This window comes from Hypomesus transpacificus, unplaced genomic scaffold (assembly GCF_021917145.1).
Source record: "Hypomesus transpacificus isolate Combined female unplaced genomic scaffold, fHypTra1 scaffold_30, whole genome shotgun sequence".
NCBI lineage: Eukaryota > Metazoa > Chordata > Actinopteri > Osmeriformes > Osmeridae > Hypomesus > Hypomesus transpacificus.
Genome location: NW_025813826.1, coordinates 1,457,818 through 1,529,906, shown reverse-complemented (window position 1 = coordinate 1,529,906; position 72,089 = coordinate 1,457,818).

Here is a 72,089-nt window from a genome sequence, read left to right as displayed (position 1 = left end):
CTTCTGGCTGAAGGTTTTCTTGATGTTTTAACTGTAATAACATGTTACTGTGGGTGTTTATACATGGTAAAGGTGTTTTCTGAAGCTGTGTAGCCCTTAGATTCAGTTTAAGAGACTTTCCTTTTTTTATTGCTTTAAAGTGCTTTTCAGCTCCTGAATAGCGTTTTCCATGCATTTACAATGTTTGGCATGTAACTTCTGGCTGAAGGTTTTCTTGATGTTTTAACTGTAATAACATGTTACTGTGGGTGTTTATACATGGTAAAGGTGTTTTCTGAAGCTGTGTAGCCCTTAGATTCAGTTTAAGAGACTTTCCTTTTTTTATTGCTTTAAAGTGCTTTTCAGCTCCTGAATAGCGTTTTCCATGCATTTACAATGTTTGGCATGTAACTTCTGGCTGAAGGTTTTCTTGATGTTTTAACTGTAATAACATGTTACTGTGGGTGTTTATACATGGTAAAGGTGTTTTCTGAAGCTGTGTAGCCCTTAGATTCAGTTTAAGAGACTTTCCTTTTTTTATTGCTTTAAAGTGCTTTTCAGCTCCTGAATAGCGTTTTCCATGCATTTACAATGTTTGGCATGTAACTTCTGGCTGAAGGTTTTCTTGATGTTTTAACTGTAATAACATGTTACTGTGGGTGTTTATACATGGTAAAGGTGTTTTCTGAAGCTGTGTAGCCCTTAGATTCAGTTTAAGAGACTTTCCTTTTTTTATTGCTTTAAAGTGCTTTTCAGCTCCTGAATAGCGTTTTCCATGCATTTACAATGTTTGGCATGTAACTTCTGGCTGAAGGTTTTCTTGATGTTTTAACTGTAATAACATGTTACTGTGGGTGTTTATACATGGTAAAGGTGTTTTCTGAAGCTGTGTAGCCCTTAGATTCAGTTTAAGAGACTTTCCTTTTTTTATTGCTTTAAAGTGCTTTTCAGCTCCTGAATAGCGTTTTCCATGCATTTACAATGTTTGGCATGTAACTTCTGGCTGAAGGGTTTTCTTGATGTTTTAACTGTAATAACATGTTACTGTGGGTGTTTATACATGGTAAAGGTGTTTTCTGAAGCTGTGTAGCCCTTAGATTCAGTTTAAGAGACTTTCCTTTTTTTATTGCTTTAAAGTGCTTTTCAGCTCCTGAATAGCGTTTTCCATGCATTTACAATGTTTGGCATGTAACTTCTGGCTGAAGGTTTTCTTGATGTTTTAACTGTAATAACATGTTACTGTGGGTGTTTATACATGGTAAAGGTGTTTTCTGAAGCTGTGTAGCCCTTAGATTCAGTTTAAGAGACTTTCCTTTTTTTATTGCTTTAAAGTGCTTTTCAGCTCCTGAATAGCGTTTTCCATGCATTTACAATGTTTGGCATGTAACTTCTGGCTGAAGGTTTTCTTGATGTTTTAACTGTAATAACATGTTACTGTGGGTGTTTATACATGGTAAAGGTGTTTTCTGAAGCTGTGTAGCCCTTAGATTCAGTTTAAGAGACTTTCCTTTTTTTATTGCTTTAAAGTGCTTTTCAGCTCCTGAATAGCGTTTTCCATGCATTTACAATGTTTGGCATGTAACTTCTGGCTGAAGGTTTTCTTGATGTTTTAACTGTAATAACATGTTACTGTGGGTGTTTATACATGGTAAAGGTGTTTTCTGAAGCTGTGTAGCCCTTAGATTCAGTTTAAGAGACTTTCCTTTTTTTATTGCTTTAAAGTGCTTTTCAGCTCCTGAATAGCGTTTTCCATGCATTTACAATGTTTGGCATGTAACTTCTGGCTGAAGGTTTTCTTGATGTTTTAACTGTAATAACATGTTACTGTGGGTGTTTATACATGGTAAAGGTGTTTTCTGAAGCTGTGTAGCCCTTAGATTCAGTTTAAGAGACTTTCCTTTTTTTATTGCTTTAAAGTGCTTTTCAGCTCCTGAATAGCGTTTTCCATGCATTTACAATGTTTGGCATGTAACTTCTGGCTGAAGGTTTTCTTGATGTTTTAACTGTAATAACATGTTACTGTGGGTGTTTATACATGGTAAAGGTGTTTTCTGAAGCTGTGTAGCCCTTAGATTCAGTTTAAGAGACTTTCCTTTTTTTATTGCTTTAAAGTGCTTTTCAGCTCCTGAATAGCGTTTTCCATGCATTTACAATGTTTGGCATGTAACTTCTGGCTGAAGGTTTTCTTGATGTTTTAACTGTAATAACATGTTACTGTGGGTGTTTATACATGGTAAAGGTGTTTTCTGAAGCTGTGTAGCCCTTAGATTCAGTTTAAGAGACTTTCCTTTTTTTATTGCTTTAAAGTGCTTTTCAGCTCCTGAATAGCGTTTTCCATGCATTTACAATGTTTGGCATGTAACTTCTGGCTGAAGGTTTTCTTGATGTTTTAACTGTAATAACATGTTACTGTGGGTGTTTATACATGGTAAAGGTGTTTTCTGAAGCTGTGTAGCCCTTAGATTCAGTTTAAGAGACTTTCCTTTTTTTATTGCTTTAAAGTGCTTTTCAGCTCCTGAATAGCGTTTTCCATGCATTTACAATGTTTGGCATGTAACTTCTGGCTGAAGGTTTTCTTGATGTTTTAACTGTAATAACATGTTACTGTGGGTGTTTATACATGGTAAAGGTGTTTTCTGAAGCTGTGTAGCCCTTAGATTCAGTTTAAGAGACTTTCCTTTTTTTATTGCTTTAAAGTGCTTTTCAGCTCCTGAATAGCGTTTTCCATGCATTTACAATGTTTGGCATGTAACTTCTGGCTGAAGGTTTTCTTGATGTTTTAACTGTAATAACATGTTACTGTGGGTGTTTATACATGGTAAAGGTGTTTTCTGAAGCTGTGTAGCCCTTAGATTCAGTTTAAGAGACTTTCCTTTTTTTATTGCTTTAAAGTGCTTTTCAGCTCCTGAATAGCGTTTTCCATGCATTTACAATGTTTGGCATGTAACTTCTGGCTGAAGGTTTTCTTGATGTTTTAACTGTAATAACATGTTACTGTGGGTGTTTATACATGGTAAAGGTGTTTTCTGAAGCTGTGTAGCCCTTAGATTCAGTTTAAGAGACTTTCCTTTTTTTATTGCTTTAAAGTGCTTTTCAGCTCCTGAATAGCGTTTTCCATGCATTTACAATGTTTGGCATGTAACTTCTGGCTGAAGGTTTTCTTGATGTTTTAACTGTAATAACATGTTACTGTGGGTGTTTATACATGGTAAAGGTGTTTTCTGAAGCTGTGTAGCCCTTAGATTCAGTTTAAGAGACTTTCCTTTTTTTATTGCTTTAAAGTGCTTTTCAGCTCCTGAATAGCGTTTTCCATGCATTTACAATGTTTGGCATGTAACTTCTGGCTGAAGGTTTTCTTGATGTTTTAACTGTAATAACATGTTACTGTGGGTGTTTATACATGGTAAAGGTGTTTTCTGAAGCTGTGTAGCCCTTAGATTCAGTTTAAGAGACTTTCCTTTTTTTATTGCTTTAAAGTGCTTTTCAGCTCCTGAATAGCGTTTTCCATGCATTTACAATGTTTGGCATGTAACTTCTGGCTGAAGGTTTTCTTGATGTTTTAACTGTAACAACATGTTACTGTGGGTGTTTATACATGGTAAAGGTGTTTTCTGAAGCTGTGTAGCCCTTAGATTCAGTTTAAGAGACTTTCCTTTTTTTATTGCTTTAAAGTGCTTTTCAGCTCCTGAATAGCGTTTTCCATGCATTTACAATGTTTGGCATGTAACTTCTGGCTGAAGGGTTTTCTTGATGTTTTAACTGTAACAACATGTTACTGTGGGTGTTTATACATGGTAAAGGTGTTTTCTGAAGCTGTGTAGCCCTTAGATTCAGTTTAAGAGACTTTCCTTTTTTTATTGCTTTAAAGTGCTTTTCAGCTCCTGAATAGCGTTTTCCATGCATTTACAATGTTTGGCATGTAACTTCTGGCTGAAGGGTTTTCTTGATGTTTTAACTGTAACAACATGTTACTGTGGGTGTTTATACATGGTAAAGGTGTTTTCTGAAGCTGTGTAGCCCTTAGATTCAGTTTAAGAGACTTTCCTTTTTTTATTGCTTTAAAGTGCTTTTCAGCTCCTGAATAGCGTTTTCCATGCATTTACAATGTTTGGCATGTAACTTCTGGCTGAAGGGTTTTCTTGATGTTTTAACTGTAATAACACGTTACTGTGGGTGTTTATACATGGTAAAGGTGTTTTCTGAAGCTGTGTAGCCCTTAGATTCAGTTTAAGAGACTTTCCTTTTTTTATTGCTTTAAAGTGCTTTTCAGCTCCTGAATAGCGTTTTCCATGCATTTACAATGTTTGGCATGTAACTTCTGGCTGAAGGGTTTTCTTGATGTTTTAACTGTAATAACATGTTACTGTGGGTGTTTATACATGGTAAAGGTGTTTTCTGAAGCTGTGTAGCCCTTAGATTCAGTTTAAGAGACTTTCCTTTTTTTATTGCTTTAAAGTGCTTTTCAGCTCCTGAATAGCGTTTTCCATGCATTTACAATGTTTGGCATGTAACTTCTGGCTGAAGGTTTTCTTGATGTTTTAACTGTAATAACATGTTACTGTGGGTGTTTATACATGGTAAAGGTGTTTTCTGAAGCTGTGTAGCCCTTAGATTCAGTTTAAGAGACTTTCCTTTTTTTATTGCTTTAAAGTGCTTTTCAGCTCCTGAATAGCGTTTTCCATGCATTTACAATGTTTGGCATGTAACTTCTGGCTGAAGGTTTTCTTGATGTTTTAACTGTAACAACATGTTACTGTGGGTGTTTATACATGGTAAAGGTGTTTTCTGAAGCTGTGTAGCCCTTAGATTCAGTTTAAGAGACTTTCCTTTTTTTATTGCTTTAAAGTGCTTTTCAGCTCCTGAATAGCGTTTTCCATGCATTTACAATGTTTGGCATGTAACTTCTGGCTGAAGGTTTTCTTGATGTTTTAACTGTAATACTATGTTACTGTGGGTGTTTATACATGGTAAAGGTGTTTTGTGAAGCTGTGTAGCCCTTAGATTCAGTTTAAGAGACTTTCCTTTTGTTATTGCTTTAAAGTGCTTTTCAGCTCCTGAATAGCGTTTTCTATGCATTTACAATGTTTGGCATGTAACTTCTGGCTGAAGGTTTTCTTGATGTTTTAACTGTAATACCATGTTACTGTGGGTGTTTATACATGGTAAAGGTGTTTTCTGAAGCTGTGTAGCCCTTAGATTCAGTTTAAGAGACTTTCCTTTTTATATTGCTTTAAAGTGCTTTTCAGCTCCTGAAAAGCGTTTTCCATGCATTTACAATGTTTGGCATGTAACTTCTGGCTGAAGGTTTTCTTGATGTTTTAACTGTAACAACATGTTACTGTGGGTGTTTATACATGGTAAAGGTGTTTTCTGAAGCTGTGTAGCCCTTAGATTCAGTTTAAGAGAATTTCCTTTTGTTATTGCTTTAAAGTGCTTTTCAGCTCCTGAATAGCGTTTTCCATGCATTTACAATGTTTGGCATGTAACTTCTGGCTGAAGGGTTTTCGTGATGTTTTAACTGTAACAACATGTTACTGTGGGTGTTTATACATGGTAAAGGTGTTTTCTGAAGCTGTGTAGCCCTTAGATTCAGTTTAAGAGACTATCCTTTTTTTATTGCTTTAAAGTGCTTTTCACCCCTCCCCTTTTTTTCACCCCTCCTTGAGTCACCACCTTACCGCGGTGGAGGGGTTTGCGTGTCCTAGTGATCCTGGAAGCTATGTTGTCGGGGGCTTCATGCCCCTGGTAGGGTCACCCAAGGCAAACAGGTTCCAGGTGAAAGACCAGACAAAGCGTGGCTCAAAAAAAAACCAACCATGAAGAAATACAACAATGGTTCTCAGTTGCCCCTGCCCGGAAGCGGGTCACCGGGGCCCCCCCCTGGAGCCAGGCCCGGGGGTGGGGCTCGATGGCGAGCGCCTGGTGGCCGGGCCTTTTCCCATGGGGCCCGGTCGGGCACAGCCCGAAGAGACAACGTGGGACCCTCTTCCAGTGGGCTCACCATCCGCAGGAGGGGTCATGGGGGTCGGGTGCAGTGTGAGACGGGCGGCGGCCGAAGGCGGGGGCCTTGGCGGTCCGATCCTCGGCTGCAAAAGTTAGCTTTAGGGACGTGGAACGTCACCTCGCTGGCGGGAAAGGAGCCTGAGCTGGTGCGCGAGGTAGAGAGTTTCCGGCTAGATATAGTCGGCCTCGCCTCGACGCACAGCGTGGGCTCCGGAACCAGTCTCCTTGAGAGGGGCTGGACTCTCTTCCACTCTGGAGTTGCCCTTGGTGAGAGGCGTCGAGCTGGGGTGGGAATACTGGTTTCCCCTCGGTTCGGCGCCTGTACATTGGGGTTCACCCCGGTGGACGAGAGGGTAGCCTCCCTCCGCCTTCGGGTGGGGGGACGGGTCCTCACTGTCGTTTGTGCTTATGCACCAAACGGCAGCTCAGAGTACCCACCCTTTTTGGAGTCTCTGGGGGGGGTGCTGGAAAGCGCTCCTCCTGGGGATTCCCTCGTCCTCCTGGGGGACTTCAATGCTCATGTGGGCAATGACAGTGAGACCTGGAGGGGCGTGATTGGGAGGAACGGCCCCCCCGATCTGAACCCGAGTGGTGTTTTGTTGTTGGACTTCTGTGCTAGACACGGTTTGTCCATAACGAACACCATGTTCAAGCATAAGGGTGTCCATATGTGCACCTGGCACCAGGACACCCGAGGTCTCAGTTCGATGATCGACTTTGTAGTCGTGTCATCGGACTTGGGGCCGCATGTCTTGGACACTCGGGTGAGGAGAGGGGCGGAGCTGTCAACTGATCACCACCTGGTGGTGAGTTGGCTTCGATGGTGGGGGAGGACGCCGGTCAGGCCTGGCAGGCCCAAACGTAATGTGAGGGTCTGCTGGGAACGTCTGGCGGAACCCTCTGTCAGAAGGAGCTTCAACTCCCACCTCCGGGAGAGCTTCGATCATGTCTCGGGGGGGGCCGGGGACATTGAGTCCGAATGGGCCATGTTCCGGGCCTCCATTGTTGAAGCGGCTGACCGGAGCTGCGGCCGCAGGGCGGTCGGTGCATGTCGCGGCGGTAACCCTCGGACCCGGTGGTGGACTCCGGAGGTGAGGGATGCCGTCAAGCTGAAGAAGGAGGCCTATCGGACTTTATTGGCTGGTAGGACTCCAGAGGCAGCTGATGTGTACCGGCAGGCCAAGCGGAACGCGGCTTTGGCGGTCGCGGAGGCAAAAACCCGGGCATGGGAGGAGTTCGGCGAGGCCATGGAGAATGACTTCCGAACGGCTTCAAAAAGGTTCTGGACCACCATCCGGCGGCTCAGGAGGGGGAAGCAGTGCTCTGTCAACACTGTATACGGTGGGGATGGTGCGCTGCTGACCTCGACGGGGGACGTCCTGGATCGGTGGAAGGAATACTTCGAAGACCTCCTTAATTCCACCAACACGCTTTCCGACGTGGAGGCAGAGTCTGGGGACATCGGGGGGGGCCCTTCTATCTCTGGGGCTGAGGTCGCCGAGGTGGTTGAAAAGCTCCGCGGTGGCAGGGCCCCTGGGGTGGATGAGGTCCGCCCGGAGTTCCTTAAGGCTCTGGATGTTGTAGGGCTGTCTTGGTTGACACGACTCTGCAACATCGCGTGGACATCGGGGACAGTGCCTCTGGACTGGCAGACCGGGGTGGTGGTTCCCCTCTTTAAAAAGGGGGACCGGAGGGTGTGCTCCAACTTTAGGGGGATCACACTCCTCAGCCTCCCTGGGAAAGTCTATTCAGGGGTCCTGGAGAGGAGGGTCCGTCGGATTGTCGAACCTCGGATTCAGGAGGAGCAATGTGGTTTTCGTCCTGGCCGTGGAACAGTGGACCAGCTTTATACCCTCCGCGGAGTCCTGGAGGGTACATGGGAGTTCGCCCAACCAGTCTACACATGTTTTGTGGATTTGGAAAAGGCGTTCGACCGTGTCCCTCGGGGGCTCATGTGGGGGGTGCTCCGAGAGTACGGGGTACCGGATTTCCTGATCGGGGCTGTCCGGTCCCTGTACGACCGGTGCCAGAGTTTGGTCCGCATTGCCGGTAGTAAGTCGAACTTGTTTCCGGTGAGGGTTGGACTCCGCCAGGGCTGCCCTATGTCACCGATTCTGTTCATTACCTATATGGACAGAATTTCTAGGCGCAGCCAGGGTGTTGAGGGGGTCCGGTTTGGTGACCTCAGGATCGGGTCGCTGCTTTTTGCGGATGATGTGGTCCTGTTGGCTTCATCGGGCCGTGACCTTCAGCTCTCACTGGAGCGGTTCGCAACCGAATGTGAAGCGGCTGGGATGCGAATCAGCACCTCCAAATCTGAGGCCATGGTAATCGACCGGAAAAGGGTGGAGTGCCATCTCCGGGTCGGGGAGGAGATCCTGAACCAAGCGGAGGAGTTCAAGTATCTCGGGGTCTTGTTCACGAGTGAGGGAAGAATGGAGCGCGAGGTCGACAGGCGGATCGGTGCGGCGTCCGCAGTGATGCGGGCTCTGCATCGGTCCGTCGTGGTGAAGAAGGAGCTGAGTCGAAAGGCGAAGCTCTCTATTTACCAGTCGATCTACGTTCCTACCCTCACCTATGGTCACGAACTATGGGTAGTGACCGAAAGAACGAGATCGCGAATACAAGCGGCCGAAATGAGCTTTCTCCGTAGGGTGTCCGGGCTCTCCCTTAGAGATAGGGTGAGAAGCTCGGTCATCCGGGAGGGGCTCAGAGTAGAACCGCTGCTCCTCCGCGTCGAGAGGAGCCAGCTGAGGTGGCTCGGGCATCTGATTAGGATGCCTCCTGGACGCCTCCCTGGTGAGGTGTTCCGGGCACGTCCCACTGGGAAGAGGCCCCGGGGAAGACCCAGGACACGCTGGAGGGACTATGTCTCTCGGCTGGCCTGGGAACGCCTTGGGGTCCCCCAGGAAGAGATGGCGGAAGTGGCCGGGGGGAGGGAAGTCTGGGCCTCCCTGCTTAGGTCGCTGCCCCCGCGACCCGATCCCCGGACAAGCGGCAGATGACGAGACGAGGAGACGAGACGAAGTGCTTTTCAGCTCCTGAATAGCGTTTTCCATGCATTTACAATGTTTGGCATGTAACTTCTGGCTGAAGGGTTTTCTTGATGTTTTAACTGTAACAACATGTTACTGTGGGTGTTTATACATGGTAAAGGTGTTTTCTGAAGCTGTGTAGCCCTTAGATTCAGTTTAAGAGACTATCCTTTTTTTATTGCTTTAAAGTGCTTTTCAGCTCCTGAATAGCGTTTTCCATGCATTTACAATGTTTGGCATGTAACTTCTGGCTGAAGGGTTTTCTTGATGTTTTAACTGTAATAACACGTTACTGTGGGTGTTTATACATGGTAAAGGTGTTTTCTGAAGCTGTGTAGCCCTTAGATTCAGTTTAAGAGACTATCCTTTTTTTATTGCTTTAAAGTGCTTTTCAGCTCCTGAATAGCGTTTTCCATGCATTTACAATGTTTGGCATGTAACTTCTGGCTGAAGGGTTTTCTTGATGTTTTAACTGTAATAACACGTTACTGTGGGTGTTTATACATGGTAAAGGTGTTTTCTGAAGCTGTGTAGCCCTTAGATTCAGTTTAAGAGACTTTCCTTTTTTTATTGCTTTAAAGTGCTTTTCAGCTCCTGAATAGCGTTTTCCATGCATTTACAATGTTTGGCATGTAACTTCTGGCTGAAGGTTTTCTTGATGTTTTAACTGTAATACATGTTACTGTGGGTGTTTATACATGGTAAAGGTGTTTTCTGAAGCTGTGTAGCCCTTAGATTCAGTTTAAGAGACTTTCCTTTTTTTATTGCTTTAAAGTGCTTTTCAGCTCCTGAATAGCGTTTTCCATGCATTTACAATGTTTGGCATGTAACTTCTGGCTGAAGGTTTTCTTGATGTTTTAACTGTAACAACATGTTACTGTGGGTGTTTATACATGGTAAAGGTGTTTTCTGAAGCTGTGTAGCCCTTAGATTCAGTTTAAGAGACTTTCCTTTTTTTATTGCTTTAAAGTGCTTTTCAGCTCCTGAATAGCGTTTTCCATGCATTTACAATGTTTGGCATGTAACTTCTGGCTGAAGGTTTTCTTGATGTTTTAACTGTAATAACATGTTACTGTGGGTGTTTATACATGGTAAAGGTGTTTTCTGAAGCTGTGTAGCCCTTAGATTCAGTTTAAGAGACTTTCCTTTTTTTATTGCTTTAAAGTGCTTTTCAGCTCCTGAATAGCGTTTTCCATGCATTTACAATGTTTGGCATGTAACTTCTGGCTGAAGGTTTTCTTGATGTTTTAACTGTAATAACATGTTACTGTGGGTGTTTATACATGGTAAAGGTGTTTTCTGAAGCTGTGTAGCCCTTAGATTCAGTTTAAGAGACTTTCCTTTTGTTATTGCTTTAAAGTGCTTTTCAGCTCCTGAATAGCGTTTTCCATGCATTTACAATGTTTGGCATGTAACTTCTGGCTGAAGGGTTTTCGTGATGTTTTAACTGTAACAACATGTTACTGTGGGTGTTTATACATGGTAAAGGTGTTTTCTGAAGCTGTGTAGCCCTTAGATTCAGTTTAAGAGACTTTCCTTTTTTTATTGCTTTAAAGTGCTTTTCAGCTCCTGAATAGCGTTTTCCATGCATTTACAATGTTTGGCATGTAACTTCTGGCTGAAGGTTTTCTTGATGTTTTAACTGTAACAACATGTTACTGTGGGTGTTTATACATGGTAAAGGTGTTTTCTGAAGCTGTGTAGCCCTTAGATTCAGTTTAAGAGACTTTCCTTTTTTTATTGCTTTAAAGTGCTTTTCAGCTCCTGAATAGCGTTTTCCATGCATTTACAATGTTTGGCATGTAACTTCTGGCTGAAGGTTTTCTTGATGTTTTAACTGTAATAACATGTTACTGTGGGTGTTTATACATGGTAAAGGTGTTTTCTGAAGCTGTGTAGCCCTTAGATTCAGTTTAAGAGACTTTCCTTTTTTTATTGCTTTAAAGTGCTTTTCAGCTCCTGAATAGCGTTTTCCATGCATTTACAATGTTTGGCATGTAACTTCTGGCTGAAGGTTTTCTTGATGTTTTAACTGTAACAACATGTTACTGTGGGTGTTTATACATGGTAAAGGTGTTTTCTGAAGCTGTGTAGCCCTTAGATTCAGTTTAAGAGACTTTCCTTTTTTTATTGCTTTAAAGTGCTTTTCAGCTCCTGAATAGCGTTTTCCATGCATTTACAATGTTTGGCATGTAACTTCTGGCTGAAGGTTTTCTTGATGTTTTAACTGTAATAACATGTTACTGTGGGTGTTTATACATGGTAAAGGTGTTTTCTGAAGCTGTGTAGCCCTTAGATTCAGTTTAAGAGACTTTCCTTTTTTTATTGCTTTAAAGTGCTTTTCAGCTCCTGAATAGCGTTTTCCATGCATTTACAATGTTTGGCATGTAACTTCTGGCTGAAGGTTTTCTTGATGTTTTAACTGTAACAACATGTTACTGTGGGTGTTTATACATGGTAAAGGTGTTTTCTGAAGCTGTGTAGCCCTTAGATTCAGTTTAAGAGACTTTCCTTTTTTTATTGCTTTAAAGTGCTTTTCAGCTCCTGAATAGCGTTTTCCATGCATTTACAATGTTTGGCATGTAACTTCTGGCTGAAGGTTTTCTTGATGTTTTAACTGTAATAACATGTTACTGTGGGTGTTTATACATGGTAAAGGTGTTTTCTGAAGCTGTGTAGCCCTTAGATTCAGTTTAAGAGACTTTCCTTTTTTTATTGCTTTAAAGTGCTTTTCAGCTCCTGAATAGCGTTTTCCATGCATTTACAATGTTTGGCATGTAACTTCTGGCTGAAGGTTTTCTTGATGTTTTAACTGTAATACATGTTACTGTGGGTGTTTATACATGGTAAAGGTGTTTTCTGAAGCTGTGTAGCCCTTAGATTCAGTTTAAGAGACTTTCCTTTTTTTATTGCTTTAAAGTGCTTTTCAGCTCCTGAATAGCGTTTTCCATGCATTTACAATGTTTGGCATGTAACTTCTGGCTGAAGGTTTTCTTGATGTTTTAACTGTAATAACATGTTACTGTGGGTGTTTATACATGGTAAAGGTGTTTTCTGAAGCTGTGTAGCCCTTAGATTCAGTTTAAGAGACTTTCCTTTTTTTATTGCTTTAAAGTGCTTTTCAGCTCCTGAATAGCGTTTTCCATGCATTTACAATGTTTGGCATGTAACTTCTGGCTGAAGGTTTTCTTGATGTTTTAACTGTAATAACATGTTACTGTGGGTGTTTATACATGGTAAAGGTGTTTTCTGAAGCTGTGTAGCCCTTAGATTCAGTTTAAGAGACTTTCCTTTTTTTATTGCTTTAAAGTGCTTTTCAGCTCCTGAATAGCGTTTTCCATGCATTTACAATGTTTGGCATGTAACTTCTGGCTGAAGGTTTTCTTGATGTTTTAACTGTAATAACATGTTACTGTGGGTGTTTATACATGGTAAAGGTGTTTTCTGAAGCTGTGTAGCCCTTAGATTCAGTTTAAGAGACTTTCCTTTTTTTATTGCTTTAAAGTGCTTTTCAGCTCCTGAATAGCGTTTTCCATGCATTTACAATGTTTGGCATGTAACTTCTGGCTGAAGGGTTTTCTTGATGTTTTAACTGTAACAACATGTTACTGTGGGTGTTTATACATGGTAAAGGTGTTTTCTGAAGCTGTGTAGCCCTTAGATTCAGTTTAAGAGACTATCCTTTTTTTATTGCTTTAAAGTGCTTTTCAGCTCCTGAATAGCGTTTTCCATGCATTTACAATGTTTGGCATGTAACTTCTGGCTGAAGGTTTTCTTGATGTTTTAACTGTAATAACATGTTACTGTGGGTGTTTATACATGGTAAAGGTGTTTTCTGAAGCTGTGTAGCCCTTAGATTCAGTTTAAGAGACTTTCCTTTTTTTATTGCTTTAAAGTGCTTTTCAGCTCCTGAATAGCGTTTTCCATGCATTTACAATGTTTGGCATGTAACTTCTGGCTGAAGGTTTTCTTGATGTTTTAACTGTAATACATGTTACTGTGGGTGTTTATACATGGTAAAGGTGTTTTCTGAAGCTGTGTAGCCCTTAGATTCAGTTTAAGAGACTTTCCTTTTTTTATTGCTTTAAAGTGCTTTTCAGCTCCTGAATAGCGTTTTCCATGCATTTACAATGTTTGGCATGTAACTTCTGGCTGAAGGTTTTCTTGATGTTTTAACTGTAATAACATGTTACTGTGGGTGTTTATACATGGTAAAGGTGTTTTCTGAAGCTGTGTAGCCCTTAGATTCAGTTTAAGAGACTTTCCTTTTTTTATTGCTTTAAAGTGCTTTTCAGCTCCTGAATAGCGTTTTCCATGCATTTACAATGTTTGGCATGTAACTTCTGGCTGAAGGTTTTCTTGATGTTTTAACTGTAATAACATGTTACTGTGGGTGTTTATACATGGTAAAGGTGTTTTCTGAAGCTGTGTAGCCCTTAGATTCAGTTTAAGAGACTTTCCTTTTTTTATTGCTTTAAAGTGCTTTTCAGCTCCTGAATAGCGTTTTCCATGCATTTACAATGTTTGGCATGTAACTTCTGGCTGAAGGTTTTCTTGATGTTTTAACTGTAATAACATGTTACTGTGGGTGTTTATACATGGTAAAGGTGTTTTCTGAAGCTGTGTAGCCCTTAGATTCAGTTTAAGAGACTTTCCTTTTTTTATTGCTTTAAAGTGCTTTTCAGCTCCTGAATAGCGTTTTCCATGCATTTACAATGTTTGGCATGTAACTTCTGGCTGAAGGTTTTCTTGATGTTTTAACTGTAATAACATGTTACTGTGGGTGTTTATACATGGTAAAGGTGTTTTCTGAAGCTGTGTAGCCCTTAGATTCAGTTTAAGAGACTTTCCTTTTTTTATTGCTTTAAAGTGCTTTTCAGCTCCTGAATAGCGTTTTCCATGCATTTACAATGTTTGGCATGTAACTTCTGGCTGAAGGTTTTCTTGATGTTTTAACTGTAACAACATGTTACTGTGGGTGTTTATACATGGTAAAGGTGTTTTCTGAAGCTGTGTAGCCCTTAGATTCAGTTTAAGAGACTTTCCTTTTTTTATTGCTTTAAAGTGCTTTTCAGCTCCTGAATAGCGTTTTCCATGCATTTACAATGTTTGGCATGTAACTTCTGGCTGAAGGTTTTCTTGATGTTTTAACTGTAATAACATGTTACTGTGGGTGTTTATACATGGTAAAGGTGTTTTCTGAAGCTGTGTAGCCCTTAGATTCAGTTTAAGAGACTTTCCTTTTTTTATTGCTTTAAAGTGCTTTTCAGCTCCTGAATAGCGTTTTCCATGCATTTACAATGTTTGGCATGTAACTTCTGGCTGAAGGTTTTCTTGATGTTTTAACTGTAACAACATGTTACTGTGGGTGTTTATACATGGTAAAGGTGTTTTCTGAAGCTGTGTAGCCCTTAGATTCAGTTTAAGAGACTTTCCTTTTTTTATTGCTTTAAAGTGCTTTTCAGCTCCTGAATAGCGTTTTCCATGCATTTACAATGTTTGGCATGTAACTTCTGGCTGAAGGTTTTCTTGATGTTTTAACTGTAATAACATGTTACTGTGGGTGTTTATACATGGTAAAGGTGTTTTCTGAAGCTGTGTAGCCCTTAGATTCAGTTTAAGAGACTTTCCTTTTTTTATTGCTTTAAAGTGCTTTTCAGCTCCTGAATAGCGTTTTCCATGCATTTACAATGTTTGGCATGTAACTTCTGGCTGAAGGTTTTCTTGATGTTTTAACTGTAATAACATGTTACTGTGGGTGTTTATACATGGTAAAGGTGTTTTCTGAAGCTGTGTAGCCCTTAGATTCAGTTTAAGAGACTTTCCTTTTTTTATTGCTTTAAAGTGCTTTTCAGCTCCTGAATAGCGTTTTCCATGCATTTACAATGTTTGGCATGTAACTTCTGGCTGAAGGTTTTCTTGATGTTTTAACTGTAATAACATGTTACTGTGGGTGTTTATACATGGTAAAGGTGTTTTCTGAAGCTGTGTAGCCCTTAGATTCAGTTTAAGAGACTTTCCTTTTTTTATTGCTTTAAAGTGCTTTTCAGCTCCTGAATAGCGTTTTCCATGCATTTACAATGTTTGGCATGTAACTTCTGGCTGAAGGTTTTCTTGATGTTTTAACTGTAATAACATGTTACTGTGGGTGTTTATACATGGTAAAGGTGTTTTCTGAAGCTGTGTAGCCCTTAGATTCAGTTTAAGAGACTATCCTTTTTTTATTGCTTTAAAGTGCTTTTCAGCTCCTGAATAGCGTTTTCCATGCATTTACAATGTTTGGCATGTAACTTCTGGCTGAAGGTTTTCTTGATGTTTTAACTGTAATAACATGTTACTGTGGGTGTTTATACATGGTAAAGGTGTTTTCTGAAGCTGTGTAGCCCTTAGATTCAGTTTAAGAGACTTTCCTTTTTTTATTGCTTTAAAGTGCTTTTCAGCTCCTGAATAGCGTTTTCCATGCATTTACAATGTTTGGCATGTAACTTCTGGCTGAAGGTTTTCTTGATGTTTTAACTGTAATAACATGTTACTGTGGGTGTTTATACATGGTAAAGGTGTTTTCTGAAGCTGTGTAGCCCTTAGATTCAGTTTAAGAGACTTTCCTTTTTTTATTGCTTTAAAGTGCTTTTCAGCTCCTGAATAGCGTTTTCCATGCATTTACAATGTTTGGCATGTAACTTCTGGCTGAAGGTTTTCTTGATGTTTTAACTGTAACAACATGTTACTGTGGGTGTTTATACATGGTAAAGGTGTTTTCTGAAGCTGTGTAGCCCTTAGATTCAGTTTAAGAGACTTTCCTTTTTTTATTGCTTTAAAGTGCTTTTCAGCTCCTGAATAGCGTTTTCCATGCATTTACAATGTTTGGCATGTAACTTCTGGCTGAAGGTTTTCTTGATGTTTTAACTGTAATACATGTTACTGTGGGTGTTTATACATGGTAAAGGTGTTTTCTGAAGCTGTGTAGCCCTTAGATTCAGTTTAAGAGACTTTCCTTTTTTTATTGCTTTAAAGTGCTTTTCAGCTCCTGAATAGCGTTTTCCATGCATTTACAATGTTTGGCATGTAACTTCTGGCTGAAGGTTTTCTTGATGTTTTAACTGTAATAACATGTTACTGTGGGTGTTTATACATGGTAAAGGTGTTTTCTGAAGCTGTGTAGCCCTTAGATTCAGTTTAAGAGACTTTCCTTTTTTTATTGCTTTAAAGTGCTTTTCAGCTCCTGAATAGCGTTTTCCATGCATTTACAATGTTTGGCATGTAACTTCTGGCTGAAGGTTTTCTTGATGTTTTAACTGTAATACATGTTACTGTGGGTGTTTATACATGGTAAAGGTGTTTTCTGAAGCTGTGTAGCCCTTAGATTCAGTTTAAGAGACTTTCCTTTTTGTATTGCTTTAAAGTGCTTTTCAGCTCCTGAATAGCGTTTTCCATGCATTTACAATGTTTGGCATGTAACTTCTGGCTGAAGGTTTTCTTGATGTTTTAACTGTAATACCATGTTACTGTGGGTGTTTATACATGGTAAAGGTGTTTTCTGAAGCTGTGTAGGCCTTAGATTCAGTTTAAGAGACTTTCCTTTTTATATTGCTTTAAAGTGCTTTTCAGCTCCTGAATAGCGTTTTCCATGCATTTACAATGTTTGGCATGTAACTTCTGGCTGAAGGTTTTCTTGATGTTTTAACTGTAATACCATGTTACTGTGGGTGTTTATACATGGTAAAGGTGTTTTATGAAGCTGTGTAGCCCTTAGATTCAGTTTAAGAGACTTTCCTTTTTTATTGCTTTAAATTGCTTTTCAGCTCCTGAATAGCGTTTTCCATGCATTTACAATGTTTGGCATGTAACTTCTGGCTGAAGGTTTTCTTGATGTTGTAACTGTAATACCATGTTACTGTGGGTGTTTATACATGGTAAAGGTGTTTTATGAAGCTGTGTAGCCCTTAGATTCAGTTTAAGAGACTTTCCTTTTTTTATTGCTTTAAAGTGCTTTTCAGCTCCTGAATAGCGTTTTCCATGCATTTACAATGTTTGGCATGTAACTTCTGGCTGAAGGTTTTCTTGATGTTTAAACTGTAATACCATGTTACTGTGGGTGTTTATACATGGTAAAGGTGTTTTCTGAAGCTGTGTAGCCCTTAGATTCAGTTTAAGAGACTTTCCTTTTTTTATTGCTTTAAAGTGCTTTTCAGCTCCTGAATAGCGTTTTCCATGCATTTACAATGTTTGGCATGTAACTTCTGGCTGAAGGTCTTCTTGATGTTTTAACTGTAATAACATGTTACTGTGGGTGTTTATACATGGTAAAGGTGTTTTCTGAAGCTGTGTAGCCCTTAGATTCAGTTTAAGAGACTTTCCTTTTTTTATTGCTTTAAAGTGCTTTTCAGCTCCTGAATAGCGTTTTCCATGCATTTACAATGTTTGGCATGTAACTTCTGGCTGAAGGGTTTTCTTGATGTTTTAACTGTAATAACACGTTACTGTGGGTGTTTATACATGGTAAAGGTGTTTTCTGAAGCTGTGTAGCCCTTAGATTCAGTTTAAGAGACTTTCCTTTTTTTATTGCTTTAAAGTGCTTTTCAGCTCCTGAATAGCGTTTTCCATGCATTTACAATGTTTGGCATGTAACTTCTGGCTGAAGGGTTTTCGTGATGTTTTAACTGTAACAACATGTTACTGTGGGTGTTTATACATGGTAAAGGTGTTTTCTGAAGCTGTGTAGCCCTTAGATTCAGTTTAAGAGACTTTCCTTTTTTTATTGCTTTAAAGTGCTTTTCAGCTCCTGAATAGCGCTTTCCATGCATTTACAATGTTTGGCATGTAACTTCTGGCTGAAGGGTTTTCGTGATGTTTTAACTGTAACAACATGTTACTGTGGGTGTTTATACATGGTAAAGGTGTTTTCTGAAGCTGTGTAGCCCTTAGATTCAGTTTAAGAGACTATCCTTTTTTTATTGCTTTAAAGTGCTTTTCAGCGCCTGAATAGCGTTTTCCATGCATTTACAATGTTTGCCATGTAACTTCTGGCTGAAGGTTTTCTTGATGTTTTAACTGTAATAACACGTTACTGTGGGTGTTTATACATGGTAAAGGTGTTTTCTGAAGCTGTGTAGCCCTTAGATTCAGTTTAAGAGACTTTCCTTTTTTTATTGCTTTAATCTTTATTGTAAGGAAAAATCCAATATGGCGGCCGTTATAGGTTCTAGAGGCTTTTTTGTTCCTCATCAGAAATAAGGCATATGTAATGAATTTCAGATTTTTGGGACTTATGGCCTGCAAATGGCATCGCTTTGAAAATTGACATATTGGGGCGTGGCCTGTAGCGCCACCTATTGTATCACATGGCCCATGTTTGGTATGGTAGTTACTAATGGTCTGCAGTTTCAACATACCAAATTTCACAACTTTTTACCGTTGTGCTCTAGGGACTGCCATTGACTCCCATGGGTAAAACATAATAATAATAATAAATATAGCTGCAAGCAGCAATGAGGTGGCCAAGCAGTCAAATGACCCATAAAACACTTTAGAAATCCTCAGAACAGGGTTTTGAGTGCATGCAGCAAGTTTGGTGTGAATCCATCAAAGATTTGCTGAGATACGACCCAACTTCCTGTTTGATGGCTTAATTGCACATTTTGATTGCCTGTACCGGGCAAACGGTTGTGAAAATCAAACAATCATGTGATGGCCTTTGTGAGGCTTGGTCTGAAGATAATCTCTGCGAAATTGGACAACATGTGTAGGAGGAGTAGAGAAAAAACATTTTTCAATGAATTCAAAATGGCGGCCGCATCAATTCGGTTATTATCACAAATGATGATGGGTCACACACGGGACGTCCCAAGATATCATGAAACAAAGGAATCACTTAATAAAGGCAAACAAATCAACAGTTATTGGCCAAAACACATTTTTGCTTCCCGCGGCCACGCCCAGTAATGACATGACACCATATTCATTGGACAGCCTCAAAAGAGAGTTCCGAGTCATCACACCAGGTTTGGGGTTGATTTCTTAAAGATTAGCCGAGATATGATCCAACTTCCTGTTTGGTTGCTTTGTTGCCAATTTTGATTGGCTGTACCGGACAAACGGTTTTGAAAATCAAATATCCTTTGATAACTTCTGTGAGGGTTGGTCTGATGATGATGTGTGCCAATTCTGGGGAAGATTTGACAAAAATTGAGGGAGGAGAAGCAAAAAAACGTTTTTTCACAAAATTCAAAATGGCAGAAAATCTATATAACCGGAAATTGACGCCATGGTGTGCGTTGAACTCGTCTCAATCCAGGGAATCCAACGGTACCTCATTTTTGAAAATCGGTCATACGGTTCAAAAGTTACGTGTGTAAACACAAGTCCAACTTTGACCAGTTGGTGGCGCTAGATTACTCCAATGGGAGACATGAAACTTGGTGAATATAAAGAAGGGACTGTGCTTAATGAGTGTGCCAATTTTCACAACTTTTTACCATACGGTTCTAGGGGCTGCCATAGACTCCAATGACAGAAGAAGCGTAATAATAATAAATATAGCTGCAAGCAGCAATGTGGTGGCCAAGCAGTCAAATGACCCATAAAACACTTTAGAAATCCTCAGAACAGGGTTCCGAGTGCATGCGGCAAGTTTGGTGTGAATCCATCAAAGATTTGCTGAGATACGACCCAACTTCCTGTTTGATGGCTTAATTGCACATTTTGATTGCCTGTACCGGGCAAACGGTTGTGAAAATCAAACAATCATGTGATGGCCTTTGTGAGGCTTGGTCTGAAGATAATCTCTGCGAAATTTGGTGAATATTGGACAACATGTGTAGGAGGAGTAGAGAAAAAACATTTTTCAATGAATTCAAAATGGCGGCCGCATCAATTCGGCTATTATCACAAATGATGATGGGTCACACACGGGACGTCCCAAGATACCATGAGACAAAGGAATCACTTAATAAAGGCAAACAAATCAACAGTTATTGGCCAAAACACATTTCTGCTTCCTGCGGCCACGCCCAGTAATGACATGACACCAAATTCATTGGACAGCATCACAAGAGGGTTCCGAGTCATCATACCAAGTTTGGTGTTGATTTCTCAAAGATTAGCTGAGATATGATTCAACTTCCTGTTTGGTTGCTTTGTTGCCGATTTTGATTGACTGTACCGGACAAACGGTTTTGAAAATCAAATATCCTTTGATAACTTCTGTGAGGGTTGGTCTGATGATGATGTGTGCCAATTCTGGGGAAGATTTGACAAAAATTGAGGGAGGAGAAGCAAAAAAACGTTTTTTCACAAAATTCAAAATGGCAGAAAATCTATATAACCGGAAATTGACGCCATGGTGTGCGTTGAACTCGTCTCGATCCAGGGAATCCAACGGTACCTCATTTTTGAAAATCGGTCATACGGTTCAAAAGTTACGTATGTAAACACAAGTCCAACTTTGACCAGTTGGTGGCGCTAGAGTGCTCCAATGGAAGACATGAAACTTGGTGAATATAAAGAAGGGATTGTGCTTAATGAGTGTGCCAAATTTCACAACTTTTTACCATACGGTTCTAGGGGCTGCCATAGACTCCAATGACAGAAGAAGTGTAATAATAATAATAAATATAGCTGCAAGCAGCAATGTGGTGGCCAAGCAGTCAAATGACCCATAAAACACTTTAGAAATCCTCAGAACAGGGTTCCGAGTGCATGCGGCAAGTTTGGTGTGAATCCATCAAAGATTGGCTGAGATACGACCCAACTTCCTGTTTGATGGCTTAATTGCACATTTTGATTGCCTGTACCGGTCAAACGGTTGTGAAAATCAAACAATCATGTGATGGCCTTTGTGAAGCTTGGTCTGAAGATAATCTCTGCGAAATTTGGTGAAGATTGGACAACATGTGTAGGAGGAGTAGAGAAAAAACATTTTTCAATGAATTCAAAATGGCGGCCGCATCAATTCGGCTATTATCACAAATGATGATGGGTCACACACGGGACGTCCCAAGATATCATGAAACAAAGGAATCACTTAATAAAGGCAAACAAATCAACAGTTATTGGCCAAAACACATTTTTGCTTCCTGCGGCCACGCCCAGTAATGACATGACACCAAATTCATTGGACAGCCTCAGAAGAGGGTTCCGAGTCATCACACCAGGTTTGGGGTTGATTTCTTAAAGATTAGCTGAGATATGATCCAACTTCCTGTTTGGTTGCTTTGTTGCCAATTTTGATTGGCTGTACCGGACAAACGGTTTTGAAAATCAAATATCCTTTGATAACTTCTGTGAGGGTTGGTCGGATGATGATGTGTGCCAATTCTGGGGAAGATTTGACAAAAATTGAGGGAGGAGAAGCAAAAAAACGTTTTTTCACAAAATTCAAAAGGGCAGAATCTATATAACCGGAAATTGACGCCATGGTGTGCGTTGAACTCGTCTCGATCCAGGGAATCCAACGGTACCTCATTTTTGAAAATCGGTCATACGGTTCAAAAGTTAGGTGTGTAAACACAAGTCCAACTTTGACCAGTTGGTGGCGCTAGATTACTCCAATGGGAGACATGAAACTTGGTGAATATAAAGAAGGGACTGTGCTTAATGAGTGTGCCAAATTATACAACTTTTTACCATACGGTTCTAGGGGCTGCCATAGACTCCAATGACAGAAGAAGCGTAATAATAATAATAATAAGAAGAAAAGGTAGAATCACTTATGTGGCTTCGCCGCTTCGCGGCTTGGCCACCAATAATAAGAAAAGGTAGAATCACTTATGTGGCTTCGCCGCTTCGCGGCTTGGCCACCAATAAATATAACTGCAAGCAGTAATGGCGGATTCCTCCAAACATTGCGAACCATTGAAAAATGTATATTCTTGACAAATTGGAATTGTATAGAAAAATCTATGCTGCAGAATTACCAATGGGATACCAAATCTGAAATATAATACCATCAAGATCCACAAGGGCCTTTATTTCAACCCAAGGAGTGAAGGGAGGGGGCTTGGTTAGCCTATCCATTCCAGAAAGCCTTTGTGCTTTAGGGCGTGGAATGTAGCGCCACCTATGGGTAATGGTGGGACAGTTGTGGTGTGGTAATTACCCTTGGTCTATACTTTCAAAAAAGCTCGACCAGAGCATACCCCCCGCTCTCAGGGTACCGAGCTTCAGCTCAGTCATGATGCTGGGATGAATGCAGGCCTATATGTAGAGACCAGGGAGACAGACACACTGGCCAGCTGCCCTGATGGGTCCGTGGTAGATCATTAATGCGGGTTGTATCCTACAACGCTCGCGGCCTCTGAGTAGGACATACTGCTGCTGATAGATCAAGACGTTCGGTGGTGGACACATTGCTGGACGAGAGTGACATTGTCTGCCTTCAAGAAACCTGGATGGCCAAGCAAGATCTGGACAAATTGAACTCCCTACACAAGATGTTTCATGGTGCTGGAGAGTCCACTACCGATCTCAGCATGAGAATGGTTTGTGGGAGGATAGCTGGTGGTGTAGCTATACTGTGGAACATAAAATATGACCCAACGGTAAAGGTGGTGTGGCTTAATGTTGACTGGGTTATTGGGTTGGAGTTTAATCACAATGAAAATAAATTTACTATTGTAAATGTGTACACACCATTTGAATCCTATGACCATGAGGATGAATTTCAGAACAGGTTAGGTTAGCTTTTATTCAGTCCTTCATAGAGGACAATAGTTCATGTTGTGTCTATGTCATGGGTGATTTTAATGCTGACATGTCAGATAAGCGTATATTCGCACAACATCTGCAGCAGTTCTGTAATGAAACTAAATTAATGATATCAAGCGTTATTGCCTGATACAAGTTTTACCTATATAAGTGAAACGTGGCACACAACTTCCTGGCTAGACCATATTGTAACCACAGCCGATGCTCATGACTCACTGGAAAGTATAGAGATGTGTTATGGGCTGGCCACCACTGATCACATACCAGTTGCTATGCTGCTAAATGTTGAGAGTGTACCCTTGTTGCTGGCCCCCGAAGAAAACTGGACTGGTCAAAATTGACCAAAGAGGTTATGCACAGATATTCTCTATTAACTGACAGCTTACATAGTGATGTTGCATTTTCTAGGGATGCCCTAATGTGCACGGATATGAACTGCAAGGATAAACATCATGCTGAAAAGCTCTGTGCCATGTATGATGATATTGTCAAATGTCTTTATGCTTCCAGTGAACCTTTTATTAATCACAAGAGTAAGGTCCCTAACGCACGGCCTGTCTGGAATGAGTTTGTGTCTGAGCAACATGCTGCTGCTAGAGAAGCCTTTAGAGTCTGGTCAGAGGCAGGCAGACCCAGACAGGGAGTGCTGCTTGATAACAAAAACCTCACAAATGCTAGATTTAAATATGCACTCGTTTCATTAAGAGAAATGAAAACACAATGAGAGCAGACTCGCTGACCAGAAAGATGCAGAATAACAATCTTACTGACTTCTGGAAGGAGGTCAAGATCATAAATAATAATAGAACTCCCCTCCCTTCTGATATCAAAGGGGTTAGTTGTCCAGAGAAGATTGCTGATCTATGGCATGAGCACTACAGTAAACTATTTAATTGTGTCACAGTAACACAGTGAGAATTGATAATGAATATAAAGGTATCTCTGCAGACTTGATAGTTAGATCAGTAGATATTTATGATGCCATCCACATGCTAGACAACAACAAAGCTTGTGGTATGGATTGCATTTCTGCAGAGCATCTAAAAAATGCCAGTTATAGACTCAGTCCATTTCTAGCCATGTGTCTCACTGGAATTATGGTTCATGGTGTTCTACCGAACTCTATTATGTCAGTACTGTTAGTGCCTGTTGTTAAAGATAAGGCTGGTAAACTGAACAGCATAGACAACTATCGACCCATTGCATTGGCCAGTATCTTGTCTAAAGTGTTTGAGAGAATTATTTGATTGAAATTGGAAATGTATATTCTGACGGCAGAAAATCAGTTTGGTTTTAAAAGAAAACATGGTACTGATCTCTGTATCTATGCTCTGAAGGAGATTGTCTCAGGTACACAAGTCTTAATTTATCTGTATTTTTATGCTTTATTGATGCTTACAAAGCTTTCGATGGAATTTGTCATGAAAAACTGTTTATGAAGCTAATAGCGAGAGGTGTCCCTAAACCTCTTGTGAGGATTTTGGTGTTCTGGTATGCCAATCAAACTTTTCATGTTAAATGGGACAATGTTGTATCAGCTCCTTTCTATGTTGGTAACGGAGTTCGACAAGGAGGAATTTGATTTCCCTTTTTGTTTAATATGGATATGGACGACTTATCAAGCCAGCTGAATAAGACAAATACAGGCTGTCTTGTTGGTGAATCTATTGTCAATCATCTGATGTACGCAGATTATCTGGTTCCACTCAGCCTGTTGCAACAGATGCTATGGGTGTGCTCTCAGTATGGCTTAGATCATGATATAAAATATAATGCAAAGAAAAGCCACATAATGATAGTCAGAAGTAATCAGGACAGGAAATTAACCTTCCCTACTTTTTATTTATCTGGCAGTCCCCTTGGTGTTTGTAAGGAAATAAAATATCTGCCATGTCATTTCTGATGATTGGACAGATGACAACGATATGTATCAACAGCGCTGTAAAATATATTCTCAGGCCAGTATGTTATTAAGGACCTTTTCTATGTGCTCAGATTCAGTTTAATGTTCCCTGTTTAGAACCTACATAACACCATTGTACACTGCTCATTTGTGGTCTATGTACAGGTAAAGGAGTATACAGATACTGAAAGTAGCCTACAATGGTGCTTTTAGATTGCTACTTAATGTGCCAAGGTGGCATAGTGCTAGTCAGTTGTTTGTGTCTAAGCACATACCAACCTGTAAGGCAATCCTGAGACAACTGATATATGGTTTCAATGATGCTTTTAGATTGCTACTTAATGTGCCTAGGTGGCATAGTGCTGGTCAGTTGTTTCTGTCTAAGCACGTACCAACCTGTAAGGCACTCCTGAGACAACTGATGTATGGTTTCATGTGTCGACTGGACAAGTCTGAGAACTGAATAGAAGAGGCTCTGGTCAACCCTCTAAAGAGCTGCTATCGATTACTTGGAACTTAAGACTACATTGGCACAAAAGTCTTCATACTTTTTATGCACTGTATTATCTATGTTTTATGTTTTCGTTTTACTCTCTTTTTTATAGCTCTATGTCTGTTATTTTATGTGGAACTTGGCGTCTGAAATAAAGATTTATATATATATAAATACATATATATATCAATGTTTCAGGATTTGTATAACTTTTTACCATTGCATACAAAATCGGAAATGCAATACTAAAAAGATCAGCTTTTGTTAAGAGATCCAAGATTACAAGATCCACAAGGCCTTTGCTAGAAACCAAGGAATGAGTGGGGGCTTGGTCAGCCCACACTCTCCTGAAATGTTGCGTGTGCGTCTTGCCAAGCCCGCGCGTGTGTAAGTTAAGGCTGAGTGTGTGAGGATGTGGAGCACGCGCGGGCAGGAGGAGGGGAGACATTCATTGGAAATTTGGCTAGAAATTAGCCAAGCAAGCAGGTTTCAAATATTCACCAAAAATCGACCTTTGATCTTACAGTCAAATTTTTCACAGATTTGTGTTATAAACATTCTCAAGAGTCTTCATATGAACTTGTGATTGAATCAGAGTATCAGTTTTTGACTGGCTGATGTGTAAAGCAGTATTTTAGCGTTAGCGATATGTTCAATTTGCTTTATATCAATCATTTTTGGAGATATGAAGTTGCCTTTGCACACGGTAACATGTTGTAGTGTCTTCCATCGATATACCAAGTTTCGTGTTGATATCTCAAAGATTTGCTGAGACATGACTTCACATCCTGTTTGGCGGCTTTTCTGATGAATTTGATTGGCTGTACCGGACAAACGGTTGCGAGGATCAAAATTCTTTAGGATAACTTTTGTGAGGCTTGGTCTGAAGATCATCTCTGGTAACTTTGAAGAAGATATGACAAAAATTGTAGGAGGAGTAGGCTTTCAAAGGTTTTTGATAAAACCGGAAATAGCGGAAAATCTATATAACCGGAAATTGACGCCATGGGGTGCGTTGAACTCGGCTTGATCCAGGGAATCCAATGGTACCTCATTTTTGAAAATGGGTCATACGGTTCAAAAGTTGCGTGTGTAAACACAAGTCCAACTTTGACCCGTTGGTGGCGCTGGAGTGGTCTAATGGGAGACATGAAACTTGGTGTAGGTATAGAATCAACTGTCCTTAATGAGTGTGCCTAATTTCACAAAAAGTTGTCGAAGGGTTCTAGGGGCTGCCATTGACTTCCATGGAACAAGAATAATAATAAAACTAACAATAACAATAGGTTTCCTCCTGACGGAGGAATCCTAATAATAAAACTAACAATAACAATAGGTTTCCTCCTGACGGAGGAATCCTAATAAATATAACTGCAAGCAGTAATGGCGGATTCCTCCAAACATTGCGAACCATTGAAAAATGTATATTCTTGACAAATTGAAACTGTATAGAAAAATCTATGCTGCAGAATTACCAATGGGATACCAAATCGGAAATATAATACCATCAAGATCCACAAGGGCCTTTATTTCAACCCAAGGAGTGAAGGGAGGGGGCTTGGTTAGCCTATCCATTCCAGAAAGCCTTTGTGCTTTAGGGCGTGGAATGTAGCGCCACCTATGGGTAATGGTGGGACAGTTGTGGTGTGGTAATTACCCTTGGTCTATACTTTCAAAAAAGCTCGACCAGAGCATACCCCCCGCTCTCAGGGTACCCAGCTTCAGCTCAGTCATGATGCTGGGATGAATGTAGGCCTATATGTAGAGACCAGGGAGACAGACACACCGGCCAGCTGCCCTGATGGGTCCGTGGTAGATCATTAATGCGGGTTGTATCCTACAATGCTCGTGGCCTCCGAGTAGGACATACTGCTGCTGATAGATCAAGACGTTTGGTGGTGGACACATTGCTGGACGAGAGTGACATTGTCTGCCTTCAAGAAACCTGGATGGCCAAGCAAGATCTGGACAAATTGAACTCCCTACACAAGAACTTTCATGGTGCTGGAGAGTCCACTACCGATCTCAGCATGAGAATGGTTTGTGGGAGGATAGCTGGTGGTGTAGCTATACTGTGGAACATAAAATATGACCCAACGGTAAAGGTGGTGTGGCTTAACGTTGACTGGGCTATTGGGTTGGAGTTTAATCACAATGAAAATACATTTACTATTGTAAATGTGTACACACCATATGAATCCTATGACCATGAGGATGAATTTCAGAACAGGTTAGCTTTTATTCAGTCCTTCATAGAGGACAATAGTTCATGTTGTGTCTATGTCATGGGTGATTTTAATGCTGACATGTCAGATAAGTGTTTATTCGCACAACATCTGCAGCAGTTCTGTAATGAAACTAAATTAATTATATCAAGCGTTATTGCCTGATACAAGTTTTACCTATATAAGTGAAACGTGGCACACAACTTCCTGGCTAGACTGTGTGGTTATAACCACAGCCGATGCTCATGACTCATTGGAAAGTATAGAGATGTGTTATGGGCTGGCCACCACTGATCACATACCAGTTGCTATGCTACTAAATGTTGAGAGTGTACCCTTGTTGCTGGCCCCGCAAGAAAACTGGACTGGTCAAAATTGACCAAAGAGGTTATGCACAGATATTCTCTATTAACTGACAGCTTACATAGTGATGTTGCATTTTCTAGGGATGCCCTAATGTGCACGGATATGAACTGCAAGGATAAACATCATGCTGAAAAGCTCTGTGCCATGTATGATGATATTGTCAAATGTCTTTATGCTTCCAGTGAACCTTTTATTAATCACAAGAGTAAGGTCCCTAACGCACGGCCTGTCTGGAATGAGTTTGTGTCTGAGCAACATGCTGCTGCTAGAGAAGCCTTTAGAGTCTGGTCAAAGGCAGGCAGACCCAGACAGGGAGTGCTGCTTGATAACAAAAACCTCACAAATGCTAGATTTAAATATGCACTCGTTTCATTAAGAGAAATGAAAACACAATGAGAGCAGACTCGCTGGCCAGAAAGATGCAGAATAACAATCTTACTGACTTCTGGAAGGAGGTCAAGATCATAAATAATAACAGAACTCCCCTCCCTTCTGATATCAAAGGGGTTAGTTGTCCAGAGAAGATTACTGATCTATGGCATGAGCACTACAGTAAACTATTTAATTGTGTTAAAAGTAACACAGTGAGATTTGATAATGAATATAAAGGTATCTCTGCAGACTTGATAGTTAGATCAGTAGATATTTATGATGCCATCCACATGTTAGACAACAACAAAGCTTGTGGTATGGATTGCATTTCTGCAGAGCATCTAAAAAATGCCAGTTGTAGACTCAGTCCATTTCTAGCCATGTGTCTCACTGGAATTATGGTTCATGGTGTTCTACCGAACTCTATTATGTCAGTACTGTTAGTGCCTGTTGTTAACAAAAGCCCATGTGGATCTTGTTGGTATTGCATTTCCGATTTTGTATGCAATGGTAAAAGGTTATATAAATCCTGAAACATTGATAGTATAGACCAAGAGTAACTACCACACCACAAATGGCCCAACATTACCCATAGGTGGCGCTACAGGCCACGCCCTAAAGCACAAAGATACAAGGCTTTCTGGAATGGATAGGCTCACCAAGCCCCCTCCCTTCACTTCTTGGCTTGAAATAAAGGCCCATGTGGATCTTGATGGTATTGCATTTCCGATTTTGTATGCAATGGTAAAAAGGTCTCAAAATCCTGAAACATAGATAGTATAGGCCAAGAAACACTTTAACAAAAGCCCATGTGGATCTTGTTGTTATTGCATTTCCGATTTTGTATGCAATGGTAAAGAGTTATAAAAATCCTGAAACATTGATAGTATAGACCAAGAGTAACTACCACACCACAAATGGCCCACCATTACCCATAGGTGGCGCTACAGGTCACGCCCTAAAGCACAAGATACAAGGCTTTCTGGAATGGATAGGCTCACCAAGCCCCCTCCCTTCACTTCTTGGCTTGAAATAAAGGCCCATGTGAATCTTGATGGTATTGCATTTCCGATTTTGTATGCAATGGTAAAAAGGTCTCAAAATCCTGAAACATAGATAGTATAGGCCAAGAAACACTTTAACAAAAGCCCATGTGGATCTTGTTGGTATTGCATTTCCGATTTTGTATGCAATGGTAAAAAGTTATAAAAATCCTGAAACATTGATAGTATAGACCAAGAGTAACTACCACACCACAAATGGCCCACCATTACCCATAGGTGGCGCTACAGGCCACGCCCTAAAGCACAAAGATACAAGGCTTTCTGGAATGGATAGGCTCACCAAGCCCCCTCCCTTCACTTCTTGGCTTGAAATAAAGGCCCATGTGGATCTTGATGGTATTGCATTTCCGATTTTGTATGCAATGGTAAAAAGGTCTCAAAATCCTGAAACATAGATAATATAGGCCAAGAAACACTTTAACAAAAGCCCATGTGGATCTTGTTGTTATTGCATTTCCGATTTTGTATGCAATGGTAAAGAGTTATAAAAATCCTGAAACATTGATAGTATAGACCAAGAGTAACTACCACACCACAAATGGCCCACCATTACCCATAGGTGGCGCTACAGGTCACGCCCTAAAGCACAAGATACAAGGCTTTCTGGAATGGATAGGCTCACCAAGCCCCCTCCCTTCACTTCTTGGCTTGAAATAAAGGCCCATGTGGATCTTGATGGTATTGCATTTCCGATTTTGTATGCAATGGTAAAAAGGTCTCAAAATCCTGAAACATAGATAGTATAGGCCAAGAAACACTTTAACAAAAGCCCATGTGGATCTTGTTGGTATTGCATTTCCGATTTTGTATGCAATGGTAAAAAGTTATAAAAATCCTGAAACATTGATAGTAGAGACCAAGAGTAACTACCACACCACAAATGGCCCACCATTACCCATAGGTGGCGCTACAGGTTACGCCCTAAAGCACAAGATACAAGGCTTTCTGGAATGGATAGGCTCACCAATCCCCCTCCCTTCACTTCTTGGCTTGAAATAAAGGCCCATGTGGATCTTGATGGTATTGCATTTCCGATTTTGTATGCAATGGTAAAAAGGTATCAAAATCCTGAAACATAGATAGTATCAAGAAACACTTTATCAAAAGCCCATGTGGATCTTGTTGGTATTGCATTTCCGATTTTGTATGCAATGGTAAACAGTTCTCCAAATCCTGAAACATTGATAGTATAGGCCATGAGTAACTACCACACCACAAAAGACCCACCATTATCCATAGGTGGCGCTATGGCCACCCCCCAATTGTCCATTTTCAAAGTGCTGCCATTTGCATCCCATTTGTCCCAAAATTCTGAAATTCATTACATATGCTTTATTTCTCATGAGGAACAAAAAAGCCTCTAGAACCTATGACCCATCAGGGCAGCTGGCCGGTGTGTCTGTCTCCCTGGTCTCTACATATAGGCCTACATTCATCCCAGCATCATGACTGAGCTGAAGCTCGGTACCGTGAGAGCGGGGGGGGTATGCTCTGGTTGAGCTTTTTTGAAAGTATAGACCAAGGGTAATTACCACACCACAACTGTCCCACCATTACCCATAGGTGGCGCTACATTCCACGCCCTAAAGCACAAAGGCTTTCTGGAATGGATAGGCTAACCAAGCCCCCTCCCTTCACTCCTTGGGTTGAAATAAAGGCCCTTGTGGATCTTGATGGTATTATATTTCAGATTTGGTATCCCATTGGTAATTCTGCAGCATTGATTTTTCTATACAGTTCCAATTTGTCAAGAATATACATTTTTCAATGGTTCGCAATGTTTGGAGGAATCCGCCATTACTGCTTGCAGTTATATTTATTATTATTATTATGTTTTACCCCTGGGAGTCAATGGCAGCCCCTAGAGCACAACGGTAAAAAGTTGTGAAATTTGGCATGTTGAAACTGCAGACCATTAGTAACTACCATACCAAACATGGGCCATGTGAGACAATAGGTGGCGCTACAGGCCACGCCCCAATATGTCAATTTACAAAGCGATGCCATTTGCAGGCCATAAGTCCCAAAACTCTGAAATTCATTACATATGCCTTATTTCTGATGAGGAACAAAAAAGCCTCTAGAACCTATAACGGCCGCCATATTGGATTTTTCTGTACAATAAAGATTAAGGAAACACGTTTTTTCGCTACTCCTCCTACATTTTTGGTCAAATCTTTTTCAAAATTGCCAGACAGGATCCCCAGATTGAGCCTCACAAAAGTTATCACTGGAATTTTTATTTTCGAAATCGTTTGTCCGGTACAGCCAATCAAAATCATCAACAAAGGATCAAAACAGGAAGTTGGGTCAAATCTCAAAAAATCTTTGAGATATCAACACCAAACTTGGTATATCGGTGGAAGACACTACAACATGTTCCCGTGTGAAAAATTGACTTAATATCTTAGAAAATGACTGATATATAGCAAATCAAAATTATCGCTAACGCTAAAATAATGCTTTACACATCCACTGGTCTAAAGCAGATACTCTGATACTATCACTAGTTCATATGAAGACTCTTGAGAATGTTTAGTATTCAAATCTGAAAAAAAGTTGAATGTAAGATGAAAAGTCGATTTTTGGTGAATATTTGAAACATGCATGCTTGGCTAATTTCAGAGTTTTTGGGGCTAAATCCTCTCTCCCCTCCTCCTGCCCGCGCGTGCTCCAAATCCTCACACACTCAGCCTTCCCTTGACACACGCGCGGCAAAGACGCACACGCAACATTTCAGGAGAGTGTGGGCTGACCAAGTCCCCACTCATTCCTTGGTCTTTAGCAAAGGCCCATGTGGATCTTGATGGTTTGGCATTTCCGATTTTGTATGCAATGGTAAAAAGGTCTCAAATCCTGAAACATTGATAGTAAAGGCCGAGAAACACTTTAACAAAAGCCCATGTGGATCTTCTTGGTATTGCATTTCCGATTTTGTATGCAATGGTAAAAGGTTATATAAATCCTGAAACATTGATAGTATAGACCAAGAGTAACTACCACACCACAAATGGCCCAACATTACCCATAGGTGGCGCTACAGGCCACGCCCTAAAGCACAAAGATACAAGGCTTTCTGGAATGGATAGGCTCACCAAGCCCCCTCCCTTCACTTCTTGGCTTGAAATAAAGGCCCATGTGGATCTTGATGGTATTGCATTTCCGATTTTGTATGCAATGGTAAAAAGGTCTCAAAATCCTGAAACATAGATAGTATAGGCCAAGAAACACTTTAACAAAAGCCAATGTGGATCTTGTTGGTACTGCATTTCCGATTTTGTATGCAATGGTAAAAAGTTATAAAAATCCTGAAACATTGATAGTATAGACCAAGAGTAACTACCACACCACAAATGGCCCACCATTACCCATAGGTGGCGCTACAGGCCACGCCCTAAAGCACAAGATACAAGGCTTTCTGGAATGGATAGGCTCACCAAGCCCCCTCCCTTCACTTCTTGGCTTGAAATAAAGTCCCATGTCGATCTTGATGGTATTGCATTTCCGATTTTGTATGCAATGGTAAAAAGGTCTCAAAATCCTGAAACATAGATAGTATAGGTCAAGAAACACTTTAACAAAAGCCCATGTGGATCTTGTTGGTATTGCATTTCAGATTTTGTATGCAATGGTACAGTTTGTATGCAATGGTCTCCAAATCCTGAAACATTGATAGTATAGGCCATGAGTAACTACCACACCACAAAAGACACACCATTATCCATAGGTGGCGCTATGGCCACCCCCCAATTGTCCATTTTCAAAGTGCTGCCATTTGCATCCCATTTGTCCCAAAATTCTGAAATTCATTACATATGCTTTATTTCTCATGAGGAACAAAAAAGCCTCTAGAACCTATAACGGCACCCACACAAATCTGAAAAATAGTTCAATGTAAGATGAAAATTAGATTAATTGTGAATATTTAAAATATGTATGCTTGGCTAATTTCTAATGCTTTTTCCCCAAATCCTATCTGTAATTTGTTTAAACAAACGTAGCCTTTTAAACCTCTAGGTTTAATTCTCTCTTTTATACATTTAAAGTTGGATTTGACATTTAACAGACATTTAATCATTTAACAAGTTGTTTGACTCAAAAACCATTACAGTACATGGCCCCAACAGTACCAAGCTCCCACCTTCACTCCTTAGTTTAGTAGCCATTTTAGACTAGTAGGCATTGTGTGGTTAGTTTGGCCACAGCTAATTTTACTGTTAAAATAAACAGAAGGTCTTCTTCTTCAGAACTATACAGTTGAATCAACCAAACACAGCTTGGTCATGTTATCACCTTCTTTGGCACATCTAAACTAAGGACTAGACTTTTAAGAAAGCATGACCAAAGCAATTTGGTGAGGGCGGGTTCCTACATAAACAGTTGGTGACAAAGAATTTCAGACAATAACTTAAACATAGTCTTGCATTAAGAGTAGAGTCAACAAATTGAATAACTGTGCTAATGGTTGTTGAAACTCATTGCTCTGAGTTGGTGCATGTCAATTTAGGCAGAAGTCCATGTCTGGTGATATTTGACAACCTCAAACAGCATGAGTCTGCCACTGGGCCTATTGAAAAGGCTCTTGTTTTGATTTGCAATGCAACTATGGGGGGCCAAGCTGGGCCCAGTTGTACTGTTAGAAAGGCCAGTTACATTAAACATTATTGTTGTCATATAGTTTTCTTCCCAGCATTGCAGGCACTAATAAAAGCAGTGGTGTCCAGAAATGTTTCGTAGGAGTGGCGAAAAAGAGAAGCAGAACAGTGGAACACCATCCCACTACCATTATCTCTTATTCACTCTCATCTGTGTTGTATATCTGTAACTGGTATAGTATGGGACTACATGAATGTTTCAAAGTCAAAGTGTAGTAGCGTAGAATAGAGGAACTGGGTGTACAAGCTTCTGCTTGCGGAATGAATGCTCCGTGACATGTTTTATAAAACTTGAGAAGGCTCCCTTTATTCGTGGTGTGTGTCCAGTATATAACGTCTCGCCCTGCTTTATCCTACCGCTCTGCTCCCCGGCCCCTTGTAGTAGCCTCATCTCCATGCCCATAACATTACGCCATTAACTAGATCCAGTTACATGACACTGGGAAATGGGTGCTGATGTGGAAAGTCCCCAAAAACAGCAGAAAACAAGGAAAATATAAATCCACCAGTCATTTTTACATTTTAAATATGGAGGCATCTATCGGAACAAGTGGTAACTCCTTTGTTGTACACCCAACAAATATTGGGCTACTTTACATATAATACATATATAACTATACTTATAGGCCTTAATGTAGTTGTCGTCCTACCATTACATTCATGTCCTTTACTAAAGTGTATCTTCCCTTTCATAAAGTTATTGTTGTAATCAAAGCTTTTAAAGAATGGATCTTTACATGGTGGGCCTAACCAGAGCACGGGTGGCCTGACAGAACACGCTTCAAAGTTGTCACTTTCAAAAGGGTGGCATTATTATTACACTTCTTCTGTCATTGGAGTCTATGGCAGCCCCTAGAACCGTATGGTAAAAAGTTGTGAAATTTGGCACACTCATTAAGCACAGTCCCTTCTTTATATTCACCAAGTTTCATGTCTCCCATTGGAGTACTCTAGCGCCACCAACTGGTCAAAGTTGGACTTGTGTTTACACACGTAACTTTTGAACCGTATAACTGATATTCAAAAATGATGTACCGTTGGATTCCCTGGATCGAGACGAGTTCAACACACACCATGGCGTCAATTTCCGGTTATACAAATTTTCTGCCATTTGGAATTTTGTGAAAAAACGTATTTTTGCTTCTCTTCCCTCAATTTTTGTCAAATCTTCCCCAAAATTGGCAAACATCATCATCAGACCAACCCTCACAGAAGTTATCAAAGGATATTTGATTTTCAAAACCGTTTGTCCGGTACAGCCAATCAAAATCGGCAACAAAGCAACTAAACAGGAAGTTGAATTATATCTCAGCTAATCTTTGAGAAATCAACACCAAACTTGGTATGATGACTCGGAAGCCTCTTCTGATGCTTTCCAATGAATTTGGTGTCATTTCATTACTGGGCGTGGCCGCAGGAAGCAGAAATGTGTTTAGGCCAATAACTGTTGATTTGTTTGCCTTTATTAAGTGATTCCTTTGTCTCATGGTATCTTGGGACGTCCCGTGTGTGACCCATCATCATTTGTGATAATAGCCGAATTAATGCGGCCGCCATTTTGAATTAATTGAAAAACGTTTTTTCTTTACTCCTCCTACACATGTTGTCCAATCTTCACCAAATTTGGCAGATATTATCTTCAGACCAAGCCTCACAAAGGCCTTCACATGATTTTTAGATTTTCAGAACCGTTTGCCCGGTACAGACAATCAAAATTTGCCATAAAGCCAGCAAACAGGAAGTTGGGTCGTATCTCAGCAAATCTTTGATGGATTCACACCAAACTTGCTGCATGCACTCGGAACCCTGTTCTGAGGATTTCTAAAGTGTTTTATGGGTCATTTGACTGCTTGGCCACCTCATTGCTGCTTGCAGCTATATTTATTATTATTATTATTACGCTTCTTCTGTCATTGGAGTCTATGGCAGCCCCTCGAACCGTATGGTAAAAAGTTGTGAAATTTGGCACAATCATTAAGCACAGTCCCTTCTTTATATTCACCAAGTTTCATGTCTCCCATTGGAGCACTCTAGCGCCACCAACTGGTCAAAGTTGGACTTGTGTTTACACACCTAACTTTTGAACCGTATGACCGATTTTCAAAAATGAGGTACCGTTGGATTCCCTGGATCAAGACGAGTTCAACGCACACCATGGCGTCAATTTCCGGTTATATAGATTTTCTGCCATTTTGAATTTTGTGAAAAAACGTTTTTTTGCTTCTCCTACCTCAATTTTTGTCAAATCTTCCCCAAAATTGGCACACATCATCATCAGACCAACCCTCACAGAAGTTATCAAAGGATATTTGATTTTCAAAAACGTTTGTCCGGTACAGCCAATCAAAGTTGGCAACAAAGCAACCAAACAGGAAGTTGGATCATATCTCAGCTATTCTTTAAGAAATCAACCCCAAACCTGGTGTGATGACTCGGAACCCACTTCTGAGGCTGTCCAATGAATTTGGTGTCATGTCATTACTGGGTGTGGCTGCAGGAAGCAAAAATGTGTTTTGGCCAATAACTGTTGATTTGTTTGCCTTTATTAAGTGATTCCGTTGTTTCATGATATCTTGGGACGTCCCGTGTGTGACCCATCATCACTTGTGATAATAGCCGAATTGATGCGGCCGCCATTTTGAATTCATTGAAAAATGTTTTTTCTCTACTCCTCCTACACATGTTGTCCAATCTTCACCAAATTTCGCAGAGATTATCTTCAGACCAAGCCTCACAAAGGCCATCACATGATTGTTTGATTTTCACAACCGTTTACCCGGTACAGGCAATCAAAATGTGCAATTAAGCCATCAAACAGGAAGTTGGGTCGTATCTCAGCCAATCTTTGATGGATTCACACCAAACTTGCTGCATGCACTCGGAACCCTGTTCTGAGGATTTCTAAAGTGTTTTATGGGTCATTTGACTGCTTGGCCACCACATCGCTGCTTGCAGCTATATTTATTATTACGTTTCTTCTGTCATTGGAGTCTATGGCAGCCCCTAGAACCGTATGGTAAAAAGTTGTGAAATTTGGCACACTCATTAAGCACAGTTCCTTCTTTATATTCACCAAGTTTCATGTCTCCCATTGGAGTACTCTAGCGCCACCAACTGGTCAAAGTTGGACTTGTGTTTACACACGTAACTTTTGAACCGTATGACCGATATTCAAAAATGAGGTACCGTTGGATTCCCTGGATCGAGACGAGTTCAACGCACACCATGGCGTTAATTTCCGGTTATACAGATTTTCTGCCATTTTGAATTTTGTGAAAAAACGTTTTTTTGCTTCTCTTCCCTCAATTTTTGTCAAATCCTCCCCAATATTGGCAAACATCATCATCAGACCAACCCTCACAGAAGTTATCAACGGATATTTGATTTTCAAAACCGTTTGTCCGGTACAGCCAATCAAAATCGGCAACAAAGCAACCAAACAGGAAGTTGAATTATATCTCAGCCAATCTTTGAAAAATCAACACCAAACTTGGTATGATGACTCGGAACCCTCTTCTGATGCTGTCCAATGAATTTGGTGTCATTTCATTACTGGGCGTGGCCGCAGGAAGCAGAAATGTGTTTAGGCCAATAACTGTTGATTTGTTTGCCTTTATTAAGTGATTCCTTTGTCTCATGGTATCTTGGGACGTCCCGTGTGTGACCCATCATCATTTGTGATAATAGCCGAATTAATGCGGCCGCCATTTTGAATTAATTGAAAAACGTTTTTTCTTTACTCCTTCTACACATGTTGTCCAATCTTCACCAAATTTGGCAGAGATTATTTTCAGACCAAGCCTCACAAAGGCCTTCACATGATTTTTAGATTTTCAGAACCGTTTGCCCGGTACAGACAATCAAAATGTTCCATAAAGCCATCAAACAGGAAGTTGGGTCGTATCTCAGCAAATCTTTGATGGATTCACACCAAACTTGCTGCATGCACTCGGAACCCTGTTCTGAGGATTTCTAAAGTGTTTTATGGGTCATTTGACTGCTTGGCCACCTCATTGCTGCTTGCAGCTATATTTATTATTATTATTATTACGCTTCTTCTGTCATTGGAGTCTATGGCAGCCCCTCGAACCGTATGGTAAAAAGTTGTGAAATTTGGCACAATCATTAAGCACAGTCCCTTCTTTATATTCACCAAGTTTCATGTCTCCCATTGGAGCACTCTAGCGCCACCAACTTGTCAAAGTTGGACTTGTGTTTACACACCTAACTTTTGAACCGTATGACCGATTTTCAAAAATGAGGTACCGTTGGATTCCCTGGATCAAGACGAGTTCAACGCACACCATGGCGTCAATTTCCGGTTATATAGATTTTCTGCCATTTTGAATTTTGTGAAAAAACGTTTTTTTTCTTCTCCTACCTCAATTTTTGTCAAATCTTCCCCAGAATTGGCACACATCATCATCAGACCAACCCTCACAGAAGTTATCAAAGGATATTTGATTTTCAAAACCGTTTGTCCGGTAGAGCCAATCAAAATTGGCAACAAAGCAACCAAACAGGAAGTTGGATCATATCTCAGCAAATCTTTAAGAAATCAACCCCAAACCTTGTGTGGTGACTCGGAACCCTCTTTTGAGAATGTCCAATGATTTTGGTGTCATGTCATTACTGGGCGTGGCCGCAGGAAGCAAAAATGTGTTTTGGCCAATAACTGTTGATTTGTTTGCCTTTATTAAGTGATTCCTTTGTTTCATGATATCTTGGGACGTCCCGTGTGTGACCCATCATTATTTGTGATAATAGCCGAATTGATGCGGCCGCCATTTTGAATTCATTGAAAAATGTTTTTTCTCTACTCCTCCTACACACGTTGTCCAATTTCGCAGAGATTATCTTCAGACCAAGCCTCACAAAGGCCATCACATGATTGTTTGATTTTCACAACCGTTTGCCCGGTACAGGCAATCAAAATGTGCAATTAAGCCATCAAACAGGAAGTTGGGTCGTATCTCAGCAAATCTTTGATGGATTCACACCAAACTTGCTGCATGCACTCAAAAGCCTGTTCTGAGGATTTCTAAAGTGTTTTATGGGTCATTTGACTGCTTGGCCACCTCATTGCTGCTTGCAGCTATATTTGGTGGCCAAGCCGCGAAGCGGCGAAGCCACATAAGTGATTCTACCTTTTCTTATTATTATTAGGGGCCAAGCAGCGAAGCTGCGAGGCACCTATTGTAATTGGTAGTATTATTATTATTAGGGGCCAAGCAGCGAAGCTGCGAGGCACCTATTGTAATTGGTATTATTATTATTATTATTATTATTATTCTTAAGACTGGGTGTCTATGGCAGCCCCTAGAAGCGCTTGGTCGAAAGTTGTGAAATTTGGTACACTCATTAGGGACAGTCCCCTGGTTCAAGTCACAAAGTTTCATGTCCCATACTTTGGCACTCTAGCGCCACCAACGGGTCAAAGTTGGAGTTGTGTTTACACACGCAACTTTTGAACCGTATGTCCCATTTTCAAAAGTGAGGTACCATTGGACTCCCTGGATCAAGCCGAGTGCAATGCACACCATGGCGTCAATTTCCGGTTATATAGATTTTCCACTATTTCCGGTTTTATCAAAAACTTTTAAAAGCCTACTCCTCCTACAAATTTTGTCAAATGTTCTTCACAATTACCAGATATGATCTTCAGACCAAGCCTCACAAAAGTCATCGAAGGATATTTGATTTTCAAAACCGTTTGTCCGGTACAGCCAATCAAATTCTGCAGAAAAGCCGCCAAACAGGAAGTGAAGCCATATCTCAGCAGTTCTTTGAAGCAGTGACACCAAAGTTGGTACGCCTACTCGGAACCTTATTCTAAGGATGTCCTCCAAAAATGGTGTCATGTGACTAAAAGGGGGCGTGGCCGGAAGCATAAACGTGTTTTGGCTAATAACCGTTGAAGTGTTTAACTTAATAAAGTAATTTCTTTGTCTGTTGATGTCTTGTGAGATATCAAGCCTGGCCATTGATAACTTTTCATAATAACCGAATTGATGCGGCCGCCATTTTGGATTTCATGGAAAAGTGTAAAAACCTTTTACACGCCCCAAATGTTGTCCAATGTTTACAAAATTTGGCACAGATGATCTTCAGACCAAGCTTCACAAAGGTGTCGGGATGGATTTTACATTTTCAAAACCGTTTGTTTGGTAGAGACGATCAAAGGCGGCGGCGAAGCCGCAAAAGACACGTGAGAGCGTAACTCAGCAACCATTTGTGCGATTGTCACCAAACTTGGGTTCCATTGTTCCCACGAGGAGCAGAGGAGGCCTGCGGTGTTATACCAGAAAAAAACACTGTAAACAATCACTACTTTGGAACGCAAACAGATATTTCAACCAAACTTGGCGTGTTGCATGAGTGCAACAGGTTGTTGTGACTTAATTGTCGCGCAAGTGCTATGGAGGCCTTGTCCTGCTTTGGACTGCTTGGCCCCTCCATTGCTGCTTGCAGCTATATTTATTATTATTATTACGCTTCTTCTGTCATTGGAGTCTATGGCAGCCCCTAGAACCGTATGGTAAAAAGTTGTGAAATTTGGCACACTCATTAAGCACAGTCCCTTCTTTATATTCACCAAGTTTCATGTCTTCCATTGGAGTAATCTAGCGCCACCAACTGGTCAAAGTTGGACTTGTGTTTACACACATAACTTTTGAACCGTATGACCGATTTTCAAAAATGAGGTACTGTTGGATTCCCTGGATCAAGACGAGTTCAACGCACACCATGGCGTCAATTTCCGGTTATACAGATTTTCTGCCATTTTGAATTTTGTGAAAAAACGTTTTTTTGCTTCTCTTCCCTCAATTTTTGTCAAATCTTCCCCAAAATTGGCGAACATCATCATCAGACCAACCCTCACAGAAGTTATCAAAGGATATTCGATTTTCAAAACCGTTTGTCCGGTACAGCCAATCAAAATCGGCAACAAAGCAACCAAACAGGAAGTTGAATAATATCTCAGCTAATCTTTGAGAAATCAACACCAAACTTGGTATGATGACTCGGAACCCTCTTCTGATGCTGTCCAATGAATTTGGTGTCATTTCATTACTGGGCGTGGCCGCAGGAAGCAGAAATGTGTTTAGGCCAATAACTGTTGATTTGTTTGCCTTTATTAAGTGATTCCTTTGTCTCATGGTATCTTGGGACGTCCCGTGTGTGACCCATCATCATTTGTGATAATAGCCGAATTAATGCGGCCGCCATTTTGAATTAATTGAAAAACGTTTTTTCTTTACTCCTCCTACACATGTTGTCCAATCTTCACCAAATTTGGCAGATATTATCTTCAGACCAAGCCTCACAAAGGCCTTCACATGATTTTTAGATTTTCAGAACCGTTTGCCCGATACAGACAATCAAAATGTGCCATAAAGCCATCAAACAGGATGTTGGGTCGTATCTCAGCAAATCTTTGATGGATTCACACCAAACTTGCTGCATGCACTCGGAACCCTGTTCTGAGGATTTCTAAAGTGTTTTATGGGTCATTTGACTGCTTGGCCACCTCATTGCTGCTTGCAGCTATATTTATTGTTATTATACATCTTCTTCTGCCATGGGAGTCTATGGCAGCCCCTAGAACCAATTGGTCAGAAGTTGTGAATTTTGGCACACTTTTTGGGACCAGTCCCCTCATCAATTTCACCAAGTTTCATATCTCCCATTCCAACCATCTAGCGCCACCAATGGGTCAAAGTTGAAGGTGTGTTTACACATGTTACTTTTGAACCATATGCCCCATTGTCCAAAATGAGGTATCGTTGGATTCCCTGGATCAAGACGAGTTCAACGCACTCTATGACATCATACCCAGTTCTATAGATTCTCCGCCATTTTGAATGTAAAGGAAAAGCGTTTTTTCGCTACTCCTCCTACAATTCTTGTCGAATCTTCTTCAAAATTGCCACAGATGATCTTCAGACCAAGCCTCACAAAAATTATCCCCTGGAGCTTTGATTTTCGCAACCGTTTGTTATATACAGCCACATCAAATTGATGTGGCTGAATTGATGTGGCCGCCATTTTGAATATAACGTTTTTTCGCTACCTCTCCTATAAGGTTTGTCCAATCTTCACCAAATTTGGCACAGATCATCTTCAGACCAAGCCACACAAAAGAAATCACATGTTTTTTAGACTTTCTACACTCGACTGGAACAGCCAATCAAAGTCATCAGCCAATCAAAATCGTCAACCAAGCCACCATAAAAGAAGTGAGGTCATATCTCAGCACCTCTTTACTGCATTGACAACAAATTTGGTATAGGGACGAGGGACCCTGTTCTAAAGAAGTCCAAAATAGGTCATGCCATTTCACCTCTAGGTGGCGCTGCAATAGGCAAACATTTTCAGACCAAGCCTCACAAAAGACATCACACGGCGTTTTGATTTCTGCAACCGTTTGTTAGTTACAGCCAATCAAATTGAGCAACTGATCCGGAAAAAGGAAGTGAGGTAATATCTTAGCCAAGCTTTGATGCATTGACTCCAAACTTGGTGTATGGACTCAAGGCCCTCTTATTAAGAGGTTTGAGACAGGTAGTGTCATTTGACCTCTAGGGGGCATTACAATAGGTAGGATTGTGTTTTGACCAATAACTGTTGATTTGTTTGGCGTATTTAAGCAATTCCTATGTCTCGTGATATCTTAGGAGATCCCGCGTCTGATGCATGTTAACGCGTGATACCAGACGAATTGATGAGGCCGCCATTTTGAATGAATGAATAAAACTTTTTTCCTTACTCCTACACAATGTATCCAATATTCACCAGATTTGGCACAGATTATCTTCAGACCACAATCACCTTGCCATGTAAAAATATGACTGAATTACAGCTGTTTAAACTCGGGCCAAATCTGACCATGCGTGCCACAGGAGAAACGGCTTCCTTTTTGTATTCAGTAACTGTACACAGCAATTCCCAGTGCTGATAATGGCTCACTGGGATAGACTGGCTCCGTTGAAGTGCAAGGTCGTAGGTTCGAATCCAGGCAAAGTCTCAGGCATGTCATGATACTGGTTTATCTGTTTAGTGAAGCCAGGTATGTGACAGTAGCTGTCGAGCAGTATAATAATAATGGCCACGATAATGTTTCATTCTCAGGGGATTTATACTCATGAAGAATCCGATTTATTGTGCTTTGTAGAGATAGTGAATCTACATCTAGCCAGTGCATCGGATTTCTTGCATCATAACTTCTGAACAGATTTGTCATAAATCACAAGATTGGTCTCTTCTGATTCTACGTGGCATACCAAGTCGAAATAAATCACATTGTCCCGTGTCCACCGTTTTGGGCGTCGGCCATTTGGAATTTTCATAAAAACATACTTTTTTGAACTCCTCGTTTGCCGTTGCTCCTATTTTCATGGACATGTAATCAAATCATTTTCAGACTACAATCACCTCGATTTGTCAAAATATGACTGAATTACAACTTTTTATACTTGGTTCAAATCTGACAACGCTTCCCACAGGAAAAACGGCTTACTTTTTTTTACATAGTAACTGAACACAGTAATTCCTTGCACTGAGAATAGCTCACTGGGATAAGACGGGTTCCTCTGAAGTGTAAGGTCATAGGTTCGAATCCAGCCCAAGTCATCACGCATGTCATGATACTTGTTTATCTGTTTAGTGAAGCCAGGTATGCCACAGTAGCTGTCTAACAGTATAATCATAATGGTAATGATAATGTTTCAATCTCAGGGGATCTATACTCAAGAAGAGTCAGATTTATTGTGCTTTACAGATATGTGTCCTCTAACCTCTAGGGGGGCGATCCCATGTCTGACACATGTTAACTTGTGATACCAGCCAAATTGATGCCGCCATTTTCATTAATTAATAAAACGTTTTTGTCCTACTCAAAATGTATCAAATATTCACCAACTTTTACACAGATTATCTTCAGACCACAATCACATTGACATATCAAAATAGGACTGAATTACAGCTGTTTAAACTTGGGACAAATCTGACAACCGCTTGCCACAGGAAAAATTCTTTATATTTTTACGCAGTCACTGAAAACTGATTTCCAGCACTGAGAATAGCTCACTAGGATAAATTGGTGTCCTGGCAACGTCAGAGGTTCAAATCCAGCCAAAGCTGACAAGCTTGTCATGTATCTGATTCTCTGTTTAGCGAGACTATAAGCCACTGCAAAGAAAGCCAGGTAAACCGCAGTCACTAGATGTCGAAAGTTTCTTCTGGGTCATCTGACCTGCTTGGCCACCACATTGCTGCTTGCAGCTATATTTATTATTATTACGTTTCTTCTGTCATTGGAGTCTATGGCAGCCCCTAGAACCGTGTGGTAAAAAGTTGTGAAATTTGGCACACTCATTAAGCACAGTCCCTTCTTTATATTCACCAAGTTTCATGTCTCCCATTGGAGTACTCTAGCGCCACCAACTGGTCAAAGTTGGACTTGTGTTTACACACGTAACTTTTGAACCGTATGACCGATATTCAAAAATGAAGTACCGTTGGATTCCCTGGATCGAGACGAGTTCAACGCACACCATGGCGTTAATTTCCGGTTATACAGATTTTCTGCCATTTTGAATTTTGTGAAAAAACGTTTTTTTGCTTCTCTTCCCTCAATTTTTGTCAAATCTTCCCCAAAATTGGCAAACATCATCATCAGACCAACCCTCACAGAATCTTTCAAAGGATATTTGATTTTCAAAACCGTTTGTCCGGTAAAGCCAATCAAAATCGGCAACAAAGCAACCAAACAGGAAGTTGAATTATATCTCAGCTAATCTTTGAGAAATCAACACCAAACTTGGTATGATGACTCGGAACCCTCTTCTGATGCTGTCCAATGAATTTGGTGTCATTTCATTACTGGGCGTGACCGCAGGAAGCAGAAATGTGTTTAGGCCAATAACTGTTGATTTGTTTGCCTTTATTAAGTGATTCCTTTGTCTCATGGTATCTTGGGACGTCCCGTGTGTGACCCATCATCATTTGTGATAATAGCCGAATTAATGCGGCCGCCATTTTGAATTAATTGAAAAACGTTTTTTCTTTACTCCTCCTACACATGTTGTCCAATCTTCACCAAATTTGGCAGATATTATCTTCAGACCAAGCCTCACAAAGACCTTCACATGATTTTTAGATTTTCAGAACCGTTTGCCCGGTACAGACAATCAAAATGTGCCATAAAGCCAGCAAACAGGAAGCTGGGTCGTATCTCAGCAAATCTTTGATGGATTCACACCAAACTTGCTGCATGCACTCGGAACCCTGTTCTGAGGATTTCTAAAGTGTTTTATGGGTCATTTGACTGCTTGGCCACCTCATTGCTGCTTGCAGCTATATTTAGGATTCCTCCGTCAGGAGGAAACCTATTGTTATTGTTAGTTTTATTATTATTCTTGTTCCATGGAAGTCAATGGCAGCCCCTAGAACCCTTCGACAACTTTTTGTGAAATTTGGCACACTCATTAAGGACAGTTGATTCTATACCTACACCAAGTTTCATGTCTCCCATTAGACCACTCCAGCGCCACCAACGGGTCAAAGTTGGACTTGTGTTTACACACGCAACTTTTGAACCGTATGACCCATTTTCAAAAATGAGGTACCATTGGATTCCCTGGATCAAGCCGAGTTCAACGCACCCCATGGCGTCAATTTCCGGTTATATAGATTTTCCGCTATTTCCGGTTTTATCAAAAACCTTTGAAAGCCTACTCCTCCCAAAAAAAATTTCATATCTTCTTCAAAGTTACCAGAGATGATCTTCAGACCAAGCCTCACAAAAGTTATCGAAAAGAATTTTGATCCTCACAACCGTTTGTCCGGTACAGCCAATCAAATTCATCAGAAAAGCCGCCAAACAGGATGTGAAGTCATGTCTCAGCAAATCTTTGAGATATCAACACGAAACTTGGTATATCGATGGAAGACACTACAACATGTTACCGTGTGCAAAGGCAACTTCATATCTCCAAAAATGATTGATATAAAGCAAATTGAACTTATCGCTAACGCTAAAATAATGCTTTACACATCAGCCAGTCAAAAACTGATACTCTGATTCAATCACAAGTTCATATGAAGACTCTTGAGAATGTTTATAACACAAATCTGTGAAAAAGTTGACTGTAAGATCAAAGGTCGATTTTTGATGAATATTTGAAACATGCTTGCTTGGCTAATTTCTAGCCAAATTTCCAATGAACGTCTCCCCTCCTCCTGCCCGCGCGTGCTCCACATCCTCACACACTCAGCCTTAACTTACACACGCGCGGGCTTGGCAAGACGCACACGCAACATTTCAGGAGAGTGTGGGCTGACCAAGCCCCCACTCATTCCTTAGTCTCTAGCAAAGGCTAGCAAAAGGCTAGCAAAAGCTGATCTTTTTGGTATTGCATTTCCGATTTTGTATGCAATGGTAAAAAGTTATACAAATCCTGAAACATTAATATATATATATATGTATTTATATATATATAAATCTTTATTTCAGACGCCAAGTTCCACATAAAATAACAGACATAGAGCTATAAAAAAGGGAGTAAAACAAAAACATAAAACAAAGATAATACAGTGCATAAAAAGTATGAAGACTTTTGTGCCAATGTAGTCTTAAGTTCCAAGTAATCGATAGCAGCTCTTTAGAGGGTTGACCAGAGCCTCTACTATTCAGTTCTCAGACTTGTCCAGTTGACACATGAAACCATACATCAGTTGTGTCAGGAGTGCCTTACAGGTTGGTACGTGCTTAGACAGAAACAACTGACCAGCACTATGCCACCTAGGCACATTAAGTAGCAATCTAAAAGCATCATTGAAACCATACATCAGTTGTCTCAGGATTGCCTTACAGGTTGGTACGTGCTCAGACACAAACAACTGACTAGCACTATGCCACCTTGGCACATTAAGTAGCAATCTAAAAGCATCATTGTAGGCTACTTTCAGTATCTGTATACTCCTTTTCCTGTACATACACCACAAATGAGCAGTGTACAATGGTGTTCTGTAGGTTCTAAACAGGGAACATTTAACTGAATCTGAGCACATAGAAAACGTCCTTAATAACATACTGGCCTGAGAATATATTTTACAGCGCTGTTGATATATATCGTTGTCATCTGTCCAATCATCAGAAATGACATGGCCCAGATATTTTATTTCCTCACAAACACCAAGGGGACTGCCAGATAAATAAAAGGTAGGGAAGGTTAATTTCCTGTCCTGATTACTTCTGACTATCACTATGTGGCTTTTCTTTGCATTATATTTTATATCATGATCTAAGCCATACTGAGAGCACACCCATAGCATCTGTTGCAACAGGCTGAGTGGAACCAGATCATCTGCGTACATCAGATGATTGACAATAGATTCACCAACAAGACAGCCTGTATTTGTCTTATTCAGCTGGCTTGATAAGTCGTCCATATCCATATTAAACAAAAAGGGAAATCAAATTCCTCCTTGTCGAACTCCGTTACCAACATGGAAAGGAGCTGATACAACATTGTCCCATTGAACATGAAAAGTTTGATTGGCATACCAGAACACCAAAATCCTCACAAGAGGTTTAGGGACACCTCTCGCTATTAGCTTCATAAACAGTTTTTCATGACAAATTCCATCGAAAGCTTTGTAAGCATCAATAAAGCATAAAAATACAGATGAATTAAGACTTGTGTACCTGAGACAATCTCCTTCAGAGCATAGATACAGAGATCAGTACCATGTTTTCTTTTAAAACCAAACTGATTTTCTGCAGTCAGAATATACATTTCAAGTTCAAGTCTTTTATTTGTCAGGTGCACAGAGCAACACAAGGTTAGACTGGGCACTGAAATTCTTAAGACAAGACAACGCAAGCACTTGGCATAACATAACATATAAGTACACAGAACAAATTTACATCTATGCTGAGCTTAGATAAGTGAACTTCCTAAATATACAGATAGCAATAAATAAACGACTATACTAACCCTAACACTAAAACTTCCTAAATTACAGATAACAATAAATAGTACGCTATACTAACCCTAATACACAAAAAAAAAAAAAAAAAAAAAAAAAAAACCTGTTACAACCCTATAAACTAATCTAACCTAAATGGAGTACAGTGCAGTAGTGCAAATTTACAGATCAGTGACTTTGTCAATGACCAAACAGGAGCCTGGTGGCGAGGTACAGTAGTGCAATGTTACTGAAAGAGCAACCAGTAGCTGAAAGTGACAGTGTATAAGTGACTAGTGTGCAGTAAAAATGTCCATATCAGTGTCCATTGAGAAGCCTGATGACCCTTGGGTAGAAACTGTTGTCCAGTCTGCGTGTGCGCGACCGGATGCTGCGGTAACGCCTGCCAGAAGGCAACGGGGTAAAGAGACTGAAGGATGGGTGGGAACAGTCTCTTAGAATCCTGCTGGCTTTCCTAAGGCAACGTGTGTGGTAGGTGTCCTGTAGGGCTGGGAGCTTCCTGCCGATGATGAACTCAGCAGAACGGACCACACTTCGTAGGGCCTTGCGGTCCCGGTCTGTGCAGCTCCCATACCACACTGTGATACAACCAGTCAGAATGCTTTCTATAGTGCATCTGTAAAAGTTAGTAAGGATGACTGAGTCCATACCAAACTTCTTCAGTCTCCTCAGGAAGAAGAGGCGCTTACGGGCCGTTTTGACCACCTTGTCCGTGTGAACAGACCAGGTGAGGTCATTGCTGATGTTCACCCCGAGGAACTTGAAGCAGCTGACCTTCTCCACTTCCGATCCATTGATGAATAGGGGTGCATGCTCCTCCTCCTGCCGCCTCCTAAAGTCCACAATCATCTCCTTGGTCTTGCTGATGTTAAGAGAGAGGTTGTTGTCCTGACACCATGATGTCAGGGTGTCAACCTCCTCTCTGTAGGCTGACTCGTCACTGTCAGAGATGAGGCCCACGATGGTTGTGTCGTCAGCAAACTTAACGAGGAGGTTGGAGCTGTGCGTAGCCGCACAGTCGTGGGTGAACAAGGAGAACAGGAGAGGGCTGAGCACACAGCCCTGGGGGGTGCCTGTGTTGGTGATCAGTACAGATGAAGTGCGGTCACCGATTCTCACCACCTGTGGCCTCCCCGTCAGGAAGTGGAAGATCCACTTGCAGAGGGAGGTGCTTAGTCCCAGGTCCACAAGCTTGGAGACCAGTCTGGAGGGGATGATGGTGTTGAATGCAGAGCTGTAGTCAATGAACAGCATCCTCACATATGTATTCCCCTTGTCCAGGTGGGAGAGAGCGGTGTGCATGGTCAGAGCGATGGCATCGTCTGTAGACCTATTGGACCGGTATGCAAACTGCATAGGGTCCAGTGTGGGGGGCAGCGAGGAGCAGATGAATGATTTGACTAGCCGCTCGAAGCACTTCATGATGATAGAGGTCAGTGCTATTGGGCGATAGTCATTCAGACATGTGACCTTGGTGTTCTTGGGCACAGGGATGATGGTGGTCCTCTTGAAGCAGGTGGGGAGTACAGACAGGTTAAGGGAGAGGTTGAAGATGTCACTGAAGACCCCTGCCAGCTGGTCAGCGCAGCCCCTAAGGGCCCTACCTGATATGCCGTCTGGGCCAGGTGCCTTGCGAGGGTTGATCTTCTTAAAGCATAGCCTCACCTCAGCTACAGTTAGTGTAGGCACACCACTGGCTTGGCCTTCAGGTAGCTCCACTGCAGGGGGTTCACTGTCCCTCTCAAAGCGAGCGTAGAAGGAGTTCAGCTCGTCTGGCAGTAGGACAGAAGACTGGGTCTCATTGTAGCCTCTCCCTTTGTATTCTGTAATGGCTTTAAGTCCACTCCACATGCGCCTGGGGTCAGAGCCATGGTAGCTGGACTCCACCTTGGTCCTGTAGGCCCTTTTCGCTGCTTTGATGGCCTTCAGAAGGTCGTATCTGGCCTTCCTGTACTCATCAGGGTCCCCAGAATTAAAGGCGACAGTACGGGCTCTCAGCTTGGCCCGGACCGCGGCATCAACCCAGGGCTTCTGATTTGGGAAAGACCGGACAACCTTCTTGGGGACAACGTCATCAATGCAGTGCTGGATGTAGCTGGAGACAGTGTCTGAGTATTCGTTAATGTCCCCATCTGCTGCGTCCCTGAACATCAGCCAGTCAGTGGTGTCAAAGCAGTCCTGGAGGGTCGCCACACACTCGTCACTCCATAGGTGAACTGACCTCTCAACCGGTCTGACCTGTTTGAGCTTTTGTTCATATGCGGGGAGAAGAAGAATGGAGGTGTGATCAGCCTTCCCAAAGGCAGGGCGGGGGAGGGGTTTGTAACTGCCCTTGAATGTTGTATAACAATGGTCAAGGATCTGGTCTCCACGTGTGAAGAAGTCAATGTGCTGATAGTATTTGGGCAGGACTTTCTTCATGTTAGCTCTGTTGAAATCACCAACAACAATGAAGGCTGCCTCTGGGTGCACATTTTCCAGACCATTGATAATCCCATACAGTTCATCCAAAGCAGCGGCCTTGTCTACCTGGGGGGGGATGTAGACTGCACTCATGACGACCGCAGTGAATTCCCGAGGTAGATAGAAGGGTCTGATTTTTACAGTTAGCAGCTCAAGGACCGGAGAGCAGTGAGATGCTAATACCGCTACATCCGTAGCCCAGAGAGAGTTAACCATAACACAGACCCCTCCGCCCCTGCACTTCCCTGAGTCAGCTGTTCTGTCCTGGCGGTATATGGTGAATCCCGACGGGGTAACCGCTGCGTCGGAGATCTCCGGAGACAGCCAGGTCTCAACGAACGCCAGTACACAGCAGTTCCTGATGTCCCGTTGGAATTTGACACGAGCGTTAAGTTCATCCATTTTGTTGTCGATGGACTGAACGTTAGCTAGTAAGATGGTTGGAAGAGCAGGTTTGAAGCATCGTTTCCGAGTTCGAACAAGGACTCCAGCACGCCGGCCACGTTTCTTCTTTCTCCGTCTAGCGGGTAAACAGAACGGCGAAACAGCAAAGGGCCAGCTGCAGTCCGAGCTCGCACTCCGAGAAGTGGAATTAAAGTTCGTAAAATGATCCTTGCCAAGTGACAACTTAATGTCCAGAAGTGTCTGCCGGTCGTACTGAATAAACGACAATATAACATTGACAAAACAAGTAACGAACACTAAAAAGACTAACAAAAAGCTGGGTTTTTGCGGAGCTCTTGTCGACGCAGCCATCGCGTAGGCGCGCCGGAAGTAATTTCCAATTTCAATCAAATAATTCTCTCAAACACTTTAGACAAGATACTGGCCAATGCAATGGGTCGATAGTTGTCTATGCTGTTCAGTTTACCAGCCTTATCTTTAACAACAGGCACTAACAGTACTGACATAATAGAGTTCGGTAGAACACCATGAACCATAATTCCAGTGAGACACATGGCTAGAAATGGACTGAGTCTATAACTGGCATTTTTTAGATGCTCTGCAGAAATGCAATCCATACCACAAGCTTTGTTGTTGTCTAGCATGTGGATGGCATCATAAATATCTACTGATCTAACTATCAAGTCTGCAGAGATACCTTTATATTCATTATCAATTCTCACTGTGTTACTTTGAACACAATTAAATAGTTGACTGCAGTGCTCATGCCATATATCAGCAATCTTCTCTGGACAACTAACCCTTTTGATATCAGAAGGGATGGGAGTTCTGTTATTATTTATGATCTTGACCTCCTTCCAGAAGTCAGTAAGATTGTTATTCTGCATCTTTCTGGCCAGCGAGTCTGCTCTCATTGTGTTTTCATTTCTCTTAATGAAACAAGTGCATATTTAAATCTAGCATTTGTGAGGTTTTTGTTATCAAGCAGCACTCCCTGTCTGGGTCTGCCTGCCTCTGACCAGACTCTAAAGACTTCTCTAGCAGCAGCATGTTGCTCAGACACAAACTCATTCCAGACAGGCCGTGCGTTAGGGACCTTACTCTTGTGATTAATAAAAGGTTCACTGGAAGCATAAAGACATTTGACAATATCATCATACATGGCACAGAGCTTTTCAGCATGATGTTTATCCTTGCAGTTCATATCCGTGCACATTAGGGCATCCCTAGAAAATGCAACATCACTATGTAAGCTGTCAGTTAATAGAGAATATCTGTGCATAACCTCTTTGGTCAATTTTGGCCAGTCCAATTTTCTTGGGGGGCCAGCAAAAAGGGTACACTCTCAACATTTAGCAGCATAGCAACTGGTATGTGATCAGTGGTGGCCAGCCCATAACACATCTCTATACTTTCCAGTGAGTCATGAGCATTGGCTGTGGTTACAATATGGTCTAGCCAAGAAGTTGTGTGCCACGTTTCACTTATATAGGTAAAACTTGTATCAGGCAATAACGCTTGATATCATTAATTTAGTTTCATTACAGAACTGCTTCAGATGTTGTGCGAATAAACACTTATCTGACATGTCAGCATTAAAATCACCCATGACATAGACACAACATGAACTATTGTCCTCTATGAAGGACTGAATAAAAGCTAACCTGTTCTGAAATGTATCCTCATGGTCATAGGATTCATATGGTGTGTACACATTTACAATAGTAAATTTATTTTCATTGTGATTAAACTCCAACCCAATAGCCCAGTCAACGTTAAGCCACACCACCTTTACCATTGGGTGATATTTTATGTTCCACAGTATAGCTACACCACCAGCTATCCTCCCACAAATCATTCTAATGCTGAGATCGGTAGTGGACTCTCCAGCACCGTGAAACATCTTGTGTAGGGAGTTCAATTTGTCCAGATCTTGCTTGGCCATCCAGGTTTCTTGAAGGCAGACAATGTAACTCTCGTCCAGCAATGTGTCCACCACCAAACGTCTTGATCTATCAGCAGCAGTATGTCCTACTCGGAGGCCACGAGCGATGTAGGATACAACCCGCATTAATGATCTACCACGGACCCATCAGGGCAGCTGGCTGGTGTGTCTGTCTCCCTGGTCTCTACATATAGGCCAACATTCATCCCAGCATCATGACTGAAGGGTAATTACCACACCACAACTGTCACACCATTACCCATAGGTGGCGCTACATTCCACGCCCTAGAGCACAAAGGCTTTCTGGAATGGATAGGCTAACCAAGCCCCCTCCCTTCACTCCTTGGGTTGAAATAAAGGCCCTTGTGGATCTTGATGGTATTATATTTCAGATTTGGTATCCCATTGGTAATTCTGCAGCATAGATTTTTCTATACAGTTCCAATTTGTCAAGAATATACATTTTTCAATGGTTCGCAATGTTTGGAGGAATCCGCCATTACTGCTTGCAGTTATATTTATTATTATTATTATTATTCTTAAGACTGGGTGTCTATGGCAGCCCCTAGAAGCGCTTGGTCGAAAGTTGTGAAATTTGGTACACTCATTAGGGACAGTCCCCTGGTTCAAGTCACAAAGTTTCATGTCCCATACTTTGGCACTCTAGCGCCACCAACGGGTCAAAGTTGGAGTTGTGTTTACACACGCAACTTTTGAACCGTATGTCCCATTTTCAAAAGTGAGGTACCATTGGACTCCCTGGATCAAGCCGAGTGCAATGCACACCATGGCGTCAATTTCCGGTTATATAGATTTTCCACTATTTCCGGTTTGATCAAAAACCTTTAAAAGCCTACTCCTCCTACAAATTTTGTCAAATGTTCTTCACAATTACCAGATATGATCTTCAGACCAAGCCTCACAAAAGTTATCGAAGGATATTTGATTTTCAAAACCGTTGTCCGGTACAGCCAATCAAATTCTGCAGAAAAGCCGCCAAACAGGAAGTGAAGCCATATCTCAGCAGTTCTTTGAAGCAGTGACACCAAAGTTGGTACGCCTACTCGGAACCTTATTCTAAGGATGTCCTCCAAAAATGGTGTCATGTGACTAAAAGGGGGCGTGGCCGGAAGCATAAACGTGTTTTGGCTAATAACCGTTGAAGTGTTTAACTTAATAAAGTAATTTCTTTGTCTGTTGATGTCTTGTGAGATATCAAGCCTGGCCATTGATAACTTTTCATAATAACCGAATTGATGCGGCCGCCATTTTGGATTTCATGGAAAAGTGTAAAAACCTTTTACACGCCCCAAATGTTGTCCAATGTTTACAAAATTTGGCACAGATGATCTTCAGACCAAGCTTCACAAAGGTGTCGGGATGGATTTTACATTTTCAAAACCGTTTGTTCGGTAGAGACGATCAAAGGCGGCGGCGAAGCCGCAAAAGACACGTGAGAGCGTAACTCAGCAACCATTTGTGCGATTGTCACCAAACTTGGGTTCCATTGTTCCCACGAGGAGCAGAGGAGGCCTGCGGTGTTATACCAGAAAAAAACACTGTAAACAATCACTACTTTGGAACGCAAACAGATATTTCAACCAAACTTGGCGTGTTGCATGAGTGCAACAGGTTGTTGTGACTTAATTGTTGCGCAAGTGCTATGGAGGCCTTGTCCTGCTCTGGACTGCTTGGCCCCTCCATTGCTGCTTGCAGCTATATTTAGGGGCCAAGCAGCGAAGCTGCGAGGCACCTATTGTAATTGGTAGTATTATTGGTGGCCAAGCCGCGAAGCGGCGAAGCCACATAAGTGATTCTACCTTTTCTTATTATTATTATTATTACACTTCTTCTGTCATTGGAGTCTATGGCAGCCCCTAGAACCGTATGGTAAAAAGTTGTGAAATTTGGCACACTCATTAAGCACAATCCCTTCTTTATATTCACCAAGTTTCATGTCTTCCATTGGAGCACTCTAGCGCCACCAACTGGTCAAAGTTGGACTTGTGTTTACATACGTAACTTTTGAACCGTATGACCGATTTTCAAAAATGAGGTACCGTTGGATTCCCTGGATCGAGAGGAGTTCAACGCACACCATGGCGTCAATTTCCGGTTATATAGATTTTCTGCCATTTTGAATTTTGTGGAAAAACGTTTTTTTGCTTCTCCTCCCTCAATTTTGGTCAAATCTTCCCCAGAATTGGCACACATCCTCATCAGACCAACCCTCACAGAAGTTATGAAAGGATATTTGATTTTCAAAAACGTTTGTCCGGTACAGCCAATCAAAGTTGGCAACAAAGCAACCAAACAGGAAGTTGGATCATATCTCAGCTATTCTTTAAGAAATCAACCCCAAACCTGGTGTGATGACTCGGAACCCTCTTCTGAGGCTGTCCAATGAATTTGGTGTCATGTCATTACTGGGCGTGGCCGCAGGAAGCAAAAATGTGTTTTGGCCAATAACTGTTGATTTGTTTGCCTTTATTAAGTGATTCCGTTGTTTCATGATATCTTGGGACGTCCCGTGTGTGACCCATCATCATTTGTGATAATAGCCGAATTGATGCGGCCGCCATTTTGAATTCATTGAAAAATGTTTTTTCTCTACTCCTCCTACACATGTTGTCCAATCTTCACCAAATTTCGCAGAGATTATCTTCAGACCAAGCCTCACAAAGGCCATCACATGATTGTTTGATTTTCACAACCGTTTACCCGGTACAGGCAATCAAAATGTGCAATTAAGCCATCAAACAGGAAGTTGGGTCGTATCTCAGCCAATCTTTGATGGATTCACACCAAACTTGCTGCATGCACTCGGAACCCTGTTCTGAGGATTTCTAAAGTGTTTTATGGGTCATTTGACTGCTTGGCCACCACATCGCTGCTTGCAGCTATATTTATTATTATTATTATTATTCTTAAGACTGGGTGTCTAAAGGATTTCTAAAGTGTTTTATGGGTCATTTGACTGCTTGGCCACCACATCGCTGCTTGCAGCTATATTTATTATTATTATTATTATTCTTAAGACTGGGTGTCTAAGGCAGCCCCTAGAAGCGCTTGGTCGAAAGTTGTGAAATTTGGTACACTCATTAGGGACAGTCCCCTGGTCCAAGTCACAAAGTTTCATGTCCCATACTTTGGCACTCTAGCGCCACCAACGGGTCAAAGTTGGAGTTGTGTTTACACACGCAACTTTTGAACCGTATGTCCCATTTTCAAAAGTGAGGTACCATTGGACTCCCTGGATCAAGCCGAGTGCAATGCACACCATGGCGTCAATTTCCGGTTATATAGATTTTCCGCTATTTCCGGTTTTATCAAAAACCTTTAAAAGCCTACTCCTCCTACAAATGTTGTCAAATGTTCTTCACAATTACCAGATATGATCTTCAGACCAAGCCTCACAAAAGTTATCGAAGGATATTTGATTTTCAAAACCGTTTGTCCGGTACAGCCAATCAAATTCTGCAGAAAAGCCGCCAAACAGGAAGTGAAGCCATATCTCAGCAGTTCTTTGAAGCAGTGACACCAAAGTTGGTACGCCTACTTGGAACCTTATTCTAAGGATGTCCTCCAAAAATGGTGTCATGTGACTAAAAGGGGGCGTGGCCGGAAGCATAAACGTGTTTTGGCTAATGACCGTTGAAGTGTTTAACTTAATAAAGTAATTTCTTTGTCTGTTGATGTCTTGTGAGATATCAAGCCTGGCCATTGATAACTTTTCATAATAACCGAATTGACGCGGCCGCCATTTTGGATTTCATGGAAAAGTGTAAAAACCTTTTACACGCCCCAAATGTTGTCCAATGTTTACTAAATTTGGCACAGATGATCTTCAGACCAAGCTTCACAAAGGTGTCGGATGGATTTTCCATTTTCAAAACCGTTTGTTCGGTAGAGACGATCAAGGCGGCGGCGAAGCCGCAAAAGACACGTGAGAGCGTAACTCAGCAACCATTTGTGCGATTGTCACCAAACTTGGGTTCCATCGTTCCCATGAGGAGCAGAAGAGGCCTGCGGTGTTATACCAACAAAAAAAACACTTTGAACACTCACTACTTTGGAACGCAAACAGATATTTCAACCAAACTTGGCGTGTTGCATGAGTGCAACAGGTTGTTGTGACTTAATTGTTGCGCAAGTGGTATGGAGGCCATGTCCTGCTCTGGACTGCTTGGCCCCTCCATTGCTGCTTGCAGCTATATTTATTATTCTTCTTCTTAGGACTGGGTGTCTATGGCAGCCCCCATAAGCGCTTGGTCGAAAGTTGTGAAATTTGGCACACTCATTGGGGACAGTCCCCTGGTCCAATTCACAAAGTTTCATGTCCCATACTATGGCACTCTAGCGCCACCAATGGGTCAAAGTTGGAGTTGTGTTTACACACGCAACTTTTGAACCGTATGTCCTATTTTCAAAAATGAGGTACCATTGGATTCCCTGGATCAAGCCGAGTGCAATGCACACCATGGCGTCAATTTCCGATTATATAGATTTTCTGCTATTTCCGGTTTTATCAAAAACCTCTGAAAGCCTACTCCTCCTACAATTTTTGTCAAATCTTCTTCAAAATTACCAGATATGCTCTTCAGACCAAGCCGCACAAAAGTTATGGTAGAGCATTTTGATCCCCACAACCGTTTGTCCGTGAGAGCCAATCAAAATCAGCAGAATAGACACCAAACAGGAAATGAAGTCTTATCTCAGCAGTTCTTTGAGGCAGTGACACCAAATTTGATATGCCTACTCGGAACCTTATTCTGAGTATGTCCTCCAAAAATGGTGTCATGTGACTAAAGGGGGCGTGGCCGGAAGCATAAACGTGTTTTGGTTAATAACTGTTGAAGTGTTTACCTTAATAAAGTAATTTCTTTGTCTGTTGGTGTCTTGTGAGATATAATGCTTGACCATCGATAATATTTCATAACAACCGAATTGACGCGGCCGCCATTTTGGATTTTATGGAAAAGTGTAAAAACCTTTTAAACGCCCCAAATGTTGTCCAATGTTTACTAAATTTGGCACAGATGATCTTCAGACCAAGCTTCACAAAGGTGTCGGATGGATTTTCCATTTTCAAAACCGTTTGTTCGGTAGAGACGATCAAGGCGGCGGCGAAGCCGCAAAAGACACGTGAGAGCGTAACTCAGCAACCATTTGTGCGATTGTCACCAAACTTGGGTTCCATCGTTCCCATGAGGAGCAGAAGAGGCCTGCGGTGTTATACCAACAAAAAAAACACTTTGAACACTCACTACTTTGGAACGCAAACAGATATTTCAACCAAACTTGGCGTGTTGCATGAGTGCAACAGGTTGTTGTGACTTAATTGTTGCGCAAGTGGTATGGAGGCCATGTCCTGCTCTGGACTGCTTGGCCCCTCCATTGCTGCTTGCAGCTATATTTATTATTCTTCTTCTTAGGACTGGGTGTCTATGGCAGCCCCCATAAGCGCTTGGTCGAAAGTTGTGAAATTTGGCACACTCATTGGGGACAGTCCCCTGGTCCAATTCACAAAGTTTCATGTCCCATACTATGGCACTCTAGCGCCACCAATGGGTCAAAGTTGGAGTTGTGTTTACACACGCAACTTTTGAACCGTATGTCCTATTTTCAAAAATGAGGTACCATTGGATTCCCTGGATCAAGCCGAGTGCAATGCACACCATGGCGTCAATTTCCGATTATATAGATTTTCTGCTATTTCCGGTTTTATCAAAAACCTCTGAAAGCCTACTCCTCCTACAATTTTTGTCAAATCTTCTTCAAAATTACCAGATATGCTCTTCAGACCAAGCCGCACAAAAGTTATGGTAGAGCATTTTGATCCCCACAACCGTTTGTCCGTGAGAGCCAATCAAAATCAGCAGAATAGACACCAAACAGGAAATGAAGTCTTATCTCAGCAGTTCTTTGAGGCAGTGACACCAAATTTGATATGCCTACTCGGAACCTTATTCTGAGTATGTCCTCCAAAAATGGTGTCATGTGACTAAAGGGGGCGTGGCCGGAAGCATAAACGTGTTTTGGTTAATAACTGTTGAAGTGTTTACCTTAATAAAGTAATTTCTTTGTCTGTTGGTGTCTTGTGAGATATAATGCTTGACCATCGATAATATTTCATAACAACCGAATTGACGCGGCCGCCATTTTGGATTTTATGGAAAAGTGTAAAAACCTTTTAAACGCCCCAAATGTTGTCCAATGTTTACTAAATTTGGCACAGATGATCTTCAGACCAAGCTTCACAAAGGTGTCGGATGGATTTTCCATTTTCAAAACCGTTTGTTCGGTAGAGACGATCAAGGCGGCGGCGAAGCCGCAAAAGACACGTGAGAGCGTAACTCAGCAACCATTTGTGCGATTGTCACCAAACTTGGGTTCCATCGTTCCCATGAGGAGCAGAAGAGGCCTGCGGTGTTATACCAACAAAAAAAACACTTTGAACACTCACTACTTTGGAACGCAAACAGATATTTCAACCAAACTTGGCGTGTTGCATGAGTGCAACAGGTTGTTGTGACTTAATTGTTGCGCAAGTGGTATGGAGGCCATGTCCTGCTCTGGACTGCTTGGCCCCTCCATTGCTGCTTGCAGCTATATTTATTATTCTTCTTCTTAGGACTGGGTGTCTATGGCAGCCCCCATAAGCGCTTGGTCGAAAGTTGTGAAATTTGGCACACTCATTGGGGACAGTCCCCTGGTCCAATTCACAAAGTTTCATGTCCCATACTATGGCACTCTAGCGCCACCAATGGGTCAAAGTTGGAGTTGTGTTTACACACGCAACTTTTGAACCGTATGTCCTATTTTCAAAAATGAGGTACCATTGGATTCCCTGGATCAAGCCGAGTGCAATGCACACCATGGCGTCAATTTCCGATTATATAGATTTTCTGCTATTTCCGGTTTTATCAAAAACCTCTGAAAGCCTACTCCTCCTACAATTTTTGTCAAATCTTCTTCAAAATTACCAGATATGCTCTTCAGACCAAGCCGCACAAAAGTTATGGTAGAGCATTTTGATCCCCACGACCGTTTGTCCGTGAGAGCCAATCAAAATCAGCAGAATAGACACCAAACAGGAAATGAAGTCTTATCTCAGCAGTTCTTTGAGGCAGTGACACCAAATTTGATATGCCTACTCGGAACCTTATTCTGAGTATGTCCTCCAAAAATGGTGTCATGTGACTAAAGGGGGCGTGGCCGGAAGCATAAACGTGTTTTGGTTAATAACTGTTGAAGTGTTTACCTTAATAAAGTAATTTCTTTGTCTGTTGGTGTCTTGTGAGATATAATGCTTGACCATCGATAATATTTCATAACAACCGAATTGACGCGGCCGCCATTTTGGATTTTATGGAAAAGTGTAAAAACCTTTTAAACGCCCCAAATGTTGTCCAATGTTTACTAAATTTGGCACAGATGATCTTCAGACCAAGCTTCACAAAGGTGTCGGATGGATTTTCCATTTTCAAAACCGTTTGTTCGGTAGAGACGATCAAGGCGGCGGCGAAGCCGCAAAAGACACGTGAGAGCGTAACTCAGCAACCATTTGTGCGATTGTCACCAAACTTGGGTTCCATCGTTCCCATGAGGAGCAGAAGAGGCCTGCGGTGTTATACCAACAAAAAAAACACTTTGAACACTCACTACTTTGGAACGCAAACAGATATTTCAACCAAACTTGGCGTGTTGCATGAGTGCAACAGGTTGTTGTGACTTAATTGTTGCGCAAGTGGTATGGAGGCCATGTCCTGCTCTGGACTGCTTGGCCCCTCCATTGCTGCTTGCAGCTATATTTATTATTCTTCTTCTTAGGACTGGGTGTCTATGGCAGCCCCCATAAGCGCTTGGTCGAAAGTTGTGAAATTTGGCACACTCATTGGGGACAGTCCCCTGGTCCAATTCACAAAGTTTCATGTCCCATACTATGGCACTCTAGCGCCACCAATGGGTCAAAGTTGGAGTTGTGTTTACACACGCAACTTTTGAACCGTATGTCCTATTTTCAAAAATGAGGTACCATTGGATTCCCTGGATCAAGCCGAGTGCAATGCACACCATGGCGTCAATTTCCGATTATATAGATTTTCTGCTATTTCCGGTTTTATCAAAAACCTCTGAAAGCCTACTCCTCCTACAATTTTTGTCAAATCTTCTTCAAAATTACCAGATATGCTCTTCAGACCAAGCCGCACAAAAGTTATGGTAGAGCATTTTGATCCCCACGACCGTTTGTCCGTGAGAGCCAATCAAAATCAGCAGAATAGACACCAAACAGGAAATGAAGTCTTATCTCAGCAGTTCTTTGAGGCAGTGACACCAAATTTGATATGCCTACTCGGAACCTTATTCTGAGTATGTCCTCCAAAAATGGTGTCATGTGACTAAAGGGGGCGTGGCCGGAAGCATAAACGTGTTTTGGTTAATAACTGTTGAAGTGTTTACCTTAATAAAGTAATTTCTTTGTCTGTTGGTGTCTTGTGAGATATAATGCTTGACCATCGATAATATTTCATAACAACCGAATTGACGCGGCCGCCATTTTGGATTTTATGGAAAAGTGTAAAAACCTTTTAAACGCCCCAAATGTTGTCCAATGTTTACTAAATTTGGCACAGATGATCTTCAGACCAAGCTTCACAAAGGTGTCGGATGGATTTTCCATTTTCAAAACCGTTTGTTCGGTAGAGACGATCAAGGCGGCGGCGAAGCCGCAAAAGACACGTGAGAGCGTAACTCAGCAACCATTTGTGCGATTGTCACCAAACTTGGGTTCCATCGTTCCCATGAGGAGCAGAAGAGGCCTGCGGTGTTATACCAACAAAAAAAACACTTTGAACACTCACTACTTTGGAACGCAAACAGATATTTCAACCAAACTTGGCGTGTTGCATGAGTGCAACAGGTTGTTGTGACTTAATTGTTGCGCAAGTGGTATGGAGGCCATGTCCTGCTCTGGACTGCTTGGCCCCTCCATTGCTGCTTGCAGCTATATTTATTATTCTTCTTCTTAGGACTGGGTGTCTATGGCAGCCCCCATAAGCGCTTGGTCGAAAGTTGTGAAATTTGGCACACTCATTGGGGACAGTCCCCTGGTCCAATTCACAAAGTTTCATGTCCCATACTATGGCACTCTAGCGCCACCAATGGGTCAAAGTTGGAGTTGTGTTTACACACGCAACTTTTGAACCGTATGTCCTATTTTCAAAAATGAGGTACCATTGGATTCCCTGGATCAAGCCGAGTGCAATGCACACCATGGCGTCAATTTCCGATTATATAGATTTTCTGCTATTTCCGGTTTTATCAAAAACCTCTGAAAGCCTACTCCTCCTACAATTTTTGTCAAATCTTCTTCAAAATTACCAGATATGCTCTTCAGACCAAGCCGCACAAAAGTTATGGTAGAGCATTTTGATCCCCACGACCGTTTGTCCGTGAGAGCCAATCAAAATCAGCAGAATAGACACCAAACAGGAAATGAAGTCTTATCTCAGCAGTTCTTTGAGGCAGTGACACCAAATTTGATATGCCTACTCGGAACCTTATTCTGAGTATGTCCTCCAAAAATGGTGTCATGTGACTAAAGGGGGCGTGGCCGGAAGCATAAACGTGTTTTGGTTAATAACTGTTGAAGTGTTTACCTTAATAAAGTAATTTCTTTGTCTGTTGGTGTCTTGTGAGATATAATGCTTGACCATCGATAATATTTCATAACAACCGAATTGACGCGGCCGCCATTTTGGATTTTATGGAAAAGTGTAAAAACCTTTTAAACGCCCCAAATGTTGTCCAATGTTTACTAAATTTGGCACAGATGATCTTCAGACCAAGCTTCACAAAGGTGTCGGATGGATTTTCCATTTTCAAAACCGTTTGTTCGGTAGAGACGATCAAGGCGGCGGCGAAGCCGCAAAAGACACGTGAGAGCGTAACTCAGCAACCATTTGTGCGATTGTCACCAAACTTGGGTTCCATCGTTCCCATGAGGAGCAGAAGAGGCCTGCGGTGTTATACCAACAAAAAAAACACTTTGAACACTCACTACTTTGGAACGCAAACAGATATTTCAACCAAACTTGGCGTGTTGCATGAGTGCAACAGGTTGTTGTGACTTAATTGTTGCGCAAGTGGTATGGAGGCCATGTCCTGCTCTGGACTGCTTGGCCCCTCCATTGCTGCTTGCAGCTATATTTATTATTCTTCTTCTTAGGACTGGGTGTCTATGGCAGCCCCCATAAGCGCTTGGTCGAAAGTTGTGAAATTTGGCACACTCATTGGGGACAGTCCCCTGGTCCAATTCACAAAGTTTCATGTCCCATACTATGGCACTCTAGCGCCACCAATGGGTCAAAGTTGGAGTTGTGTTTACACACGCAACTTTTGAACCGTATGTCCTATTTTCAAAAATGAGGTACCATTGGATTCCCTGGATCAAGCCGAGTGCAATGCACACCATGGCGTCAATTTCCGATTATATAGATTTTCTGCTATTTCCGGTTTTATCAAAAACCTCTGAAAGCCTACTCCTCCTACAATTTTTGTCAAATCTTCTTCAAAATTACCAGATATGCTCTTCAGACCAAGCCGCACAAAAGTTATGGTAGAGCATTTTGATCCCCACGACCGTTTGTCCGTGAGAGCCAATCAAAATCAGCAGAATAGACACCAAACAGGAAATGAAGTCTTATCTCAGCAGTTCTTTGAGGCAGTGACACCAAATTTGATATGCCTACTCGGAACCTTATTCTGAGTATGTCCTCCAAAAATGGTGTCATGTGACTAAAGGGGGCGTGGCCGGAAGCATAAACGTGTTTTGGTTAATAACTGTTGAAGTGTTTACCTTAATAAAGTAATTTCTTTGTCTGTTGGTGTCTTGTGAGATATAATGCTTGACCATCGATAATATTTCATAACAACCGAATTGACGCGGCCGCCATTTTGGATTTTATGGAAAAGTGTAAAAACCTTTTAAACGCCCCAAATGTTGTCCAATGTTTACTAAATTTGGCACAGATGATCTTCAGACCAAGCTTCACAAAGGTGTCGGATGGATTTTCCATTTTCAAAACCGTTTGTTCGGTAGAGACGATCAAGGCGGCGGCGAAGCCGCAAAAGACACGTGAGAGCGTAACTCAGCAACCATTTGTGCGATTGTCACCAAACTTGGGTTCCATCGTTCCCATGAGGAGCAGAAGAGGCCTGCGGTGTTATACCAACAAAAAAAACACTTTGAACACTCACTACTTTGGAACGCAAACAGATATTTCAACCAAACTTGGCGTGTTGCATGAGTGCAACAGGTTGTTGTGACTTAATTGTTGCGCAAGTGGTATGGAGGCCATGTCCTGCTCTGGACTGCTTGGCCCCTCCATTGCTGCTTGCAGCTATATTTATTATTCTTCTTCTTAGGACTGGGTGTCTATGGCAGCCCCCATAAGCGCTTGGTCGAAAGTTGTGAAATTTGGCACACTCATTGGGGACAGTCCCCTGGTCCAATTCACAAAGTTTCATGTCCCATACTATGGCACTCTAGCGCCACCAATGGGTCAAAGTTGGAGTTGTGTTTACACACGCAACTTTTGAACCGTATGTCCTATTTTCAAAAATGAGGTACCATTGGATTCCCTGGATCAAGCCGAGTGCAATGCACACCATGGCGTCAATTTCCGATTATATAGATTTTCTGCTATTTCCGGTTTTATCAAAAACCTCTGAAAGCCTACTCCTCCTACAATTTTTGTCAAATCTTCTTCAAAATTACCAGATATGCTCTTCAGACCAAGCCGCACAAAAGTTATGGTAGAGCATTTTGATCCCCACGACCGTTTGTCCGTGAGAGCCAATCAAAATCAGCAGAATAGACACCAAACAGGAAATGAAGTCTTATCTCAGCAGTTCTTTGAGGCAGTGACACCAAATTTGATATGCCTACTCGGAACCTTATTCTGAGTATGTCCTCCAAAAATGGTGTCATGTGACTAAAGGGGGCGTGGCCGGAAGCATAAACGTGTTTTGGTTAATAACTGTTGAAGTGTTTACCTTAATAAAGTAATTTCTTTGTCTGTTGGTGTCTTGTGAGATATAATGCTTGACCATCGATAATATTTCATAACAACCGAATTGACGCGGCCGCCATTTTGGATTTTATGGAAAAGTGTAAAAACCTTTTAAACGCCCCAAATGTTGTCCAATGTTTACTAAATTTGGCACAGATGATCTTCAGACCAAGCTTCACAAAGGTGTCGGATGGATTTTCCATTTTCAAAACCGTTTGTTCGGTAGAGACGATCAAGGCGGCGGCGAAGCCGCAAAAGACACGTGAGAGCGTAACTCAGCAACCATTTGTGCGATTGTCACCAAACTTGGGTTCCATCGTTCCCATGAGGAGCAGAAGAGGCCTGCGGTGTTATACCAACAAAAAAAACACTTTGAACACTCACTACTTTGGAACGCAAACAGATATTTCAACCAAACTTGGCGTGTTGCATGAGTGCAACAGGTTGTTGTGACTTAATTGTTGCGCAAGTGGTATGGAGGCCATGTCCTGCTCTGGACTGCTTGGCCCCTCCATTGCTGCTTGCAGCTATATTTATTATTCTTCTTCTTAGGACTGGGTGTCTATGGCAGCCCCCATAAGCGCTTGGTCGAAAGTTGTGAAATTTGGCACACTCATTGGGGACAGTCCCCTGGTCCAATTCACAAAGTTTCATGTCCCATACTATGGCACTCTAGCGCCACCAATGGGTCAAAGTTGGAGTTGTGTTTACACACGCAACTTTTGAACCGTATGTCCTATTTTCAAAAATGAGGTACCATTGGATTCCCTGGATCAAGCCGAGTGCAATGCACACCATGGCGTCAATTTCCGATTATATAGATTTTCTGCTATTTCCGGTTTTATCAAAAACCTCTGAAAGCCTACTCCTCCTACAATTTTTGTCAAATCTTCTTCAAAATTACCAGATATGCTCTTCAGACCAAGCCGCACAAAAGTTATGGTAGAGCATTTTGATCCCCACGACCGTTTGTCCGTGAGAGCCAATCAAAATCAGCAGAATAGACACCAAACAGGAAATGAAGTCTTATCTCAGCAGTTCTTTGAGGCAGTGACACCAAATTTGATATGCCTACTCGGAACCTTATTCTGAGTATGTCCTCCAAAAATGGTGTCATGTGACTAAAGGGGGCGTGGCCGGAAGCATAAACGTGTTTTGGTTAATAACTGTTGAAGTGTTTACCTTAATAAAGTAATTTCTTTGTCTGTTGGTGTCTTGTGAGATATAATGCTTGACCATCGATAATATTTCATAACAACCGAATTGACGCGGCCGCCATTTTGGATTTTATGGAAAAGTGTAAAAACCTTTTAAACGCCCCAAATGTTGTCCAATGTTTACTAAATTTGGCACAGATGATCTTCAGACCAAGCTTCACAAAGGTGTCGGATGGATTTTCCATTTTCAAAACCGTTTGTTCGGTAGAGACGATCAAGGCGGCGGCGAAGCCGCAAAAGACACGTGAGAGCGTAACTCAGCAACCATTTGTGCGATTGTCACCAAACTTGGGTTCCATCGTTCCCATGAGGAGCAGAAGAGGCCTGCGGTGTTATACCAACAAAAAAAACACTTTGAACACTCACTACTTTGGAACGCAAACAGATATTTCAACCAAACTTGGCGTGTTGCATGAGTGCAACAGGTTGTTGTGACTTAATTGTTGCGCAAGTGGTATGGAGGCCATGTCCTGCTCTGGACTGCTTGGCCCCTCCATTGCTGCTTGCAGCTATATTTATTATTCTTCTTCTTAGGACTGGGTGTCTATGGCAGCCCCCATAAGCGCTTGGTCGAAAGTTGTGAAATTTGGCACACTCATTGGGGACAGTCCCCTGGTCCAATTCACAAAGTTTCATGTCCCATACTATGGCACTCTAGCGCCACCAATGGGTCAAAGTTGGAGTTGTGTTTACACACGCAACTTTTGAACCGTATGTCCTATTTTCAAAAATGAGGTACCATTGGATTCCCTGGATCAAGCCGAGTGCAATGCACACCATGGCGTCAATTTCCGATTATATAGATTTTCTGCTATTTCCGGTTTTATCAAAAACCTCTGAAAGCCTACTCCTCCTACAATTTTTGTCAAATCTTCTTCAAAATTACCAGATATGCTCTTCAGACCAAGCCGCACAAAAGTTATGGTAGAGCATTTTGATCCCCACGACCGTTTGTCCGTGAGAGCCAATCAAAATCAGCAGAATAGACACCAAACAGGAAATGAAGTCTTATCTCAGCAGTTCTTTGAGGCAGTGACACCAAATTTGATATGCCTACTCGGAACCTTATTCTGAGTATGTCCTCCAAAAATGGTGTCATGTGACTAAAGGGGGCGTGGCCGGAAGCATAAACGTGTTTTGGTTAATAACTGTTGAAGTGTTTACCTTAATAAAGTAATTTCTTTGTCTGTTGGTGTCTTGTGAGATATAATGCTTGACCATCGATAATATTTCATAACAACCGAATTGACGCGGCCGCCATTTTGGATTTTATGGAAAAGTGTAAAAACCTTTTAAACGCCCCAAATGTTGTCCAATGTTTACTAAATTTGGCACAGATGATCTTCAGACCAAGCTTCACAAAGGTGTCGGATGGATTTTCCATTTTCAAAACCGTTTGTTCGGTAGAGACGATCAAGGCGGCGGCGAAGCCGCAAAAGACACGTGAGAGCGTAACTCAGCAACCATTTGTGCGATTGTCACCAAACTTGGGTTCCATCGTTCCCATGAGGAGCAGAAGAGGCCTGCGGTGTTATACCAACAAAAAAAACACTTTGAACACTCACTACTTTGGAACGCAAACAGATATTTCAACCAAACTTGGCGTGTTGCATGAGTGCAACAGGTTGTTGTGACTTAATTGTTGCGCAAGTGGTATGGAGGCCATGTCCTGCTCTGGACTGCTTGGCCCCTCCATTGCTGCTTGCAGCTATATTTATTATTCTTCTTCTTAGGACTGGGTGTCTATGGCAGCCCCCATAAGCGCTTGGTCGAAAGTTGTGAAATTTGGCACACTCATTGGGGACAGTCCCCTGGTCCAATTCACAAAGTTTCATGTCCCATACTATGGCACTCTAGCGCCACCAATGGGTCAAAGTTGGAGTTGTGTTTACACACGCAACTTTTGAACCGTATGTCCTATTTTCAAAAATGAGGTACCATTGGATTCCCTGGATCAAGCCGAGTGCAATGCACACCATGGCGTCAATTTCCGATTATATAGATTTTCTGCTATTTCCGGTTTTATCAAAAACCTCTGAAAGCCTACTCCTCCTACAATTTTTGTCAAATCTTCTTCAAAATTACCAGATATGCTCTTCAGACCAAGCCGCACAAAAGTTATGGTAGAGCATTTTGATCCCCACGACCGTTTGTCCGTGAGAGCCAATCAAAATCAGCAGAATAGACACCAAACAGGAAATGAAGTCTTATCTCAGCAGTTCTTTGAGGCAGTGACACCAAATTTGATATGCCTACTCGGAACCTTATTCTGAGTATGTCCTCCAAAAATGGTGTCATGTGACTAAAGGGGGCGTGGCCGGAAGCATAAACGTGTTTTGGTTAATAACTGTTGAAGTGTTTACCTTAATAAAGTAATTTCTTTGTCTGTTGGTGTCTTGTGAGATATAATGCTTGACCATCGATAATATTTCATAACAACCGAATTGACGCGGCCGCCATTTTGGATTTTATGGAAAAGTGTAAAAACCTTTTAAACGCCCCAAATGTTGTCCAATGTTTACTAAATTTGGCACAGATGATCTTCAGACCAAGCTTCACAAAGGTGTCGGATGGATTTTCCATTTTCAAAACCGTTTGTTCGGTAGAGACGATCAAGGCGGCGGCGAAGCCGCAAAAGACACGTGAGAGCGTAACTCAGCAACCATTTGTGCGATTGTCACCAAACTTGGGTTCCATCGTTCCCATGAGGAGCAGAAGAGGCCTGCGGTGTTATACCAACAAAAAAAACACTTTGAACACTCACTACTTTGGAACGCAAACAGATATTTCAACCAAACTTGGCGTGTTGCATGAGTGCAACAGGTTGTTGTGACTTAATTGTTGCGCAAGTGGTATGGAGGCCATGTCCTGCTCTGGACTGCTTGGCCCCTCCATTGCTGCTTGCAGCTATATTTATTATTCTTCTTCTTAGGACTGGGTGTCTATGGCAGCCCCCATAAGCGCTTGGTCGAAAGTTGTGAAATTTGGCACACTCATTGGGGACAGTCCCCTGGTCCAATTCACAAAGTTTCATGTCCCATACTATGGCACTCTAGCGCCACCAATGGGTCAAAGTTGGAGTTGTGTTTACACACGCAACTTTTGAACCGTATGTCCTATTTTCAAAAATGAGGTACCATTGGATTCCCTGGATCAAGCCGAGTGCAATGCACACCATGGCGTCAATTTCCGATTATATAGATTTTCTGCTATTTCCGGTTTTATCAAAAACCTCTGAAAGCCTACTCCTCCTACAATTTTTGTCAAATCTTCTTCAAAATTACCAGATATGCTCTTCAGACCAAGCCGCACAAAAGTTATGGTAGAGCATTTTGATCCCCACGACCGTTTGTCCGTGAGAGCCAATCAAAATCAGCAGAATAGACACCAAACAGGAAATGAAGTCTTATCTCAGCAGTTCTTTGAGGCAGTGACACCAAATTTGATATGCCTACTCGGAACCTTATTCTGAGTATGTCCTCCAAAAATGGTGTCATGTGACTAAAGGGGGCGTGGCCGGAAGCATAAACGTGTTTTGGTTAATAACTGTTGAAGTGTTTACCTTAATAAAGTAATTTCTTTGTCTGTTGGTGTCTTGTGAGATATAATGCTTGACCATCGATAATATTTCATAACAACCGAATTGACGCGGCCGCCATTTTGGATTTTATGGAAAAGTGTAAAAACCTTTTAAACGCCCCAAATGTTGTCCAATGTTTACTAAATTTGGCACAGATGATCTTCAGACCAAGCTTCACAAAGGTGTCGGATGGATTTTCCATTTTCAAAACCGTTTGTTCGGTAGAGACGATCAAGGCGGCGGCGAAGCCGCAAAAGACACGTGAGAGCGTAACTCAGCAACCATTTGTGCGATTGTCACCAAACTTGGGTTCCATCGTTCCCATGAGGAGCAGAAGAGGCCTGCGGTGTTATACCAACAAAAAAAACACTTTGAACACTCACTACTTTGGAACGCAAACAGATATTTCAACCAAACTTGGCGTGTTGCATGAGTGCAACAGGTTGTTGTGACTTAATTGTTGCGCAAGTGGTATGGAGGCCATGTCCTGCTCTGGACTGCTTGGCCCCTCCATTGCTGCTTGCAGCTATATTTATTATTCTTCTTCTTAGGACTGGGTGTCTATGGCAGCCCCCATAAGCGCTTGGTCGAAAGTTGTGAAATTTGGCACACTCATTGGGGACAGTCCCCTGGTCCAATTCACAAAGTTTCATGTCCCATACTATGGCACTCTAGCGCCACCAATGGGTCAAAGTTGGAGTTGTGTTTACACACGCAACTTTTGAACCGTATGTCCTATTTTCAAAAATGAGGTACCATTGGATTCCCTGGATCAAGCCGAGTGCAATGCACACCATGGCGTCAATTTCCGATTATATAGATTTTCTGCTATTTCCGGTTTTATCAAAAACCTCTGAAAGCCTACTCCTCCTACAATTTTTGTCAAATCTTCTTCAAAATTACCAGATATGCTCTTCAGACCAAGCCGCACAAAAGTTATGGTAGAGCATTTTGATCCCCACGACCGTTTGTCCGTGAGAGCCAATCAAAATCAGCAGAATAGACACCAAACAGGAAATGAAGTCTTATCTCAGCAGTTCTTTGAGGCAGTGACACCAAATTTGATATGCCTACTCGGAACCTTATTCTGAGTATGTCCTCCAAAAATGGTGTCATGTGACTAAAGGGGGCGTGGCCGGAAGCATAAACGTGTTTTGGTTAATAACTGTTGAAGTGTTTACCTTAATAAAGTAATTTCTTTGTCTGTTGGTGTCTTGTGAGATATAATGCTTGACCATCGATAATATTTCATAACAACCGAATTGACGCGGCCGCCATTTTGGATTTTATGGAAAAGTGTAAAAACCTTTTAAACGCCCCAAATGTTGTCCAATGTTTACTAAATTTGGCACAGATGATCTTCAGACCAAGCTTCACAAAGGTGTCGGATGGATTTTCCATTTTCAAAACCGTTTGTTCGGTAGAGACGATCAAGGCGGCGGCGAAGCCGCAAAAGACACGTGAGAGCGTAACTCAGCAACCATTTGTGCGATTGTCACCAAACTTGGGTTCCATCGTTCCCATGAGGAGCAGAAGAGGCCTGCGGTGTTATACCAACAAAAAAAACACTTTGAACACTCACTACTTTGGAACGCAAACAGATATTTCAACCAAACTTGGCGTGTTGCATGAGTGCAACAGGTTGTTGTGACTTAATTGTTGCGCAAGTGGTATGGAGGCCATGTCCTGCTCTGGACTGCTTGGCCCCTCCATTGCTGCTTGCAGCTATATTTATTATTCTTCTTCTTAGGACTGGGTGTCTATGGCAGCCCCCATAAGCGCTTGGTCGAAAGTTGTGAAATTTGGCACACTCATTGGGGACAGTCCCCTGGTCCAATTCACAAAGTTTCATGTCCCATACTATGGCACTCTAGCGCCACCAATGGGTCAAAGTTGGAGTTGTGTTTACACACGCAACTTTTGAACCGTATGTCCTATTTTCAAAAATGAGGTACCATTGGATTCCCTGGATCAAGCCGAGTGCAATGCACACCATGGCGTCAATTTCCGATTATATAGATTTTCTGCTATTTCCGGTTTTATCAAAAACCTCTGAAAGCCTACTCCTCCTACAATTTTTGTCAAATCTTCTTCAAAATTACCAGATATGCTCTTCAGACCAAGCCGCACAAAAGTTATGGTAGAGCATTTTGATCCCCACGACCGTTTGTCCGTGAGAGCCAATCAAAATCAGCAGAATAGACACCAAACAGGAAATGAAGTCTTATCTCAGCAGTTCTTTGAGGCAGTGACACCAAATTTGATATGCCTACTCGGAACCTTATTCTGAGTATGTCCTCCAAAAATGGTGTCATGTGACTAAAGGGGGCGTGGCCGGAAGCATAAACGTGTTTTGGTTAATAACTGTTGAAGTGTTTACCTTAATAAAGTAATTTCTTTGTCTGTTGGTGTCTTGTGAGATATAATGCTTGACCATCGATAATATTTCATAACAACCGAATTGACGCGGCCGCCATTTTGGATTTTATGGAAAAGTGTAAAAACCTTTTAAACGCCCCAAATGTTGTCCAATGTTTACTAAATTTGGCACAGATGATCTTCAGACCAAGCTTCACAAAGGTGTCGGATGGATTTTCCATTTTCAAAA